This window comes from Engystomops pustulosus, chromosome 4 (assembly GCF_040894005.1).
Source record: "Engystomops pustulosus chromosome 4, aEngPut4.maternal, whole genome shotgun sequence".
NCBI classification, from domain to species: Eukaryota; Metazoa; Chordata; class Amphibia; order Anura; family Leptodactylidae; genus Engystomops; species Engystomops pustulosus.
The window spans coordinates 219,705,558-219,777,646 of NC_092414.1; the positions used below are offsets into that span (position 1 = coordinate 219,705,558).

At 43.0% G+C, this 72,089-nt stretch overlaps 5 protein-coding genes across 5 annotated transcripts in view; 2 read left to right on the plus strand and 3 right to left on the minus strand.

Annotated features, from left to right (window-relative positions):
• Positions 1 to 1,730, minus strand: part of LOC140128647 (olfactory receptor 1468-like) — a 3,623-nt gene extending 1,893 nt beyond the window's left edge. The window contains exons 1-2 of the mRNA XM_072150345.1: positions 1,497 to 1,730; positions 1,332 to 1,406 (exon numbers count right to left, since the gene is read on the minus strand). Coding sequence (XP_072006446.1) covers positions 1,332 to 1,406; positions 1,497 to 1,730 — 309 coding nt within the window. The remainder of the gene's footprint in view (positions 1 to 1,331; positions 1,407 to 1,496) is intronic.
• Positions 1,731 to 22,139: 20,409 nt separating this feature from the next.
• On the plus strand, positions 22,140 to 23,099 carry LOC140128648 (putative olfactory receptor 1F12P). The gene has a single exon (XM_072150346.1). The coding sequence runs from the start codon at positions 22,140 to 22,142 to the stop codon at positions 23,097 to 23,099; it is 960 nt and encodes a 319-aa protein (XP_072006447.1).
• Positions 23,100 to 31,088: 7,989 nt separating this feature from the next.
• On the minus strand, positions 31,089 to 32,036 carry LOC140128649 (olfactory receptor 11A1-like; the record flags this gene model as incomplete). The annotated part of the gene is made up of 1 exon (XM_072150347.1): positions 31,089 to 32,036. A coding segment is annotated over one exon (948 nt), but the record flags the coding sequence as incomplete, so codon positions are not given.
• A 12,571-nt stretch (positions 32,037 to 44,607) lies between these two features.
• LOC140128363 (NXPE family member 3-like) lies at positions 44,608 to 57,912 on the plus strand. Its single transcript, XM_072150013.1, has 6 exons — positions 44,608 to 44,763; positions 51,206 to 51,703; positions 53,424 to 53,644; positions 55,557 to 55,630; positions 55,732 to 55,935; positions 56,836 to 57,912. Exons 1-6 carry the CDS (start codon positions 44,704 to 44,706, stop codon positions 57,366 to 57,368), a joined length of 1,590 nt encoding a protein of 529 aa, XP_072006114.1. The 5' UTR covers positions 44,608 to 44,703; the 3' UTR covers positions 57,369 to 57,912.
• An 11,497-nt stretch (positions 57,913 to 69,409) lies between these two features.
• LOC140128650 (olfactory receptor 10C1-like) lies at positions 69,410 to 70,345 on the minus strand. Its single transcript, XM_072150348.1, has one exon. The coding sequence runs from the start codon at positions 70,343 to 70,345 to the stop codon at positions 69,410 to 69,412; it is 936 nt and encodes a 311-aa protein (XP_072006449.1).
• Positions 70,346 to 72,089: the final 1,744 nt, after the last annotated feature.

The following is a 72,089-nucleotide window of genomic DNA, read 5'->3' on the forward strand; positions in this document are numbered from 1 at the left end:
AAATATTTAGCATTTATTATAAGCTAAAAGAGTGAGATCTTACCAATAAAACCAAAATATAAAATAAAAACCACATTATACAATATGATCAAGTGAAATATTAAAATAATAATATATAATATAATATTAAACACAGAGCTGCACAGACAACAGGGAAAATATTTGTAATGAATATTCCTGTCTCTGATATTCGGCTTTTTTATATATTGGAAGAATAAACCCTGAAGAAATCCAAAGCCTGAGGTCAACCTCTGGGGAAATTAATCAAAAGGAAGAAATTTATGTAAACATTACAATAAATTATCACTAATAGTTGTAGAATATGTCACCTGGTGAAATGTTATTGAAATGTATTTCATTATTTCTATGAAATTTAATTTTTCAGTAAATCCTGTAGAGGAAATGTCAACCACAGGACCCAAGTTGTAGTCTTTGATAGCAATATTGTTGTCACGCAGGGTCTGGGAACAGACTGAGGACACACACACAGACAATAGGTATGGGGACTAATCCCCATCCCAGCTGCTCCTTCCTATTACCCGGCCTAACAAAGGCAATGGGTGGACACCTAGAAGACAATCCCTTCCCACACCAAAGGGACTGTCAGGATCAGTGATAGTGGACCCACTGAAGCACCGCAGATGATGACATAAGCCGACACCTGGGAGCAGAGTTTAAGTGGCACCTGGTTTTCAATAGAGCCCGCCGCAAAACGTGTTGAACTTGCTGCAGCGGGATACCACCAGGTGGCTCCACAGGCACGACATTGCTCGTGATGGTGGCCAAGGCGAGGATCAGAATCGGCAGGCAGGATCAAAGTCGTAATCATGCACGAGGTCAGGACAGGTTGCACAGGATCAGAGTTGGGGACGTAGCACAAGGTCAAAGCAGGCGGCAGAGAATTGAGGTCAGAAACGTCACAGAAGGTCACAATGGAAAATATTCAGGACTAGCAATAGGAAGCTTTCACTAGGGCTGTGAGGCACAAAGATCTAGAAGGGGTCACAGGAAGAGATTGGCTATTGAACAGGTAATTTAATTTGGCTGACCAGCACCAATTAGCGTCATGCAGGCCCTTTAAATCTCACAGAGCCAGAGAGGCAGTGATGAGTGCCAGGAGAGGTAAGAAAGGCTGCAGGTGGCATCGAGAGGTGCCCGGAGGCATGTGGTTGTCTCCCTGTCTACATGGCCTGCAGGAACCTCTGAAGAACACAGCAGTGCAGAGTGTTGTCTTCAGGCTCCCAGGATCTCTCTTTTGGCCCAAACCCCTTCCAGCTGATAAAGAAGAACCGTCTCCCTCTGACCAACTTCAAGCCCAGGATTTCCCTTACCTTAAAGACTTTGGTGGAATTAGCCATTAGAGAAGGAGGAGGTACTTGCCAAATAAAGTGATTCAGGATGACAGGCTTTAGAAGAGAGACATGAAAGGAGTTTGGGATGCGCTTGATGGGGGGAAGACAAAGCTTATAGGCCACTTGGTTAATGCACTTCAGCACCTCGAATGGACTCAGGAAACAACGACCAAGTTTGTAGCTGGTAATCTTCAGCCGGATGCATGTGGAAGATAGCCACACTTTATCATCTGGAAATAAGACTGGAGAAGACCTGCGTTTCTTGTCAACCTGGGTTTTGGTGCTGGCAGACAACTGAAGTAGAGACTGATGAGTTTGCTCCCAGATGGACTGGAGGTCTTGTACCAGGTCTTCTACTTCAGGAACATTAGAAGGCATGGACAGAGGGAGATGTAGGCGTCAATGTCATCCAAAAATCAGAAAGAAGAAAGCAGCAGATCCAGAGTCCAGAGCGTTATAGGTGAATTCTGCCCAAGGTAGCGAGGTTGACAGGTCGTCATGTCGAGCGTAGACAAAGTGGCGTAGATAGCAGCCCAGAGTCTGGGTGATTCTCTCCATTTGCCCGTTTGTTGGCAGAGGAGAAGTCCAGATTTACTTGCAGTTGGTTGCACAAGGAATGCCATAACCTGGATACAAACTGGACTCCTTGGTCCGAGACAAGGTGCTGAAGAAATCCATGAAGCCGGAAGATTTGGTGAAAGAAGAAGCTGGCAAGACAACGACAGCAGACCCGGCAGAGGAACGAAATGGGACATTTTAGAGAAGCGGTCTGTGACCACCCAGATGACGGTATTACCAGAATATAGCTGAAGATCTGCAACACCTTCCATGGCCACGTGAGTCCACAGGCAGCTGGGTATAGGCAGTGGCAGGAGCAGACCTCCTGGCTTGAGATGTGATTACTTATTTCGGGAACAGGAAGTGCAGGAACTCACAAAATCTTGTACATCCTTGACCACACCCGGCCACTAGTAAAAACGGGAGATGAGAGCGACAGATCGCTGAACCCCAGAGTGCCTAGCCACACAAGAGCAATGTCCCCAAGATAGTATCATTTTACAAAGAGCAAGACGGACATAGGTCTTGCCAGGTGTAATCTGCAGTAGATCCACAGGACCTGCAACAGCAAGCCGTTCAGGAAGTTCAATATGTTTAGGAGCAGGTTCTTCCACAATTACAACGGAGTCCCGAGAGAGGGCATCAGTTTTGAAATTCTTTTTTGCTGGACAGAAATGAATCAGGAAATTAAATGGAGAGAAGAAGAGGAACCAACGCCTGACATGGATTAAGATGCTCAATGGTCTGATGGTATAGGAGATTCTTGTGATCTGTATGATGATGAGCTCCTTACAGAACATAACACCACTCTTCTAAGGCAAGCTTTACGGCCTTGAAGCTCCCAATCCACTATGGAGCAGTTCCTCTCTGTGGTTGAGAAGGTTATTGAGAAGAAGCCGTAAGTGAGAGTTGGGCCCTTTGAACCTTTGTGGGTGATAACGGCTCCATCCCTAACCGAGGAGATGTCTACCTCTAGCAGGAAAGTTTCTATGTATCAGGCTGAGTGAGAACAGGAGCACTGACAAAGGCAGACTTCAGCTTGCAGAAATATCCTTTAGTCACCAGAGGCCAGAGCTTAGTATCAGTGTTTTTCTTGGTCAGCGCCACAATTGGAGGTACAAGGAAAAGAAAAGTGAGGTATGAGCTACAAGTAGTATTTAGCAAAGCCCAGGAATCTCTGGATGGACCAAAGTACCACTGGGCGAGGCCACTGAAGAACCGCCAATAATTTTGTGGAATCCATCTGAACTCCTTTGTCAGAGATGATATACCTAAGCAAAGGAAGACTGTTTTGATGGAATAAACACTTCTCGAGCTTGGCATGCAGGCAATTGGCCCTTAAGCGCCTGATTACGCAGTCGTAACTGAATCTGATGGGACTCAAAGTCTGCACAGAACACCAAGATATCGTCCAGGTAAACCATGACAGAGGTACATAACAAGTCTCTGAAAATGATATTGACAAACCACTGTAACACAGCTAGTGCGTTACAGAGTCCAAATGGCATGACGAGATACTCGAAGTGTCCATCACGAGTATTAAATGTGGTCTTCCAGATGTGGATAATTTGGTAAAGACCTTGGCTCCATGTAGGTGGTGAAAGAGTTCCGTGATCAGAGGCAGAGGGAAGTGGTTTGTCACAATAATTTTGCTTGAACCCCTTATGGAGATTCACAGACACAGGACAAAGTGCCACTAGACAGCATGACAGGCATTCCAGCTCCCAGTGAAGAATTTCCCCAGTCATCCAGTTGAGCACAATTGCATGGTGCTGCAACCACGGAAGACCCAAAAGAATGAAGGGCGTAGACCTGGTTGCACATAAAACGACAGTCTCTCTTTATGCATTACCCCGACTAGCAGACATGGTTCTGTACCGGACCGGATTGCAGGGGATCTGCCCACTTACAGAGAAGATGAACAGCGGCTTCTCAAGATGGACCACAGGAAGATGATGCTGGCATACCATTGCAGCATCCACAAAGTTTCCTGCAGAGCCAAAATCCATGAAGGCTGAAGCTTGAAACTGGCTACCTGTGTCAGAGCTGGGTAGAATAGGGATATTCAGACATGGAGACGCTTTCTTCCCAACTAGCGACGCTACTCCCAGAAACCCTAGGTGCATGCATTTCCTGGACGCTGTGGATGGAGAGGACAAATCCTGAGAAAGTGCTCTGGGCTAGCACAGTAGAGAAACACATTCTCCTGTCGTCATCTGGAGCGCTCTTGTGGTGTCCGACGAGCTTTATCGACCTGCAGCTGACAAGAAGGGCAGCTGTGGTGGTCTCTGGAAAACTGGAGCCAAGCAGGGTAGACAACAGGTAAGAAACAGATGTCAATCCGAATGGCCAGGAAAATGAAGTCACTCAGAGTAGACGGCAGATCCTGTGCAGACAGAGCGTATTTGATACGACTTGGCAGTTCTTAAAGGTTGCGGCCAAGACCACTTCATTCCAAGAAAGATCAGAAGCCAGAGTATGGAATTAAACCGCAGAGTCACCAACAGACAAGTCCCCTTGATGCAAATTCAACAGGACAGTCTCAGCAGAAGATGCTTGGACTCAGGCTCATTTGCATTATTTTGAAAGGCTTTTTTATGTAATAAGAAGCTGAAACAAGAGTCAATCCTGCCAGAGGACTCACACATCAGTATGTCAGTGACTGGTTTACAATCCTTCGTCCTGGTGGTAGATGTCCTTTAAACACTGAAACAGGGCTTCAGACTCTTTTGGTTGATTCCATTAAATTAATTTGTAGGTTTCCTCTGGGTTGGGTGGACAGGAAAGCTAGCGTTCCGCTATTTGAATTGTGATATGCACATTTTTAACTGACTCTTGTGAGTATGATTTACTTGAATAAATTTTAACTTTGTGGAACGTACCACACCATCTGCCTGCATGTTTTCTTCCAGTTAAAGTTCTGTATAAAGGAATTAAATGAGGATAAAGAAAGTGCGATGGTGGTAGTCTGAATGGTGGCATACTTTCAGCAGGAGGAATTACGGATTGGTGCCATTCACTGTCTGGTGGTTAAAGACAGAATAACGAGGGAGAAGAATAATATTGGGAGCTCTGGCCATAGTGAAATATTTCTTTCTCTATTCCTTTGGATTTCGCTGAGACTGTGTGGACCGGTCTTGTGCTTTGAGTAGCTCCTCAGGGGACAAGTTGTGCACCATGAACAACTGTTTTTCTGTGCTTTCTAAAATCTGTTTCTGATAGGTTGAGGGGTGCAGATTTGAAAATGAGTTGATTATATATTGGGGTTTTAATGTTTAATATTTTATATTTTATCAAAAACATAAATTATCCCCAAAATAGTAAATTCTGAAAATATGGAAAACCGATATTCAACTTGTAATTAATTAAAACAAATTATCCAGACATTTCAAAAATTATGAAAATGTAAAGTAGACATATGGGAAATGTTATTCAGCAACTTATTTAGGTGGTAAAACTATTTGCCTGAAAACGTGCTGATTTTGACTTTTCAAATTATGCTAATTAAGCCTAAAGGGCTTAAGGGGCATTAGCAGAGTCTCCTTCTTTTCACAATCCACAGTGTTCCTCGTTCCTGTGAACAACTTTTGGAGAGAATAATTCACGTCCTAGATCTTGGTACCCACCCTACATGTATTTGTAGATCAGATTTCTTCTAAGCGTCTTTCATTTACAAAACAAAAAAATTCAAAATTTTTCAAGCCTTTCATTATTTGACTGATCTTCCATATCAATCAGGAACCCGGTTGCTCATCATTAAACTCTCTCCAACTCCTTCATATCTTTCCTGTATGGAGAGACCACAACTGGATCGCATACTCAAAGTGCTTTCTTACAGGGGATTTGAGATCCCTAGCGGCCAGTACATGCCCACAGAATCTGCTTTATTGGGTGTTTGCTGTATGAGTGTGTGGTGTGCATTCAATGTATGTGTGTATATGCTGTATATGTCCATGATAAATCTGGCCCCAAGACATCCCGAGCATCCTCAGAACTCATTATAGGCCTTGGCAATATTACTACACAAAGGTCTTCCCACCGCTTACTGAAAATTCCATGGAGTTAAACATTCTGACAGAGACCACTCTCCTGACCATGTTAGATGTTTTTACATTTGATAGTGTATCAACATTTGGAGAGTGGAGGATCCGGATGACACATCACACAATGATCTATTGCCGCTCAGCTACATTAACAAAACTAATTTACGGTTCTTACTCACATTTTTATCAAATTGCATAAACCACTTCATGATGACCTCGTTTTAGTAGGTCCATACACTATTGGGTACAACTATTTTCCTTTCTTTTTTCCATCTACGCCTTTTTGTAATTTATCAAACTCACTTTTGTTACTTTTGCTAATTTTTCTTTTTTTATCACAACTGTTTTTCAGTCATTAGTTACAAATGTCTCAAAAATGTCGCACAACTGTCTCAAGTCACTTCTTTCCATTTTCTCAGTTTTCCTTAAATATAGTTTTGCGTGGAGTTTTTTGCACTAAAAAATGTCACAAATTTTAGGCAATTCTATATGATAAATGTCATTTGCGACTTTTAGCACATCTGGAATGGAAGATAAATGTGTCGTACTGACCAAAAACAAATGTCCGGCAAAAAACAAAATGGGGCAGATTTACTTACCCGGTCCATTCGCGATCCAGCGGCGCGTTCTCTGCGGTGGATTCGGATCCGGACGGGATTTATTAAGGTAGTTCCTCCGCCGTCCACCAGCGCTGCTGCACTGAAAAGCATCGGAACGCGCTGGAGTTCACCGGCTCGGGCTGAGTGAAGGTAAGTGCAAGTTCCGCGACAGATTTTTTGTTTTAAATGTGGCGGTTTTTCCGAATCCGTCGGGTTTTCGTTCGGCCACGCCCCCCAATTTCCATTGCGTGCACGCCGGCACCGGTGCGCCAAAATCCGATCACGTGCGCCAAAATCCCAGGGCAATTCAGGGGAAATCATCGCAAATCGGAAATATTCGGGTAACACATCGGAGAAACGCGAATCGGGCCCTTAGTAAATGACCCCCAATGTCCCCAAAAATTGCAATGTGTTAAAAAATGCCTCAGAAAAGACAGAAGGAAAAATAAAGATAAATGACCCCTTTTAACTTCTTTCTTCAGGAAGTCTGATTCCCTATTGATCATTCTGTATGGACACAGCCTTCACCCTGTATATAGATAGCCAATTACCAGCCCCCAGTTTATAGCCATCCAACCCACTCACGCCCCTAGTACATAGCTATCCAGCCCATGCTCTCTAGTATATAGCCAGCACCCTGCCCCCTAGTATATAGCTATCCAGCCCATGCCCTCTAGTATATACCCAGCACCCTGCCCCCAGTATATAGTCATCCAGCCCACCCGTGCCCCTAGTATATAGTTATCCAGCCCAGGACCGCTAGTATATAACCAGCCAGCTCATGACCCCTATTATATAGTCAGGCAGCCTATACCCCCTAGTATATAGCCAGTCTGCCCATGTCCTCCAGTATATAGCGAGGTTTCCCATGACCCCCAGTATATAGCCAGTAGCTCATGCCCCTGGTATATAGCTAGCCCCTGCCCCAAATATGACCAACCTATAAAATAAAAAACTATGTTCTCATTTTTCTGGTGATGCACAACCCCCCTCCCACCCACAGGTCCTCTTCTTTCTTCTGATGTTCTGGCTCCATCTCTGGGTCCCCATGCACTGCCATTGCACACACTGTGATGTCAGCTGGCAGGTGACTTCATGGTGGATGCGGTGGCGGACCCAGAGACGAAGCATCGAAAGAAAGAAGAGGACCAGGTATAAGCTGAGTTAGGGTTTTCCAGCACATGTTTTGTGCTTTACTCAATTATATACGGTATTACAATATTTTAATTTTGACGTTATACCAGCCATGTTCAGAGGAGATTTGGATAATGGATTCTATGAAGTAACACAAATGTGATACTAAAAAAACATGGTAACAAATGTGAGGCAGGGAAATCCCACAGGTTTAATGACACATCAGAGGATGGAGCCAGATAACAAGACCCCCAGGGCGGCTAATTTACAATTATACCCTCACTAATGAGCGGATGATGTCTCTGTATTCTAACTGTATAACAAAACCACAGGGAGAACAGAATTACTGAATTACCGTATTCTTTGTGTTCTTTGTGTTCACCACCTGAACTAAATATAGTAATAGAGAACCTGCAGTAAACAAGAAACAAAAAATAAAATATTAATCATTTTTTTAAAAATAATAAATATAATAATAACATTGTTTTTCAATAAACTTAACACCAGAGAAAGAGCTTCACCGCTTTTAAATTAGTTTAGGAGTCTACAAAGCTGCTGAGACAACCTTGCTGAGACGACCAACAGCAACAAGCATATGTCCATGGTGGACCATCCATCTGCCTTCTCCCTGTTTGGCCAATATTGTTGATATCTCTGGGTTTCTCTTATCTACACCTCTGTGTTTCCCCCCTTAAACAGTCTGCCCCTCTATGCCCGCCTCTATCACCAGTCTGGACCTCCATGTCCCCCACTATCTCCAGTCTGCACCTCAACGCCCCATCTATCTCTGCTCTGCACCACTACGCCCCACCTATTTCTAGTCTGCACCTCCATACCCCCCTCTTATCTCCAGTCTGCACCTCCATGCCCCCATCTATCTCCAGTCTGCACCTCCATGCCCCACCTATCTCTAATCTGCACCTCCATGCCCCCCTCTATCTCCAGTCTTCACCTCCATGCCCCCTTCGGGCTCCAGTCTGCACCTCCATGCCCCCCTCTATCTCCAGTCTGCCCCTCCATGCCCCCTCTATCTCCAGTCTGCCCCTCCATGCGCCCCTCTATCTCCAGTCTGCCGCCCCATGCGCCCCTCTATCTCCAGTCTGCACCTCCATGCCCCACCTATCTCTTATCTGAACTTCCATGCCCCCCTCTATCTCCAGTCTGCACCTCCATGCCCCCTTCTAGCTCCAGTCTGCACCTCCATGCCCTCCTCTTTCTCCAGTCTGCACCTCCATGCCTTCCTCTATCTCTAGCCTGTTCCTCTTCATCTTCTTTACTCTGCACCTTGTCTTTCTCCTAGTTGAATTTCACTTGTAAACTTACATAACCCATGATGATGATCACATTGGCCCAGATTTAACAATAGTCAGGCAAACTGCACCCTGCAGATGGCCAAAATGCTTAAACTAAGTGGACTCATTTTTTTTTCCTGGTGCACTCAGTTTAATGGTAGTGCAACACATTCTTGTTGGACTTCCGGTGTGAATATGCACTGGGGTGCCCCTTTAGGTGCACATTGGGGGTCATTTACTAAGGGCCCGATGCACGTTTTCCCGACGTGTTACCCGAATATTTCCGATTTGCGACGATTTTCCCTGTATTGCCCCAGGATTTTGGTGCACGCGATCGGATTGTGGCGCATTGGCGCTGGCATGCATGCAATGGAAATTGGGGGGCATGGCCGAACAAAAACCCGACGGATTTGGAAAAAAACGCCGCCTTTAAAAAAAAATAAAGTGTCGCAGAGCTTGCACTTACCTTCACTAGGAATAGGCCGGTGAACTTGAGTGCATTCCGGGGAACTTCGGGGCAGCAGCGCCACCTGGTGGACGTCGGAGGAACAGCCTTAATGAATCCCGGCCGGACCCTAATCCACATCAGAGAAGGCGCCGCTGGATCGCGAATGGATCGGGTAAGTAAATCTGCCCCACTGTGTTGCAGAGTGTATAGTGCAGCCCTGACACAACACTAGTGCAGACATTTCTTAAATACATGTGCGACCAGTTTCTGGCAAATTCTGGCCCAGACTGCTTAGTAAATGTGGGCCATCGTTTTTAAATCTTAGCAGGTCGCAGAGATTTTCTAAAAAATGTCATGTACATGTAGATGGTAAATTTTCCTTTATATGAAGGATCTAATCATCACTAATGACTTTCAACCAATTCTTCACCAAAATTGACAGCAAAATCGCTGTACAATTGAAGAATGGAGGGGTGCCCTTGGCCTATCCCCAGTATTGCCCCTTTATTGTGGTGATGTTGATTGCCTCTTCATGCTGTTTCATAATGTTAGTAACAGAAGTATTTGTTTAGGGTCAAAGTTGAACAGAACGCCCCTTAGTTAGTGCCATATTTCATCTGTCTTGCAGAATGTAGTTTAAGGTAAAAGCGGATCATCAAACAGCAAGATGCCTCAATATCGCAGCGTAACCATAGTTATTGTCATATTTGTAATGAGGGAATAAAGTATACTATGGGGCGGTCAAATACCAGTTAGGTCAATCATGATTGAAGAATGTCATTAGGGGTTAAAATCTGTTATGGTACCAAAAAATGTCTAATTTGCCCCATTGTCGTATTGACCTATAGTTCTTTATGGCACCACCACATCCCTTATTTGTATTTAGAATATTGCGACATGGTAATAGTGTGTTATTATAGAGACAAAGGGGGTTATTTATCATACGCCGACGCAAGAGCCGCTGATCCGGCACAGGCAAATACATGAGTTTCCTGGCTCTTGATGTATCCAGCGAGTGCGCAGGAGCAAGGACAGAAAAGCCCCATACCAGCTTACTCCCTGCCAGCCCCACCAACCCTCTGGCCGGCTGTGACCCGCCTTAACACCCCTTCATGCCTCCCTGGTGTGAAGGTGGTGGATTGGGGAAAATAATCGGAAGTGCTTTCAGGGCTTTGTTCACTGGTGTCTGGGATGTCTTTTGCTCCCTATATGAATCATACTGTATTGTAGATATATTGCGTCATTGGGAATAAATATGCTATATGGTACATTACTGCATGGAGTCTTCTCTGGCTAAATCACTGGAAACCCCTTTGGGAAGCACCATATTGGGAGATGGTAATACTGGTCAACCCTTGAGTCAGTACCATATTGTGTGTTGGAAATAAAAATGCTACATTATGGTACCACTACAATATCCTGCCTGGGGGCTTACAGTGTATGGGGGCAGATATAACCAGGAACGGAGTGGCCGGCTTGGTTACAGCCTAGCTGTGGATGTCACGGTAGCAAAAGTACTAGTGAAGGCCTCACCCACATCAGTCAGGGCCAGTACAGTGAAGCAAGAAGAGGGGGAGGCCATGTGGTAACAAGATTTACCCTGGGGCACTCTTGGTGTGGGTGAAAGGTCCCAGTATATGGTAAGTGGGGGGTCTCGTGCTGGTAGAGGTTTAGCCAGGGACTCATACTTGAAACAGGGATGATAAAAAACTCAATTAGCAATTACAGACCTTAGTTTGCAGACCAGTGGTCTGCTAGTCTGGATGATTCTCCTAGGAGCCATGTTGGCTCTGCTGCATCTGCAGCACAAGATCAGCAGGCTCTCTCTCTTTATAGCAGACAGATGGCATAAGACAAACAACCAGAACCCTAGAGCTGATCCTATATTTATAAACTCTAGATCTCATCTCTGGAAAGTTCCACGGAGCTGACCAATGAACAGCCTGCATTACATCAGGTAAAGATACACTGTTATAAACAAAAAGAGAACATATAAAAATATTGCACACTGTACTTATTTCTAGCACTGGGCGGTGCTATTGTTACACAATACTATGCAATAGGGAGATTTCTAGGGGATCTGAACCTGGGAAAGCTGTGTTGTGTTCCTTAGACAGCTGGAGCTCTGAGTTACAGAGCCTAGTACATTGATCAGGCCTACAGAGTCCACACCAGCAAGATTCCCAGACTAAAGTTTCAAAATGACCCAACTCTGGGACATTACACCACCAACATCGTCACAGTGTTTTGTAACATTTGATTATGATAAACACGACTGATTCCTAAGTCATTACCATATTGTAATATGAATATAATGGGGCTCATTTACTTACCTGGTCCTGACGCGATCCAGCAGCGCGTTCTCCAAGGAGGATTCGGGTCTTCGTGCGCCCGATGTCCACCAGGTGTCGCTGCTGCGCCGAGGTCCACCGAGGTCCGCTGGAGTTCACCATTCTATTCCTGGTGCATGTAAGTGCGTGTCAAGCGACACTTTAAAAAAAAATATATATAGCGCGATTTCTCCGTATCCGTTGTGTTTTCTGATAGCCACGCCCCCACGTTTTTCATGCGACACAATCCGATCACGTGCGCCAAATGATAAAATTCGGAAAACACGATGGAAAAATGCGATTCGGACTCTTAGTAAATGTGCCCCAATATGTCATTAGAGGTACATTTGTATCATGTTTCTGCTAAATGTCCCAATGGCTACTACTATGGGTCAGTGTGTTATCGGGGGTCAGAATCCTGATAACACATTTCGTGTGCTGTATAATGGCTTTCCGAATGGTAAAACAGAAATATTTTAAAAAATTTCTAGCTTTATTTAGAGTAAACATAGTGACATTTTGGGTTATCTTCATTCTTATCATTATCAGGTTGATCAGATTTCTCATTATTCTGTCTGTATCTTTGTTAGATCCTTGGTGCTCAGCTGTTATCCTACAGGGAATTCTCCGGCTCCGTATCATTATATAAGGGCCTGAGCTTCTGAATGTGCCTATGATGTGTTTCCAGCTGCCACCCAGATGTCGCCAGCATCAACACAGCGGCCGGGATGACAGAGATCAGGCATGACCCTGCCACGTGATGACGACCACCTCCTGTGGGATACACCGATGCCCCTCGCCCATCCTATCTATTAAATACTGATAGTAATTATATGAACCTCGTTGAGATTTCTCTTCTTCACATAAAATGGTGAAAAAATCTGCAAGACTTGTCTAAGGGAATGATCCCCCTGCGTTTTCTATCTCTATAAGGAATCTCTCTTCTCTGTGCCGATGGGGTTTTTTTTAACTACTTTTTTATTATTTATCGTTCAATTAACCCTTCCAGTCGTCATCATGGTGCGGAGGTGTCCTCCTTTACCTGTGCTCTTGCTGGATGTGTCCAAATATGTGTGACGTGACACGAGAAGATTTTTGAGACATTTTTTTCTTATAATATTGAATAAATAGTACAATGTTAATGCACCTAATGTGTCATAGATATTTATATTAACTTCATTATTCTATGAAACTGGTTTTACAAAGTCCTTCACCACATTCAAGCTCAGGTAAGTTGGCTGGGACTCGGGGACTAAGAGCCCACACGTAAAAAACATAAATTCTGGGGGCCCGCCTGCTGCTACATGAGAGCATTGAATGCACGTATTTAGGACAGGCCAAAATGTTGCGATGCATAAGGCCATGCGCGAATTGAAACCATTTCAAATGCATCCAGAAAAATGCCTCCTTGAACACATATGTGTTTACACCTAAACGTTTGTAAGTAGCAACAATTGTTTTTGTTTTTGTTTTTGTTTGTTTTTTAAGTGTTTAAACACATTTGCTTTCAGGGAGAGGTTATACCAAATGTGCTTCAAAGCACAATTCAGTCACATCATGTGAATACTGCCTTAAGGTCTATAAAGAAGCAGAACCTCTCATTAAAGGCAATCTGTGCCTCTCCCAGCATCACTCATATTATTATCTCCTCCTCATATTGTGCTCCCTTTCATTCCCCCTCATATTGTGGCCCCTATCATCCCCCTCATATTGTGTTCCTCTTTCATCTTGCCCCTCTTAATGTTACCCCTTTCATCTTTCCCTCATATTGTGTGTGGCCTTTGTCATTCCCCCTTATATCACAATTGGTTTACAATAAACCTTCTTATATGGAAATAAACATAAAGGGACGTTGTCATCAGTCTTGACCATGTAATATTGTGGATGGTGTTAGGTAGCATCCCCTGAGATCAGTGTAAAGATACCTTTGTGTGGGTCACTAGTAACAGTAGGGCTGTGAGAAATACAGGGCACTGGTGTGTAAGATCTCTTCATTGAACACAGCAGAGCATCTCCCCTCTGCCCTGTGCTCTGAGTAACTGCAGCATTCTTCAAATAGAAACTGCTACATCAGTGACTCAGAGCAGAGGGGAGAGGTTGCAGTCTGTGCTGTTAGGAATAATGCACATCAAAGGTGGGGGTGTAACGGCATGACGTAACGACGTCACGCTGCACAGCCGCCCCGCCAACCCTACCTGCTCTCCCTGGCCGGCCGGAGCGCTGAGCCCAGACGCCGAGTACCGACGATGGGGGATCGCGTTCCGTGACCCCAAGCCCTGGCCAATCTAGCTGGGACGGGCGGGCACGCCGGTAGAGGTTCTCCGCTGCCGTGGTCTTTTGGCTCCTGCGATTCGGGGCACTGCTGCCACTCCGGTGTCCCTCCTCCCCTGTTCTCCGGCTGCCGTGGAATTGCCTCACAGGAACTCCGCTGTTCTCCGGCTGTCCAGATGCTGCTCCTTTGAGCGGGCAGTGATTCGGCTGGGTCGTCTGCTGATGGCCCCCTTCCTGTCCACGAGGGTGAACGATTCGGAGGTCCGTTGAGAGGTCAGGATACGGGGCGGGACCGTGATCTTGGACGAGTTGCTGACCGGTGTGTAGGGACCCCAAGGTCTGCTGCCCAGGTGGTGGGGCCGGGGGGTTCCCCTTGGTGTCGGCGCGGCCAGATGTCCGGATCTTGCACCCTGTTTTGTTCCTGATTCTTTCCTGGTTATCCTCCGCTTTCTGCTATGCCGAGCTGGATTGGTGGAGCCGTCTGGAGCCTTTCGGGAGTCAGTCTGCAGGAGGGGTGAGATGTATCTGCTCATGCTATTCCTGTCGCTTTGCTTCACCTGCCATTATTATGGCCTACTAACTGGTACTAACTGAACTTGCCTGCGCTGCCGAACTAATAGCAGCTGTTAAACTTTTTTCGCCTCTTAAGCTAATTCTTTATATTTGGAACTGTGTTACCGACAGCAATCATCTGCCACTAACCATCTTGCATTATATGGGTTATTGTCTCGTACTAATGCTCCTCTAAGTAGACTTATAGGTTGTTTGGATTGGCGATCTTTTCTAAGAGACAATAGTGTATTAATGATCTGCATTTACTCTTTATTAACCAACTATTTTGTATCTTCAGTCTATCGCTATTTCTCTTCTAACCCCATAGGTTGTACGGAGTATAGTAGAGACTGTACAAGAGATAACATTGAATCTGTATGCTATTTTGACATAGATTTAATTCTATCAGTCTGGTGTTTTACATTCGCTGTATGTATTGCATTTTTATTGTTACGGATTGGCAGTATTGATAATTGCTTATAGATCTTCTATAATGCCACCTAAGAATGCAGCAAGAAAATCCCTGGGGACAACACCCCCTAGGGAGAAAGAGAAAGGGGGGTCCAAAGGGGATAACTCTGTCAAACTAGACAAATTATGGAAGTCCCCCTCAGTTAAAACTCGTACCGGTGTGACAACACAGAAAAACCTTGAACTAGAGGGTCAGGACCCTAAAAATAGAATTCAAGGGTCGAGGTTTGCAGCGTTAGAGGCTGTAGAACAGGAGGAGGAGGAGGTAGGAGCAGGGGAAGAGAAAGCTATGCTTAGAGAGATTTTAGACTCAATAAAAACCTGCAATTCTGCCATTCTCGACCTCACAGAGCAAGTGGGTGCGTTAAGAGGGGACGTTTCCCTCCTCAGACAGGAGGTGAGCAAGGTCAGAGATAGACAGAAAATTACAGATGACAAAATTGTTAATATCGAGAAAGAGTTAAGTACGTTGAAAAAAGCCATCTCCTCTACTGAAAGGGAAAATAAGAATCTTAAAGGGAAAATGGCCGATATGGAGGATCGCTCTAGGAGAGCCAACCTTAGGGTTATAGGGTTACCAGAAAAGGCCGAAGGAGAAGATCCCGTCACTTTTATTAAAGACTGGTTACTGGAGAGAATAGGGAAGGAAAATCTTTCCCCCAACTTTGATATTGAACGTGCCCATAGAATTCCCTCAGTGCCCTATCCGCCTGGTAATAACCCCCGGACCTTTATATGTAAAACATTATTATCAAGAGATCGGGATACGATACTACGAAGAGCTCGCGACCTAAAAGATCTATCAATTCAAGGTGCAAAAGTATCGCTCTATCCGGATTTCTCTAGGGATACCCTAGAGAAAAGAAAAAGTTTCCTAGAGGTGAAAAAAAGGCTTAGAGATAAGGGTATTATCTATTCATTGATGTTTCCGGCTAAATTGAAAGTAATTTTTCAAGGTCAGTCCCAGTTTTTCAGTACGCCAGACCAAGTGTCGGATTGGCTTGATCTTAAGGGACTTTGACCCGTATGTTATAGATGGGCATTCCCGCTTTTTAGGTCAGGTTCGGGGGAGCAGGGGTTGGATGTGGGCGGGTAAGTGGCCTAAGTAGGAAGAGTTCTACCATGGTAGGACAGTTGAATGGGAATGGGTGGGGGGGTGGCCGTGTTGCTGGAGTTGTTGATGGGGTATTAATTGTTCCTTTTACCTTATCCAATGGGCACTAGGGTAATATCCTGGAATATAAGAGGGCTGAAAGACCGGCTGAAGCGCTGTATTATTTTTGATTATATTATCAAGCAATTGCCTGCAATTGTGATTCTGCTGGAGACACATTTGGATAAAGACTCCTTAGCATTAGTAGATCGGAGATGGGCCAATCATGTTTATAATGCAGTTTTTTCATCATTTTCTAGAGGGGTCACCATCTTGGTTCATAGGTCAATCTCCTTCCAGGTCCTAGACTACTTGTGTGATACAGAGGGGAGATTTGTATTTCTATTTGGTATTTTAGAAGGTATTAAATGCGTTTTAGCAGGGGTATATATCCCACCTCCTTTTAGATACGATGTGTTGATTAGGTTGATGCGGTTCCTGGAGAAGGTGGGAGAATGTCCCGTATTGGCCCTAGGGGACTTCAACTCCGTTATGTCAGAGAAGAAGGATCGATTGGGGAAAAGGATGCATCTAGATACCTCTGCAAGGGACACTCCCTTCGCCAGGTTCTGTCAGGAAGTAGGTTTGCTGGATGTGTGGAGGTCTTTAAATGGTGATGTGCCTGCTTTTTCATGTTATAATCGCTCTTATAACTCATTTTCTAGGATTGATCTGGCCCTGGCCAATGACCATGCTATTGGCTGGGTACGGAAAATCCGATATGATAATCGGTCCGTTTCGGACCATTCCCCACTGGTTCTAGAGTTGTCTGCCCCAATTAAACCGACTCTTAGGTTCTGGAAACTTAACGCGCATTGGTTGTCTTTATTATCAGATGAAGATAAAATTAAGAAAGAAATGTGTAGTTTTATATCTGCCAACAGGAACACGGATAATATGGGATTGATCTGGGACGCTCTGAAATCCTTCCTTAGAGGGATAATAAATTCAGAAATTATTTTTCTTCGAAAACAATGGGCTAGACAAGAGCGGAGCTTGAAAGAGGAAGTCAAAAAAAATGAAAGGGAATATCAGGCTAACAGTTCGCAAGAATCACTCGATAAGCTTAATAAAGCACAAGAGGAGTATAATAGATGCATCGCTAATAAGGCTATGCAGAAGTTATTTTTCCTCGATCAAAAATCACACTGCGAAAGCGGCTCTCCTTCAAAAGGGCTCTTGTATAAAGTTAAGAAACAACAGGAATCAAATAGGATAGCCAGTATTAAAAACTCTTTCGGCGAAGTAACCAGCAATGCTCGGGAGATTGGCGCTATCTTTCTCCAGTTCTTCCAAAAAATCTATTCCTCAGATTTAGAGGTGACATCAGAGCAGATAGGTCACTATCTAGATAATATTCAGTTCCCTAGCCTATCGACAGAGAAAGCAGATAGGCTTGTTTTGCCAGTATCTATTTCGGAACTAGAGGAATCGCTGTTATCCTCTAGACGAAACTCCGCACCAGGGTTGGATGGCCTGCCTTTAGAAATCTATAATAGATTCAGTTCGATCCTCCTTCCCCTGTTAGTAGAGATCTGGGAGATGGCACAGAGAACGGGGAGACTTCCTGATTCTTGGTACGAGGCATGCATAGTTCTGTTACCAAAAAAAAATAAGGACCCCTTGGAGGCAGAATCTTACCGGCCGATTTCTATTCTTAACACTGATGCTAAATTATTGGCTAAAGTGCTTTCGAATAGATTAAAAGAATGTGCGTCATTACTTATACATGAAGATCAATGCGGCTTTGTAGCAGGCCGACAGGGTAAAACCAATATACGACGGTTGTTTGCTACCCTTCAGTTGGGACAGGGGGTGGCCCGCTCCATTCTGTCATTGGATGCGTCTAAAGCCTTTGACAGGGTGGAGTGGGACTTCCTCTGGGAAGTCTTGTCCAGATTTGGACTCGGTGTAAGATTTGTGGAATGGGTAAAACTTTTCTATCGGGCCCCACGGGTCAGTATTAGAGTAAATGGAGAATACTCCCCGTTTTTTGTATTGTCTAGGGGCACTAGGCAGGGATGCCCCCTGTCTCCTCTATTATTTGCTTTTTTTATAGAACCATTAGCAATAAAACTTAGAGCTGATAGGGAGATCGGGGGTGGAGGAATAGCTGGCCCAAAGGACAAGATTATGTTGTATGCGGATGACATCTTGCTTTGTTTAAAAGACTCTAATACATCAGTCCCCAAGGCGCTTAAGGTGATAGGGGAGTTTGGAAGGTTTTCAGGTTTCCAGATTAACACCCACAAATCTATCCTGGTCCCAATTGATAGCGACGGTCAATTTAACCTAACTCAAATAGATCTAAAGATTTCATCGTCATGCGAATATCTGGGCTTGAAGATTACTTCAAACGTGGAGGAATTTATATCTCTGAACCTCGCTCCATTATTAGCAAAATTGAAAAACAAGGTTAATACATGGAATACGCTACCTTTAAATCGAGCAGAGAGAATCGTTCTCACTAAGACTATTTTGCTCCCCCAAATGTTATATGTATTATGCAACTCTCCCAGGTGGATTGATAAGAAATGGTTTGGACTTATTCGAGCGATTATAAATAAAATGGTATGGGGGAGGAAAAGGGTGCGTATTAAACAGGAAACACTAATGGTTAACAGGGAGAAGGGTGGAGTGTCGCTCCCCTCCTTGTACCACTATTATTTGTCGGCACAGTTACAGTACATCCTGGAAAATAAACGGTCCACTCTATTTCAGGTGCTCAGTGCTCGGGTGGGGTGTAGATTCGAGTCTATTCTCTCCCTATTGGAGTCTGGTCAACTGAAAGCTTACTCAATAAAAAAACTCCCTTTGGCGATCTTGATGGAGAATACTTGGAGAGATTTTAAGAGGCTATATGGGATTAAGGGTGGATTCAAATTTACCCCATTATGGGGCAATCTTAATTTTGTAGAATTTAATAAAATGGAGGATGTCGGATTCTGGAGAAGGAAAGGGATTTATTCTTTGGAACACTTGGGAGAACAGGGGGGGTTGCCCTCCTTTCAGGTTTGGTGTAGGAAGGGGAATTTGGAAGAAAAAGATTATTTCAGGTATTGTCAATTAGCTCACGCCGTTAGTAAGGAAATTGATCACGTTAAGTTCACGATACACGAGGGAGGTAATTGTTTGGAAATTGTAGGGTTAGAGGCTTCACTTTTGAGAATGTCCACGATCTATCGTTTGATAAGATCTAATATTGATCAGAATTTTAGTCACATAAGTCAAACAAAATGGATAAACCAGGTGGGTTTTATCACAGCGGCACAATGGCGAGATATTTATAAGAATGTGGTTAGATCCACGATTAACTTAAATTATAGATGCACTCAACTTAATATTTTATATAGAATTTATTTTTCTCCACTCTTGATGTTTAAAATCGGTGTAAGCCAAAACTCTAATTGCAATAGGTGTAAAAGCACTAGCGCCGACATCCTACACGTTTTATGGGATTGCCCAAGGATTAGCCTATATTGGGAGGAAATTTTTAAGATAATAGAGAGCCAGATTCAACTGTCTTTGCCACGAGTGGCTACTTTGGGGCTGCTGGGCCTGTTGCCGATCTCGATAGACTCGAGAATAAAAAAGGACCTGGTGCTGAAGCTTTTTTTCCTTGCCAGACTAATTTTAGTCAGGCATTGGAAGGACGATAAAGCACCAGGGGTGAAAGAATGGACGAATCTTGTGCTACGTACCAGAGCGTATGAATGCGCATACGAGAGACGTTATGGGAACGGTAGAAGATTGAATTTGACATGGGCCCAGTGGAGTAATGGAGAACATAGTATTGCCTCTGCCCCAGGGCGCCCATTGGATGGGTACTTAGGGACAAACTAGTTAAATTTTTTTTTGTTCTTTGTTTGGTACTCCCTTCTCATCTCCAGCACGGGCAAGGGGTGGGGGGAGGGGATGGGTCGGTTTTGTGCATATATTATATGGTATATGTTAGTTAATATTGTTATAGCAGTTAAAAAAAAAAAAAAAAAAAAAAAAAAGGGGATTATAATTCTGTATATTAAGGTTGATAGTTTGACAATTGTGCAGATAATGTATGATATTTTCTAAGAGTATAACAGATGTTTTTTCTGTCTGAGAAGTTTCCTATGTATTCTGCATTTTTTTTTCTAACTGACCTATTTGTAAAGATTGTATTTACTTAATAAAAAAAAAAAAAAAAAAAAAAAAAAAAGGAATAATGCACATAGTTATGGTTATATAGCTTTGTATGGTCAAAACTGTATATACCCTTTAAGTTTTGCTCAAATATTAAAATATTAATGCAGGTGCATACTAACTGGAAAAGTTAATTAAAAAAAAAAATTTAAGCTGAGGTTTCAGCACTCTGGTCCACAATGGATGTCAGGCGTCAATGTTCATCCATGTTCATGGTCCAGCTCTGAGCTGGGAAATCCTCTGGATTGAGTGAAGGTCACTCATTTAAAGAACAGACTCAGTTCTACTACACATGTTCAAACCAGCAATGCCGCACGCATTTACATGAACACACTAATCTCTGCCACACACACACACCTCCCTCTTATTCCTACCCAGTCCAATTTACTAGTTTTCTGGCCCCATTGTCTGACTTATAACTGGCAGCAATTAATGGGTTACTGGACCTTGTGGTGATGCTGGTAGCATGTGATCAGTCATATGTGTCTTACATCATTCCAGGTTCTGTAGGTGATAACCATAGTGACAGCCTGGAGAGGCAGAGAGTGGGACAGTGGTTTGTGCTGATTTTACAATGTTTGCTGCCATCATGTAACCAGCTTTTACACCAGCCGCGCTTTATGATGGTATTTGTGAGCATTGGACCAGATTTATCAGAAGTAGCGCAGTCTGTTACAAGTGCAGTGTGCCTTTCAATGTGCAGGGTGCGGCAGATTCTTGGATCCTGCTAGGAGGCAGGACCCAGCTCCCAGACAGGAGCATGCAGCCCCAGGGCACTGGTAAACCCCAGGGCTGCCATCGGAGCAGCGAACCCCCCCCCCATAAGCGGCCGGGTGGGTCCGATCTAGTGAAGCATACTCTTGCACGCCATGGTCAGCGTGACCGCGGCGTGTAAGGGTTTAGCACCCGCGATCAGAGGAATCTCTGATCTCGGGTGTTAGCCACGGGTGTCAGCTGTAATATACATCTGGCACCCGCAGCTTCTGGCAGCGATGTTGTTCGACTTGGAGATATGAAATGGGTATAGTAACCCCTAAGAATACGAGGAGCTACATGCAGGAGTCCAGGGGCTACCGGTCACCTAATACCAATCCCAGACATTATACATCTTGTAACACTATATGAATATACCGTAAGACGTATAGATAAGATATATAATTTATGGATGTATAGATAAGATTTGGTAGCTGGTTTATGCAATATTTGATTCAACAATCTTTAAATTTTCTATTTTTCCTTAGATTTTGATTTTCCATAGATTTTGCTTTGGTTCAGAGATTTTGCAGGTTGGATCTTGGTCCATGATATGGAGGCGTGGAGATAGAACCATATGATCCTTGCATAGGATGACCAGTAACTTGACCTCAGTGAAAGGATTATAATGGAATGTATTTTATTTTAGAGTAATAATAATAAATGACATATAAATGTATTATGGTAGGGATCATTACAGTAACTGTTCATTAAGTCTTGATTGGCTTGGTTTGTCCCATAGTATAGGGAACAAGGGTCAGTACAAGTAAGGAAGAGTCACTCCACGGTGACGTATGAAGGAGGGCCTCAAACTAATTTGCATAAAACCACACATTTCTTTGTAGACAAAATGCTAAGGAGCATGTGAGTAGGACTGGTCTGCCACCAGTCTACCTTATTATGGATGATCTGTAAATATCCGCCATTTTGAATTTGCTCACTGCAGTTTTGACCAAAATATTTATCTTTATTATCAGATATTGTGGAGAAATCGGCCGATTAAGATGAATGGCGGAAACCAGACCAGGATTTCTGAGATTCAACTTCTTGGATTTCACAACATTCATAATCTGAAAAATGTCCTTTTTTTCCTCTTTCTCTCCATTTACATTGGGACTTTGATAGGAAACCTCTTGATTATCTCCATAGTGACGATCGATCGATGTCTCCACACTCCTATGTATTTTTTCATCAGTTTGCTTTCTTCTTTTGAGTTATTATCATCTACCAACATTGTTCCGAAAATGCTGTCGGTCATCATCCGAGAAGGTGACACCATCTCATTTACGGCTTGTATGACACAGTTTTATATCTTCTCTGCATCTACCAATTCTGAATGCTTCCTGCTCACAGTGATGTCCTATGACCGCTACCTGGCTATCTGCAACCCCTTGAGATACATCTCCATCATGGACCTTCGTCTCCAGCTTAATCTTGCCTTTTGGCCTTGGCTCATCGGATTCCTCATAACACTAATTATCACCGTTTTAGTTTACAAGCTTCAGTTCTGTGGACCTAATGTCATTGACCATTTCTTCTGTGACCTATCCCCCATATTAGATCTTTCTTGCTCAGACACATCCATGGTGAAAGTCCAGGCTGTCCTGTTCTCTGTTCCTGTCATTGTCCTTCCATTCATCTTTATAGTTGTCACCTACATCCTGATATCTTTTGCCATCATAAAGATCTCTACAGGTATAGGAAGAAAGAAAGCCTTCTCCACTTGTAGTTCCCACCTAGTTTTGGTTTGCACCTATTATGGGACCTTGATAAGTGTCTATTTGTTTCCACTAAAGGACAATTCAAAAAATGTCAGCAAAGTAGTTTCCCTGTTATACATCATTGTGGCTCCGCTGCTAAACCCCATCATATACAGTCTAAGGAATCATGATATCATAGCGGCTCTACACAAATATTTCAGTATCCCAAAAGTTAGGAACAAATCAAAGCCAAGTAGGTTATAACGTGTCAGAGCATCAGACTTGATTTGCAGGATCTCCTGTTCTTCTCTAACCATAAAAAGGGAAACACTCCCAAAATTCCCTTATGAACCATTGCTTAATATTGCATGGGTAGGTTGTAATGTCAAGCCTCTTGATTACGGTCATCATATTTGACAAATTTGTGTTGAACTTCTTGAAAATGTGCCAAGTTGTTTACTGTTTTTTTGTATGTCAGGAAGGAATCAATTCTCCTTATAGACACTGCCTTCTCGTACCTTCTTTTCAGATGTAGGTAGTCTTTGAAGCCATCCCAGAATGGGAAAACTGCTCTCTTATTAGAAGATGTAGTAAAAACTGTTCTGCCCACAGTTGGGAGTCTATTTGTTTTGAAAAAAAAAGATTATTCCATGTCATGTGCAACATCCCCCACCGGGGCTTAGCCTTTTCTTGGGACCAGAATACCGGAGTGGCTGGGGGTGGCGGCCTAGGCACGCTGATGTCACGGTGCTTGGTATGGGGACCGGAGGGCTGTCCTACAGCCTGGCAGGTCTCCAGCAGGTGGTGTGTGCAAGAAATATGGAGGGAGAGGCTGATGTACTGGTTCTCCCTGGGGCAACCCCTTAATGTCTGTAAGATATGTCCCTGGGTAATAGATAGGGAGCCAGTGGTGGTATACAGCCATATCCAGGGATTAGACGGAGGCAACGTTGTACAAATCAACTCACGGTTCTTTATTGAACAACAGCAAACGAAGGCCTAAACGATTCACAGCAGAACTGGTACTGGAGTGGTCATGGAGAGGTGTCCTCAGGTATGGTTCCCCAACCTGGTAGCAGATGCAGGCTGGGATGGAGCTGTGTACAGTTGTGGAAGCTGCAGCTCTTGTCCTGGGTTTATCTGATGGTGGACTGACAATGTCTCTTTCTTCACTCTGCACATGTTGCTAGGGTTATGTTTCCCACTTAGGATATGTGGTAGCAGATCGAAGTTTGCAGAGACGTCCACATGGAGGCAGTAAAGTCCAACATTACTCATTGTAAAGCAATTCAACCAACTCCACTAAGTTTTATAATCTGCTGGCAGCATGGTGGAGAGTAATGTCCTGTGATTGCCACCATACCTGCATTATTTCCATAATGCTTACAATGTAGTTGTTATACCTCTGATGTGTCCTTAGCAGCTAGAGCTTTGCTATGTCCTTCTAAAAACCTTTTCTCCTCTTCGCCTCATTCTTCTCCCAAGACGAATCTCTTGCTCACCTGATAGAGAAGTGTATGGTCAAGGTAGGAATAGGAGAAGGAAAGAGAGTCCAATGTCCAGCCAAGTCAGGAACACTTCATTATTCTTTATTTAGGCACATATTTAAAATCCACAGCAGGGATGTCACGCTGACGCGTTTCGGACGGACTAGCCATCCTTAATCATGGCTCATCACGAGCTGATCTTTATCTCACATTCTCCAGGAATAGGAGGGGACAGTGCTCCAGATGCAGGGGACATGACCTTGATTCCCTAACTGCCTCATACGGATCAAAAAGGGAATTCCTCCCCTAATGACAGGTTTGAAGATTTTAAGTGTAGGATTGTAGGGCAGGTTTTCCATGTTCATATTATTGGTGCAAATCTTGAACCCAAAAGTTGGGGATTGTTGGAATTTCATATATATGTCATCGTTCACATTCTGTTTTCATTTTAAAAAATGCATCTAAAAAATATAAAGGTCTTATTTTTATGTGAAAATGATGAGATCAATTGTTATTGCTATTTTTATTCTCTATTCTACAAGCGGAACTGTTTTCTTCTCTTGACCTGGTCCATCTGTGATCGTTCAGAAATAAACCTTGAAATTCTATAACAATGTAGAAGTATTCTTACTTCACCATGGAAAGAAATACTGGCAGTCCCCGACTTAAGGACACCCAACTTACAGATGACCCCTAGTTACAGACAGATCTCTCTCCCCACTGTGACCCCTGGTGAAGCTCTCTAGATGCTAATACATTACTTTAGTTTAGTCCACGGCTGCAATGATCAACTGTTCGGTGTCTGCAATGAAACTTTATTGTCAATCATTATTATCTGAACCACAAATTTCAAAATCCAGTTGCAACAAGGACCAAAAAATAATTTGGCTTGTGTTACACTTACTATAAAATGTACCCATTCCGAAATACATACAAATCCAACCTAAGAACAAACCTACAGAGCCAATCTTGTAGATAACCCGGGGACTGCCTTTGGAAGGGTTAAGTGGGTCCAGGAGTTTATGTATCCTATTGTGGTGACTATACCATAGGATACTGAAAATAGTGTACTTGACCATTTAATGTCCTGGCATGGAGACCTTTCCATAAAAGTTAACAGGTACCAGGACTTAACTAGCGTTGTTATATATATGTTGGTTGTCTATTTGGAGACAGTCTGTCTGCTCTTTTTAAAGGGATTTGTTAAAAGTTAGTTTTTAGATGTTTCTATTTTTCTGTGATTCTTTTTTATGCAGTATGGATAAATTGATAGAGGACATTTATCAAATGTTTTCTGGTAGCTTTTGGTGCACTAAAAGTCAGATATTATGCACAGCAACATTTAAAAAAATTGCATAAAAAGACGTATAGCCACTCCAGGTCAACCCTGGAGTATGAGTGCTTCATGCTGTTTTCTTTCTTTCTTTTTGTTTTTTTATTTTTTATTTTTTTTAAGCCTCAGGAATCCATTAGCATGTAAGAGAGACCCTAATATAGGCAGCCATTTTATGGCCATTTCATGGCTGATATAAGATCTAGGGGCTCAATTATATAATGGGGCAGATTTACTTACCTGGTCCAGACGCGATCCAGCGGCACATTCTCCGATGCTGATTCGGGTTCTGACGGGATTCACTAAGGTTGTGCGCCCGATATCCACCAGGTGTCGCTGCTGCGGGGTATGTGAGTGCTATTATTGCGACACAATTTTAAAAAAAAATTCTGCGGTTTTTCAGAATCCGTCGTTTCCCGATGACAACTCCCCACCCCCCATTATTGTCACGTGAAAGCCGGCGCCGATGCACCACAATCCGATTGCATGCGGCAAAATCCTTGGGCAATTCGCCGCAAATCGGTAATAAGTGGGAATTCTTGCCTTATAAATGGGGTTGGGGCATCAGTTGTGTTGTGCAGGAGTCAGGTGGATACACGGCTGATCGTCCTACTGAATAGACTGTTAGAATTTGTATTATGCACAGGAAAAATGCAGTAAAGAAAAATAAGTGGCCATCATTACTTTAAGAAATGACGGTCAGTCAGTCCAAAAAATTGGAAAACTTTGAAAGTGCAGTTGCAAAAACAATCAAGCGCTACAAAGAAACTGGCTGACATGAGAAGTGTCCCAGGAAAGGAAGAACAAGAGTCACCTCTGCTGCGGAGGATAAAAGTCACCTCTGCCGTGGAGGAGAAGAGTCGCCTCGGCTGTGGGGGATAAGTTCACCTGAGTCACCAGCCTCAGAAATCAGAGGGTAACAGCAGCTCAGATTAGAGAGCAGGTCACTGCCGCACAGAGATCTAGCAGCAGACACATCTCTACAAAAACTGGCTTTACTGCTGACACTGTTGGGTGTGATGGTGTGGGGGGGCTGTGCTGGTGACACTGTTGGGTGTGATGGTGTGGGGGGCTTTGCTGGTGACACTGTTGGGTGTGATGGTGTGGGGGGCTGTGCTGGTGACACTGTTGGGTGTGATGGTGTGGGGGGCTTTGCTGGTGACACTGTTGGGTGTGATGGTGTGGGGGGCTTTGCTGTTGACACTGTTTGGGATTTATACTGAACCAGCATGGTTACCACAGCATCTTGCAGCCGCTGATATTCCATCCGGTTTGTGTTTATTTGAACCATCATTTATTTATCAACAATACAATGACCCCAAACACCTCCAGGCAGTGTAAGGGCTATTAGACCAAGAAGGAGAGTGATGGGTGCTATGCCAGGTGACCCGGCCTCCACAATCACCAGACCTGAGCCCAATCAAGATGGTTTGGGGTGAGCTGGACTGCAGAGTGAAGGGAATACAGCCAACAAGTGCTAAGCATCTCTGGGAACTCCTACAAGACTGTTGGAAGACCATTTCAAGGGACTACCTCTTTAATGCCAAGTAATCAAAGCAAAAGGTGGCTACTTTGAAGACACATTTTCAGTTGATTCACACTTTTTTGTTAAGTATATAATTCCACATGTTAATTCATTTTTAAAGCACATTTTCGTCAGGTTTCCAGAATATTTCAGATTTCCGTTGAATTGCCCCGGGATTTTGGCGCACGCGATCAGATTGTGGCGCATCTGTGCTGGCTTTCACATGACAGAAATCAGCTTCGGACAATGCGCCGTGGGATCGCGAATGGACCGGGTAAGTAAATCTGCCCCAATGCGTTTTGAGCCACAGCTACGGGCGCTTCATCACGTCAGTGCATGTGTGTGCAATGCTGGGGATTATGTACTATGTATGGTTTAATTGTACCACCTATTTCTTCTATTGGTCAGAGGAAGCTAAACTTTGAAGTTCATGATGACGACACTTGTGGAGATAATCAGCAAGTGTTTTTGACTTTTTGTTTCCAATTGGTTCCCCAAAGAGCGTTTCTTTAGGACGGCTGCTTGTGCCTTAAAAGTGTCTTCCTCAGTGCAGTTTTTCTCTTTTGTTGTCTGAAGAGAACGTTATCTTCATAGTCTATATCACAAATAGTATCCACTTTTTTGAAATGTTTGGATGTAAAGATTTGGTTTCGTTTTTTCTGTTTCCAGATCTAAAAAAAAGTTTTTTTGGAGGTTTTACTTTCCAAAGTGAAAGACATTCCCCACGTGTTGTTATTTAAAAGCAAAAAGTTATTTTTTTTAGCAATTCAGTTTTAAAAAAGTCATTACACACAGAGGGAACTCTATAGCCCACATTTATCAAAAAAATGCAAATTACACTATGTGCAGTTTCCTTTGGTAGAGCAGGGTGCGCCTAAATCATGATTTGTGGTGCATGTTCTTTTTGAATTCGGCCTCCCCAGTACTGCTCCGGGAGAGTGAACCATTTGTTTTTGCCGCACTTTGTTCATGTTGCACAATTGTGATACGGACAGAATTGTGGCGCACGGGCCGACTAAGTGGTAACAGCCCCTTAGGGTGTAGATTTTTCTGTCTCGTAGAGAAACAGAGCAGCGGTGTCACAAAACTGGCGCAGCCACTTTATAAATACATGTACAAATGGTTTGCACCTTCTTTCTAGTGAAAGTCAGACAGAAATCCCTTTCAAACACTTTTGTAAATGTGGCCATTATCTCAGAACAGATCTCAGAGTAATTACCCAATAAACCCACAACGACTTTCTAAGGCCACAATTTCTGATTCAGTAGGCAACAATCATAGGTAAGACTGTGCTGACTCGGCAGATGTCCGGAAAGCAGCCATTGACATACCCTGCAAAGAGGGTAAGTCCCAAAAGGTAATTTCTAAAGAGTGCTGTATCCAAGCATATTAATGGAGTGGAATGGAAAAGGGGTCCTATAAAAAGGTGCAAAAACAACCAGGATAATGAGATCTTTGATAGGACTGTTAAAAAAAGACGATCCAAAGATTTGGGGAAGATTCACACAGAGTGGTCATTGCTGGAGTCGTTGCTTCAAGAGCCACCACACACAGATGTATCCAGAAACTAAGGGGTTGGGGTGAGGCCAATCGGACCCCTCTACCACCATTTTTATTTATAAACATGTATTCAATATTTTTTAAGTTAAAATCCTTAATAATGTTGAAGAATTGTTTGTATATGTTTAGGGTACAGTGGTGCTAAATGATACAGGGTCCTTATTCTGTGACCAGGTTGTAGTGGAGGGGTTGGTAGACACATCCTGCACATTTATCATTTTCATATAGTTCATCTCTACAGTATACTATAGTATTTTTATGAAATGGGTTGTGGGGCGACTTCCAGCCGTCCTACTGGCCACTTATCTTATAATACTTATAATAAGCATAACCTCTATTTTACCATTATTCAGGGCAGGATTTAACCCATAAAGCAAACTTAGCACATTTTTGGGGCCCCCATGAATCAGGTGACTCAACACTTCAGGACATTAATTTAATTTAGAGCTATGGAATAGTAGGGGTCAATATTTCTTGTTTTATTACTTGGAGTGGAGAATTAGATTTTAATTTTGTTTATATCCCAAAAATTCAGTTTCTATAAACCAATCAATAGTCTTTGTTTATGGTCTTAAGATCAGAAACCCTCTGACCACTGGAAGACATTTACGGTACCATGGCCTGTATGCCAGTTTTCTGGTCTGGGGTCAGGGAGTAAGAGTTCTCCTTATAGAGACTTAGCCAATTAAGGCCGCCTTGCAGGCGTTTAGAGACTTATAGCCATTGATGCTCCACCAGGGGATTCTGGCATGCTGTTGGATTAAAGCCAAACCAGTATATCAATTCCAGAAGAAACAAATTCCCAACTGAAGACATCACTGTTTTGTGTGTATTCAACTACAGTGTAGTCGAAATTCCTGATGCATGGTCAAGAACTTCAACTTTTATTCCACCCTTTATCACTACCATGATAAATGAGCAGGGAGTTGTCCGGTCCTGGTGCAGGGCCAATACTAGATCCAATATATCCAGCATTTACATTTCCACTCTTAATCTAGGGAAATAAGAAAGGTTGTTGTAAAATTATGAACAATTTATATGATCGCCCCCATACAACCTCCTTGTTTGTATTATGTAACAATTTCTGGAACACCAAATTAGCCAAATATACTCACAATAAATTCAACAAAAATTAGCACAGAAGGGGGTGAGTGTAAACAATGTTAAAATATAACTTTTAATAACTCAATTAGTAAAATCACAATATCCAGTGTCACATACCTATTATTCGTAAATGAGACACCATACGCAAAAGAAAAATACTCCAAGGTATAACGATTATGCAACGTCCAAGGAAAGCCACTTCAAGGAATAAGGAGTAGTCTTACTGTGATTTGGATGTAAAGTGCATCAACGGGCTGTAGAACGGGATTCCAAGGGAAGGGGGGGGGAATCTCCTCTCCCTAATGGTCCCTTATGACTCCCGCCCTTACAACGGCAGTCCACAGCTGTCCCTGTTGGACTGAGACGTGCCCCCTACAAACGCCAATATCCCTAACGTCCCTGACGCGTTTCGTGATAACTCCTCAGAGGGTCTTAAAGTGTACTAGTGCTTTATGCCGGCTATTTGTGAACAACAAGCCTGGCATCGATTAAATGCACTGTAGGCATGCAGGAAAGATGGACAGAAATGCTGTCAGCAAGTGTCCCATAGAAAACTGTGGGTCTCCGGTCACAGTGGTGGACCTGGTGACCCCCTATGTGCAGGCTGGCATGGTAAGCGCCTACCATAGCCGGCATAAAGCACTAGCACACTTTAAGTCCCTCTGAGGAGTTATCACTAAACGCGTGAGGGACGTTAGGGATATTGGCGTTTGTAGGGGGCACGTCTCAGTCCAACAGGGACAGCTGTGGACTGCCCTTGTAAGGGCGGGAGTCATAAGGGACCATTAGGGAGAGGAGATCCCCCCCCCTCCCTTCCCTTGGAATCCCGGTCTCTAGCCCGTTGATGCACTTTACGTCCGAATCACGGTAAGACTACTCATTATTCCTTGAAGTGGCTTTCCTTGGACGTTGCATAATCATTATACCTTGGAGTATTTTTCTTCTGCGTATGGTGTCTCATTTACGAATAATAGGTATGTGACACTGGATATTGTGATTTTACTAATTGAGTTATTAAAAGTTATATTTCAACATTGTTTACACTCACCCCCTTCTGTGCTAATTTCTGTAACACCCCGAGTTAATCATAACCAGAATAAGACCATCAACGCCAATGGAGGTTGTTTACTCTGCCATTCAGGTGACTCTTTTGTTCCTGTTTTCTCCAACTATAAATGAATCTACTTCACATATTAGTGACAGTGAGCTAATAATAAACTGTACATGTTGTGGGATTTATTCATTCACTTCCTCCAAATCTTTCCAGCACATAAATAGTTCTGCATCGCCATTTTGATTTCTTGGTTCCTTAAGCCGTATATAATAGGGTTAAGTAATGGGGTAACCACAGTGTACATGAGAGATAGCATTTTGTTGACAGTGGTGGAATACCCTCTGCGGGGCACTACATATATTACAAAGAGGGCCCCATAATAGGTACACACGACGGCCAAGTGAGAACTACATGTGGAAAATGTCTTCTGCCTCCCAGTGACGGAGGTGATCTTCATGATGGTTAGGAAGATATAACCATAGGTGACCACAATGAATATGAAGGGGATGATGGTGACCACACCTGAGAGTGAAAGCACCTCATACTTTACTATGGAAACATCTGAACATGAGAGCTCCAGGAGAGGTCCAAAGTCACAGAAGAAGTGGTCAATGACATTGGGACCACAGAACCACAAGGTCTGAATTAAAAATATGGGAATAAGGGTGAGCACAAATCCTAGAGACCAGCAGCCCACAACCAGGTATAAGCACAATTTTTGGTCCATGATGATGGAGTAGTACAGTGGACTACAAATAGCGAGATATCGGTCATAGGACATTGCTGTCAGGAGAAGACATTCAGTAGTGGCCAAAGACCCAAAAAAGAAAAACTGAGCTATACATCCTGTGAGGAACAAACTAATACCATCTGCCAACGTAATGGTCACCATGACAGGGACAACATTTGATGTGACCAATATATCTGAGAAGGAAAGGTGACCAAGAAAGAAGAACATGGGAGAGTGAAGACGATGGCTGGTGGACACGAGCATGATAATGATAAGGTTTCCCATTACTGATACTACATAGATGAGAAGGACCATACAGATGAAGAAGAACTTGTAATCCTGTAGATCTCCAAACCCTCTGAGGACTATTGTGGTTAAGAATGTTTTATTCATTGTATATCTGGGTAGATGATTGGGTCACATAAGATGAACGATGATGTCAAAAAATTTCCATGTTCATCGGTGAAACGTTTTGGAAACAGTTTAGGGGAAACAGGAGACATCTGTCATACAAAAGAGAGGACCACAAATAATTACGTCATTAGTCTACGTGTAAAGGAAAGGAAGCATTACACAATGGCCATTCCCATTAATGACCGATCCTGCAGAGCTCGGGATGCTTTTTAGCCAACTCAAGATCTCTCCTCTTTTCACAATTAATTTACAAACAGATGAACAAAAAATGATCCCACTACATAAACATAGTCATTAGATGGCCTTATAAGACAAGAGGTGATATCGATGACCACTTTGTCCTTCTCTTCCAGTCTATGGGGCCCCGAAGAGAATAATGGGCTCCCAAGGGCAGAGCATATTTTTTTTCTTTCTCTACCAATAGTTTTAAACTATTATAACATCCATGAAATCTTGTTAAACAATAATATAGCATTAGGTCCTGCTTTTTCACTGTTCCTTGATGAATAGGATGAATTTTGCCATTGTGTGGGTCCTTCTAATCTTCAAGGCAATGGGTCACATCTGGATAAATCCAGTCCTGCTGAGAGTGATGTGCTGCTTGGGATGAACTACAAGTCCTTCTTCCTAGATGGAAGGTTGGGGGACTGTTAAATGGAGAATTGAAAAGATCCAAATGTACGGTGTCACAGAGATGCACTGCATCTTCACGTGACTTGGGGTGAGACTGCATGGGGTTAATTTATTAAAGGTGTACTCTCGTCTGGGCATTCACATTCAGTTTCATTTATCTGCCATATATAAACATTTCTTCAATTATTAAAAAAAATATTCCTGTGTGAAGATAATTTCTCATAAATGTAGCAATATTGACCCTTAGAAACGAGATAGCTTCCTTGGATACGGCCACCTCACACTCTGACAGCGGTGGCCAGACATGTGCTATTGAGTCCTGCCTGGATTCAGCAATCATTACCCCAGGATGGCTGTGGGACATGCAGTAACTCCTGGACATTTCATCTACAAAAACTTTTTGTGTCTTTGTGCAATCCCTCCAGCAGAGGTGGTCGTATCCAAGGACACAGTCTTGTTTCTAAGAGACAATATCACTACATTTATGAGAAATTATCTTCACACAGGAACATTATTTTTAATAACATCAAATTGAGGAAATGTTTATATATGGCAGATTAATGAAACTGAATGTGACTGCCCAGACGAGAGGAGAAGAGCCCTTTAAGCCTACTCAATCTTGCACTTACCTTTCACCCAGAACACAAATTGAGCATACATTCCAACCCAGACAGTCCTCACACTCCAATAATACATGCTGCCACCACCTATTGGATTAAAATGGGGATCAATAGGAATCCCACTCTACAACTGCTCTTGCCTCTCAAGTAGTCACTTTGTTACTCCACTAGACATGCACACTCGGCTCTTTAGTAGTCACCTTGTTACCCCTGTAGACACGCACTCTCAGCACTGTAGCAGTCACACAGCTAACCACACTTTACAAGGCTAAGGAGTTGGAGAGCATACAGAGACCAACATTAAAGTTAACGCTTTAATACAAAAAGGAGTTCAGTGCTTTTAAAAAGATGCTAAAAAGTTACAAAGTAAAATGACACAAGACGGCAAAACAGCTACAAAATAAAAAAAGGGAGACAAATAGCAGAAACTTACAAATTAAAGTAAATTGTGATTTCCCTGGAGGTAGGAGAAACATGGAATTTGTCAGCTCGGCCACCTCCAATATGTGACCCTGTATTCCAGTATACGACATGATTTTATAGGTTTTCTGTTTGGTTCAGGTTTCAGAACTGATCATTGGTTAATAAGTCAACGGGGTCTTTCAGGACTGGAGAAAATGTTGATCAAGGGGAGAATCTAGGAAGGGTAGGTGGGTGGGGGAGAAATGTCCATGTGGTGGTCCCTTTGAGGTCTGCTAAAAAAGGCCTGAGGTCAAAGGTTATCAAGATGTATCTCACCATCCAGTCATAAACTGGGTCAACTTGACGAACAGTATCAGAGAGGCTAAATGCACCATAATTGAACAATTTGTACTTAGTTTAATATTTTCATGACTTGCAGGTCATCCGCATCTGTTTTCTGACTGTTGCAGGGGCTGAGTGATGTTGTACCAGACTTACTTCAGACCCCAACAACCTGCACCATCATAATACTGGGATATCAGCATATGCAAGGGGGACTGGCCTCGAGACAGCTGGGTGCAGAATGACTGCTATCTGCGTACCCGATGCAGCTACACCCATGTGCATCCACTAGCTCAGTCCTATCAGATTTCTGAAAATGTGATTCAGCAGACTTATACAATGTTTCTCCGTGATACAGTTTGTGTCTGTGACTATTTACCTCGACTACAATCCTGAAGCTTCATGTGAAAACTGATGAACGTGATTGGCCGCGGCCGCCGTCTTCTTTGACACAGTATCACCCCCAGGGCTTAATAAATAACCGGTGAGAATTCCCTGCAGCCTCGTTATCCGTCATTACACTAATTATTTACTAGAAGTGTCTAATCTATAATAAACCTTCTGTAGTAAAACAATCTCCGGTCCACGTCCTGGGAGACGTCCTTTGTTTTCCTTCGTGTTTCTTGTGAAATATAAACATTATAAATACCTTTGCATTGGGCGAGGACATATAATGACTCTTATATTACATTCTGTTATTCCTGAAGTGTCTGTGCAGGACAAACAAACATAAATACATGACAAGGGATAGTAAAATACAATGAAAATGTATGTAGGGTTATGTATTCATATACTTTATATTGGGAACCTTAGGAACAGTGAGATGGATCAGTATATTCTAATTTGGGCAGCACTGTGACTCAATGGTTAGCACTTCAGCCTGGCAGCGCTGGGGTCCTGGGCTCAAGTCCATGCTTTTATTGGTTTCCTCCGGTTTCCTCCCACACTCCAAAACATACTGTTAGATTTGTTAGATTGTGAGCCCCATGGAGACAGGGACCGCTGTGTAATCTGTAAATAAAGGAATTATTATTATTTTGAAGGCGGATGGTCAGTTTCCATTGTTAGATGCAAATTACTTCATTATATAGATGACATAGATATCAGGGCATGTCATGGCTCAGTAGGGTGTCAGCGTTACCATTGAAATTTTGTATCTGCATCAATATTAATGACATTATATGTATAGGTTAGTTATATGTATATAGGTTCATTAGTCTAAGATGGGGGAAAACCCCTTTAATAGGAAGGCTAACATCTCCCATGATAATGGTTGGAATCTCACAGGATAAAAACTGAGGGAGCCAAGAGGCAAAGTGGTCAAAGAACTGATAAGGTGGCCATGAGGATGGTAGTATACAGCCACATGAAGGAAGAATGGGCAGAAAAGCCTAAGGGTAGGATTCTCAAAAGATGGGAAGGAGAGAGATGACAGGTGGAATGACCTAGAAAGTGCATCATGGAGAAGAGAGCATGCCAACATCTCCTTCCTGCCTATTGTAAGGTCAGAGGCGGAACTGGGAGAGGCAGGGCCCCATAGCATACTTCTGAATGGGGCCACCTACCCCCTTTCCGTTTTACGCCGCATCACGTCAGGGATTGTGTCGCACGCGATCGACGCTGGCTTGCACACGACACAAATCAGGGGGCGGGCCATCGGACAACCCGACGGATTTGGACTATGTGCAGGATTTAAGATTTCAAATTTTGTCGCAAGACACACACTTACAAGCACCAGGAAGAAGAAGGTGAACTCCGGCGGACCTCGGCGGGGGAAGCGACCGATGTAGGAACCCGGGCGCACAAGCTACGTGAATCGTGCCGGACTTCATCTTCATTGGACTGTCCGGATCGGGGATCGCGACACGACCGGGTAAGTAAATGTGCCCTAATATGTATATAATGGTGCACATCCTCCTATCTTTAGTGTGTCAGGTCAGATGTTAGGGCCCCCTGGCACTGTGGGCCCCATAGCAGCTGCTATGGCTGCTTCTGGTGTAGCCCCTGCGTAAGATCTAGAGCAGTGAGAGAAGTATAAACCAGTATAGGATAAAGCAGCAGGGAAGCCAGTGTCATCTTGCTGGATCCTAGTGTCATGGAAGGCCAGAAGGTTAACGTACTTAGAAAAAAGAGGTGATAAAAAGGTTGTATTTTAAAGGGGACAAATTTAAAGGGGTTGGTCGTTGGAGGAGAAGGAGGGATACACTAGGGGACATGTATCTTAGTTAATTTTTCTTTGGTGTATAATTGAGACATTTGGATGGTCTTTTTTGCGCCATATGTATGTTCATGTTGTTTTTCTTATGATACATGTTTAGTTTTTCCTGTCCTGGAAGGTGCTTCCTTTGGTGTTTTCTTGAGACTTTTTGTTGCAGATGTCTCATGTCCACATGGACACGAGCCACATGAGGGGGATATATGCAGGAGTGGAGACTACTCTAAATTTTGGAAACATGCATTTATGGCTGTGGTCTGCATTTTTTTAACACTCTAGCTACAGCCCAGGAAGATGATGACATATGAGGGTGTGGCCACACGGGGCATTTGCGTGTGTTTTTAAAAACATTACAGAAACGCATGTGTTTTGCATGTTACCGTGCATTCGGCTGCTTTTAAAGTGTTTACCTACATTGCTAGAAGTGTAAATAGTTGTGAAAATCACAGAGGTGCACGGCTCGTTAGTATCATAGAGAGTAATAACAACTGTGTGTTTTAACGAGCCGTGCACATGTGTGACCATGGCCAGATTTCTCTCCACTGGAAGTTAACAGTAGCTTTTTGTACATGACAGGAAGCAGAGATCCAGAAAACCATGAGGAATTTATACAGAAAGTATATTAGAAATGTGTATAACTTTTCTTTATACAAACAATATCAATTATTTGTTGAAATGGGATTAATCCTTTAAGTTGAATTTGTATGTTATTTGGAACTCTATATTTTATAATTCTAAGCCCAGTCAAAAAATGTTTTGGTCTCTGTGATAATTGGATTTTAAATTCTAAAGCTGCTCCTAAGGAAGAGAATGTCCATTACAGTTCCCAGATGCTTTCCTGTTTCCAGCGTTACCAGACGCCTCCGTGTTTCCTGTGTGTCTCCAACGTTTCCAGCCACTCCTTTACTCCAGTGTTTCCAGACACCTCCAAGTTTCCAGTGTGTCTCCAGCATTTCCAGACGCTCCAGTCTCCAGTGTTCCCAGATGCTCCTGGTGGCTCCCGTGTTCCCATCGTCCCCTCCATGGACCTGTCCGTTCCTGTCTGCCTGAGTAGTGTGCCAGCTGCCTGCTTGCCTGCCGTGAGTTCCAGCTCATCCTTCTAAGCCGTGCTCCTGCTGTCATCCCAGGCTCAGACTGTGTCCTACACCCTCTGCTTCCATGGCTGCCACTGCAGGTTTAGTTGCAGATATTTATAGATCAATGTATCACCTTGAAATGGGTGATTAATTGATAACCACTGCAGACCTAGACCCGTGGAACGACCTAGTGGCACCGCACCGCAGCAAGACCATTCTGCTTTGCATTGGGCTCTGGTGAAGACCAGGTGCCACTTAGACTCCAGTCCCAGGTGTCGGATAGTACCATCATCATCTCCCGGGGTGGTCTAGAGGGTCCACTAGTCCACAGACTCCTCCTTCCGGACTCTTCCCCTTGTCTGTGTACCGTTACAGTAAAAGTATGTATCTTGTTTATTACTGACGTGCACAACAATTCTATCTGCGCCACAATTCTGCAGCATGAACAAACGTCCTGAAAATGGAAGAAGTCAGTGAAAGGTGGTGGAGGAAGTGTCATGGATTAGTGAATGTTTTCTGCAGCAGGAGTTGGACCTCTCATACAGCTACATGGCAGAGTAATACAAGTATCAGAACCTCCTTCAACAACATGCGGCTCCTTCCTTGTGTTCATCACTCAATCAGCCAGCAATATTTATTCAGGACCATGGCCCTTGTCACACAGCAAAATGGGTAAAGCAGTTCCCTGAAACAGAAAGCATTGCAGCAACGAAATTTCCACAGCCCAGATCTAAACCCAATAGAAAATACTTGGTGATGAAGTTATGGCCACAACAATCACAGAACTGTGGAATGGACCGGAAGAAGAGCGGAGCAGATCCCAGTAGAGCCGTGTGGGAGACTAGTGATGTCCTGTGCCCGGGGCGGGGGTCCTGTGCCCTCCCCACTGACTGGTGACTGCTGGGACCTTCAGGGAATATCATTATAATCTTTCTCTGTGCTCCAGTCATTGCTGTTCTCTAATTATGATCATCTTGTTTTTACAAAATAAAGGTTTAATGTTGATACTTTGGTTATTTTGTAAATCACTCTCGAGGGACATAGTGACCCCTACATAAATAAATCCATCAAATGTTCATCAATGGAGATTTATATATCAATGCGTCACCTTGAAATGGATGAATAATTAATAACGTATTGTTTACAGGGATATTGTGGCTCATTTACTAAGGGTCCGAACGCCGCTCTTTTGTCGGCTTTCCCGAATATTTCCATTTTGCGCCAAATTACCCTGGGTTTACAATCGGTTTGTGGCGCATTGGCGCCGGCTTTCAGGTATTCGGAAAAAACGCATAATTTAAAAAACAATTTGGGATCGTGACTGGACCAAGTAAGTAAATGTGCCCCATTATATTCTCCGTAATCACAAAAGGGCAAATGTATCACACGCCGGCGCTCAAGCTCGTGCTCACTGTCCTGGCAGATGCTTCAAGAGCCTTAGACCTCTTGAGGGACCCATTGGGCAGCCATGCCCCGAGCAACACTACACTGGGCCTGACCTGGTTTTGCTTAAAAACCTGCGAACAAGCTCTGATAAATGCCCCCCATAGTCTTGTTGATGTTTTATTTTTACATCACTCTTATACTTAGAGTTTTATATAATGAGATGTTGCTCATTAAATTATTGAGTCTCTTATACTAAGGTATAACTCCACTGTAATCTAGAAATATAGATTATTATCACCTTTATGTTGTTATATGTCTTTTTTGTATTGTTTGGCAGCGTTTGGCAAGTCTTTATTACAGACATAGATACTGTGGGCTAGTCTGGTGATAAACATGGGAGATTATCTTTATGGTTATTGATTCAGTAAAGCTCTTCAGGGTATAATCCAATAGGAAGATAAATAGAATATGTTCAGCCTTTTGTTGTTAATGTTGCTGCTGGACCGTGTTGTAGTAAATGGTTAATCTTTAAACTTACCGGTGACGTAATTTTGTACCCTTGTGGCCATCAGACATGGCATCTCTGATGAAGGGGCGTGTCCCCCGAAACGTCCCTTCATGTAGCTTACACCGTCCCACTCAGCGCTCGGAGGAATGTGAGTCTCTGCCCGAGGTCAAAACTACGTGAGTGTATGTGTATGTACTATATAGGCTAACAAAAACCTACCACTCTACATATAGTACAGCATCCACAGAGCTTCACCAGAGGTCACAGGGGGCAGAGAGGTCTGTCTGTAACTAGGGGTCAGCTGTAAGTCGGGTGTCCTTAAGTAGGGGACCTCCTGTTTATGCTGGAATTGTCAGTCAGAGATATGGGGGTCATGCTCGTTATTATCCTCCTTTTACAGTAGCATTTTGTCTCCTATTACAAAGGTACTAAGGTATCCTCCCCCTCGGGGTCCACAAGTAGCCGATGTAGCAGATAAGTCTACTATATTCTTACCACTGCAAGGATCAATAGAGCAAGACTATGGAAATCCTTGCAAACTCTCTGATGAGAGCTGTTACACAAGACGTTTAAAAAGGGATTGTCCGAGATCTGAAAAAAAAAATATATGGGGCTGCTATAAAAATAAACCTTTACTTACCCCCTGGTCCCTCCTTCCGCTTTCTCTGGTGGTGGTATCTGCCTTCAGCATCATAGCCGCTTATTCTTTATGCTAACAGTGTTCATCCGTGTCTAAAGAAGATCCATTGTTGAATCAAAACGTTGCACTTGCATATTGGATTGCTTACCTATCACAAATAAAAAGAATCTTCTTCTGATTTGCATAAATGAAGTGGCAAATTTTTCAACAATTTATATATATGGGGTGGTAACTTATTCGATGCACCCGAGCCACTGGGGAGTGACGTGTATTATACTTCTACGCCCTCCTTAAATGCACTGAGATATGGGGACGGGCAGGCGGGGTCGGCCACCTTTGTGTCCCTGTAAACAAACGAGGGCACAGATGGGAAAGATGGCGAGGGATCGCAGAGGTAAGTAAATGTTTATTTTTTGAAGCGCCCCATCCCGGCCACATATAATTTTTTTTCAAGGTCACAGACAACCCGGTTAATATAATTGGACACTCAAACAACTGATCGTTAAAAGGAAGGGTTTGGTTCAGGTCAACGGGAGACATTGGGAAAATTGGTTAGATTACTCTGTTCCAGACAAAAGCTAAACACATCCAACCCCCCAGGGGTACTTTTCATGCAGTAAGTGGAGAGAGTAAAGGGTAGGACAATCACTGTGTGTACCCATATGTTGTTCTCGTTAACTTTTTATTATATGGGTTGCCTACTCTTTCTATCCCCCCCCCCCTGTATTCCTGTATCACTTTAGTACTTTCGTGAAATTATCACTATTATTGTATGTGTTGTACAAGTGGTTAGAGGTAGAACCCCCCCCCCCCCCCCCATACCTCGGGGGAATATCTCAATTCTTGTTTCCTTTGTTATTTTTTCTGTTACAAAATGCTGAAAATTTCAATAAAAAATATGTACTAAAGAAAGAATAGGAGTGAGGACCCTGCTTGCGGGATCTTCCAGTCTATAAAAAGGGCGACAAAAGAAGTGGAAGAGGTTGTATAATGCTCCGTTCTTTATAAGTGAAAGGAATAAAAATGATTTAATAACTAAAGGTGCTGCCGCATGGAGCAGCCATCAGTCACATCTTATATACGGTCAATGGGGCTGTGGAGAAGCCTGGAGCTTGGTATCTGCTGTTTGCTGGATAACAAATGGGAGGAGGACATACGATGGGTTAGTAAAGAGAGAGATGGAATGTCATGTACTCAGAGAGTGTGATAGATCTGCCTAAAGAGATGGGTTTGAAAGCATGATTAAAGCATTGTAAGTTGTGTGTTAGTCTGATAGTCATGGGTCGGGCATTCAATAGAATTGGTGCAGCTGGGGGGGGGGAAGTCCTGGGGACATGAGTGGAAGGGTTTGAATAAGGGAAAATAATAATCTAAGATCACTGGGAGATCGATGACCACGGGTTGGGCGATTGAGTTGTATGACAACTGTTATTAGCTTCTGTTCTCATGATACCGAGTTACCGACTTACCGAGCAGGCATGAGTTGGAATTATAATAAGTTGTGAATAGAGATGAACAAGCCCTAAAATGATTGAGTGCTCGTTACTCGAGTCAAACTCTTCCCGATGCTCGAGTGCTCGTATCGAATAACGAACCCCATTGAAGTCCAAGGGAGACTTGAGCATTTTTCAAGGGGACCAATAAAATGTGTCATTTTGTTGAGAAATATGGAAGTCAGTCGTGTTTCTTCGTTTTTTTTAATCAATGGAATTTTCGTGGAACTTCAAAAAGGAGAATGACCCGTGTTACACATTCTCTGCAATGTGTTCTTCACACATATTGTTCTTCACACACTATTGTGAAGAACACCTTTCTGTACTCATGTCTTTGGATAAGTTAGCAGATGTACGGAAACATCTGCAATGTGTTCTTCACTGTGTTTCATTAAAGAGAACCCGTCAGGCAAAATAACCCCCCTAAACTAAATATATTTTCATAAACTGCCATTAGAGAGCATTGCCTCTATCCCTTCATTGTCCCTCTACATGCCTGTAAACCTAAGCAATGAGGTCCTAAAGCTGTATGCAAATGACCTGTGAAATGTCCAATGAAGCATTAGCATATTCAAGCTGTCCACTCTATTCATGAGTGGGAGGCACAGCCACACCCCCAGTGCATGACTGACAGCCTGTATAATGATGTGAGGCTGTATAATGATGTGCTTCCTGGTGCTGGTGGCCACGCCCCCTGCAGCCTGTGTGTGCATGTGTGTGTGTACAGGAGAGATACAGCAGCTCCAGGCAGCCATGTTACAGCAGAACATGTCAGGTACTTGTGTAGCTGATGTCTGTGTCTCTCACCTGTATATTAGGAGGATGCAGCATGTCAGCAGATGCAGCACACACACTAGCAATGCTTTACTATACATTACACACAGACATGAGCAGGGGGAGGAGAGGGGAGGGATAACAGGGGTGACATCACTGCCTCTGACCATGTGACCAGCCTCATTTACATGATAAAGAATAAATTATTTTACAATGATTAATGTATGAAATAACTAGATAAAGGCTGGGATGGATCCTTGTGAGCTGCTCCAACAGGTAGCGGTGACAGGACTAGTGGCAGGGACCTGATGACAGGTGTCCTTTAAGTGAAAGCTCGTTATCGAGGGGGCGAAATACTCATCAGAGCTTCATGTTCGTTCGAGTATTAGCGTACTCGAAACGACTCGCTCATCTCTAATTGTGAACAATTTACCTGCACCTGAGGGCGATACGTGTGTTTCACATTGGCTTCTTCAGGAATGTGTTGGATCTGGTCTGTCCGGGTTTCTTAATACTTGTATTACCTGTTGGTTATGTGTTACCTTTTGTTTAACTTTAATTTTTTTGGTCATAGACAATATATTCTTGCCTTAAGGAAGTTTAGTATATACCACTGTGTATACATGTACTACCTATGAGTGATTATGAGACGTTCCCATAAATCCTTGTGAGGTTCCCTGATCCTGTATGGGAATAATGTATGAATATTGTCCTCGTTTATATAAATGGCTACAATGCATATTATGAGGTGCTGCAGCAGCTGACACATGCATTATGAGGTTCTGGAGCATTTTTGGTGTGTAGTATGAGGTTCTGCAGCAGTTAAATTGTGTTTGTTGATGTTCTTCATTAGCTGAGTTGTGTATTATGAAGTTCTGCAGCAGCTGAGTTGTGTATTATGAAGTTCTGCAGCAGCTGAGTTCTGTATCATGAGGTTCTGCAGCACTAGAGGTGTTTCATATGATGTTGTGCAATGCCTGAGGTGTGTAATATGAAGTTCTGCAGCAGCAGAGGTTCAGCAGATAAGGTTCACGAGGTTGTGTAGCTGACAAGTTGTGATTTATGATCAGGATAAGTTCATGGACAATGTTCTTTTTCATTTATATCTTTAGAAACATTAATATTTACACTAAATATTCAGCACCAGGGAAGAAATTCTATAAATATTATAATAATAATAATTATTATTAATAATTTCTGCATTCATCCGTCTTAGAGCTTCTCCCATACTACTTGTATCTTACTAGTAGTTAGCACCTGTAGGTCAGAGTCCCCCTCAGGACAGAGACCGGAAGGGTGCCCCCGACTGCATAAGGAGGGTGCCCTCTGACTGGGGGTGTCCTAGTGTTGTAATTTATTACATGGGATGTTTGCACTTTAAATAGGGGCGGTATTTGCTTCCTTTCTCCTCCCTGTTGCCGCTCAGCCCCTCCCATAGCTGAGCCTTTATAGGGCAGGCACTGGGCCTGCACTTCCTCTTGCCCGCGCCATCTTCAAGCTGTCCCTCCCTCCCTCCCTCCCTCCCATAGCTGAGCCTTTATAGGGCAGGCACTGGGCCTGCACTTCCTCTTGCCCGCGCCATCTTCAGGCTGTCCCTCCCTCCCATAGCTGAGCCTTTATAGGGCAGGCACTGGGCCTGCACTTCCTCTTGCCCGCGCCATCTTCAAGCTGTCCCTCCCTCCCTCCCTCCCATAGCTGAGCCTTTATAGGGCAGGCACTGGGCCTGCACTTCCTCTTGCCCGCGCCATCTTCAAGCTGTCCCTCCCTCCCTCCCTACTGTTACTTGGTTTTTGTGTTTTGATGTTTTCGGTTTTCAGTGATCATCTCAAGTCACAGCTAACGGAATATGAGAATTGATGTGGATTTTGCCCGGAAGTCGAAGTGCTAATTCGGGAGTCCGGTTGAGCAAACCGCTTCGGGCAGCTATGGTTTACAAAGAGACGGACGGAGATTGTGGTTAATTTTGAGTATTACAGTAATAATGGTTTTCGGTGATCATCTCAAGTCACAGCTGCCGGAAAATGAGAATTGATGTGGATTTTGCCCGGAAGTCGAAGTGGTGGTTCGGGAGTCCGGATGAACAAACCACTTCGGCAGCTCTGGATTACAAAGAAACGAACAGAGATTGCGGTTGATTTTGAGAATATTAAAATAATAATAATTGAGTTTATCAGCAATAAATAGCTGTGACCTTTTCTGCCCAACAGGAAGCCTCGTGTCATCATTTCTTAGTTATGTTTCGTTATAAATGGTTTATGGGGTTAATGTTACGGGTAGGATTATGTATCTTTACTAAAGTGCCTTAATGTGGAGTTAAATGGGTAATGTTTACTACCTCCCAGTCTTGTGTGTACAGAGTTCACAGCCCTGGTAGTAGATAAGGTCAGAAAAGGAGGAAGGTCCAGCAAGTCCAACCAACAAGGTGAGACTTGTATGTCTTCCCATCGCACATGTAAACAGTGACGAGAGTCTCGTTATTCGACTCTGAGACCTTCCTCTTGATGCGTTCCGGGGCTGCGTCCTACTAGATGTCACATAGCTGAGTGTCAGTGTCACTCTCACTCCGGGGACAATGAAGAAGAGGCGCGTTTGTCTTATGGCCCTATGTGTGATCTCTCTCCTCCTCACCCTGGTAAGTTCTATGTATATTGTATAGGGGATCCTTCTATACTACTCCTATAGTGTCCTGCTACCAGGGCAGAGGAATGAGCCGGATACTAACGTAGAGGACTTGTTTTGTATTGGGCAGCAACAAATGATGATTGGACCCATTAGAATTAGGGATCGGAAAGGGAGTCTGGGGGTTATATTTAAGTATTTAAGTTTATAAAAGCCAATGATAAAATCTGGGGGGGGGGTATTTCCATTGTCTATGCGGACTGGTCGGGATGATGAGTTACGTGTTACACTGGGAAAGAGGATTGTGCTGCTACTTTCCTTATAGGACATCTACCACCACATACTGGTGTGTGCTCCGTTTAGCCGGATCTGCAGTTTTTTTTTTAGCATCTTATGCCTTGGTTTTTTACAAAAAAAGTTTTTTTTAAATAATGAAGAAGAGCCTGAGGGGCTCCGGGCTCCACAGGTGTTACTGGAGCCCCTGAGGCTCAATTTTCTGATTTGTAACACCATTTTTTTTATTAAGAGTAAGATCATAGGAAGCTTTACAAAGAGAAGATCCTGTTAGTGGGGGCACACACCAGTGTGTCAGTGTGCTTGGTTTACAATACTTCATCCTGGTGGTAGATGTCTTTTAAATGTTATAAAAACTGTGAAGTTCTGGTGTTGTGAAGCAGCCAACAACCAAGTTTTCTAAATGCAATACAAAATATTTTATTGGTGTGCTTAAAAAACATTTAAAACAGCATGAAACAGAGAGAGTGCGTGCTGATTCAGGCCACCAACCATAGACTATGGTCCAGATAATTTCCAAAACTTAGCTGGCAGTGGCAGTGAGTACAGGTACAGGTAAGTATGAATACAAAAAAAGAAAAATAAAAAGCAGTAAATGTCACCACCAAGTGTGTATCCAGGGGTAGCCGCCCCCACCCCCACCCCACCCGCGCATATCACCACCGCCGCATGGCTTCATCAGGGGTAGTATAGCTTACTGCTTGTGGATGTATAAGACCATCAGCTATAGGAGAGGTAAGTCAATGGGGCCACTGCTGGAAATGCAGATGACGTGGTCTATGGGTCACCGCCGCACACGCGCCCCAACCCTCCTTCCTCCATGTGGGTGCATCACGCATGCACGGAGACGAGGGAGCAACCCTGCACCACCAAGGCAATCCGGTGAGGATTTGTAGGCAAGTGTCTACTGTCACTGTCCATATACAATGTGACCTGTTTCTATTGATCCGATTATGTGAAATGTATAAAGAAAGTCCAATGCGGATCTTCTTAGAGTAATTTTTCAATATGGCATCAGATAAAACTCTGAAGAATTTGCACGAGATTTTGATGAACCCTTTATGGAAGGTCAGATGGAGCTCCTGCAGGTCTTGCAGACGTCATGTAGATGAATGAAGCAATCAAATGTGGTTTGATTATCCCTTTCTCGGAAACTGGTGCTATAGTCCTTTATTAGTCCAGAGCTCGGGGTCTTGGATGTACAACAGGTCCTATTATATGTCGACATAGAGAATGTGAAGAATTATTGTGCTTTTCTTACATATCCCTGATCTGATCTATTGTATAAATCTGGAAATCTCTCCTAGTATGTGACACATTGTACAGAAATCACATGTGACTGATGAGCTATGGGGCGGATGTGACTGATTGTGATGTGAAAGTAATACGAAAGTTGAACTCTACATCCAATACTAACAGAATCTAATCTCCTCCCCTTCTTTGTGCTAAAAGATAAGCTCAATCTCTCAGCCCAGGAGGTTTTTACCTGCCTTAAAATCAGACACTTTTTCCTTTACCACAAGGATCCACAACCTGTGATCATCCGATCCCTACTGAACTTCCTGGATGGAAGGCATCTCTAGTATTAACAGAGTATTGGGCACCAAAAGCGGGTTAGAAAAAAACTTAATTTATGCTCAAATGGGAAGAGAAACTGGGGTTGACCTTTGAACTAGATCAGTGGTATAAGACCCAATCCACATTTAGATGTACAAGCGATCAAGAAGCGATAGTCAAAGCCACAATGAGATGGTACTTTTTGCCGGCAAGCCTAGCTTCAATATACCCATCCTCCTCCCCCCTGTGCTGAAGAGGATGTGGGAGTCAGAGGTACCACCTTATATGTTCTATGGGGATGCCCGGTCCTCCCGGCACTTTTCATTTCATTAACCTCATATCCAATGAGAACATTCAAAACTCACCTCCATTAGCTTTACTCTTACGAGACGAACATGGTCCTCAGAACAATGGTGGCTCATCTTTGTATGACCACTAAATGAGTGGTCACCAGACATTGGAAGGAGACCCATTCCCCTTCCTTTCAATAAGTCCCGGCCGTCATGAACACAACTTGCATGTATGAAAAAGTTTTATCATTGGAAACTAATAGTCGTAGTCGTTTCCTGACAAAGTGGAGGCCTTGGTTGATAAGGTCATCCAGCACGGTAGGAGAGTAGTTATACTACAACAATGGATCCCGAGAGAAGATCTCACCCTCCCTTTCTCCTAGCTTGGGACAATGTAGTGTCCTGGTCATACAGATGGCGAGGTTAAGCAGAACAGTGTACAGCAGCAGGGCCACTCTTTGTATTGTTAGTTATGTGTTATTGGTTTTCTTTTCTGGAGATTTATGGTCCAATAATTGTTATTAGGTCTGCTATAAAGTGACACTGCCGTCAACTCGTGTCTAAAGTCCAACTGTAGTATTAATGACCATGGCTCGAAGTGCAGTGTGGAAGCCACTTCTGTGCGTTATGGACTTATCAACCAAAGGAACTACACTGGACTTTACTAAATAAGTCATAAGGACTCTTGCTCCAAGACCACCGTAATATTTTCTTATCTCGCCAGTATTCCAGGTTATTTCCTGGATTGTATTGCTTTGTATTCCTATGGAATTTTATAAACATTGGGGCAGATTTATCAAGTGTCTGAAAGTCAGAATATTTCTAGTTTCCCATGGCAACCAATCACAGCTCGCCTTTAAAATAAGTCAGGTGTTCTTAAGTACGGGAACACCTGTACATATAATTAAAAAAATAAATGCTGGAGTGAAGGCTGAATGAATGAAAAGTGCAAGAAATATAAAAGTGGGATATGCGACTGTGGGTGCTGTAAAGATTGTGCGTGATTGAATGTGTGATGAGAAATGGAATATTTCCCGTACGAGACACAACTGAATTATGAAATCGAATATGAATGTAAATGGGGAAATGTGGTGATATGATGTGATAAAAGTGTAAATGCTGAATATATAGATCAGGGGTAGGGAACCAATGGCTCGGGATGTGGCTCTTCTGTTGGCTGCATCTGGCTCTCAGACAGATCTTTAATAAATAGTGATGGCTGCTGTGTCTCTTAGACTGATCACTGGACACAGGCAGCGATGTTACCGCTGCCTACGTCCTTTGTATGACCCAGGCGCCATCGTCTGGGTCAAAGCGAAGAACTTGGGAGCGATGAGGAGCTGGCTGCAGGGAACGCTGGTAAGTGCATTTTTTTTTTTTGCTGTGACTACCTATCAACTTGGAGGCATGTTCTGTGGCTACTTATCTACTTGGGGGTATGTGCTGTGGCTACCTATCTACTGGGGGCATGTGCTGTGGCTACCTATTTACTGGGAGTATGTGCTGTGGCTACCTATTTACTTGGAGTATGTGCTGTGGCTGCCTATTTACTAGGAGTATGTGCTGTGGCTACCTATTTACTGGGAGAATGTGCTGTGGCTACCTATTTACTGGGAGTATGTGCTGTGGCTACCTATTTACTGGGAGAATGTGCTGTGGCTACCTATTTACTGGGAGAATGTGCTGTGGCTACCTATTTACTTGGGGGCATGTGCTGTGGCTACCTATTTACTTGGAGTATGTGCTTTGGCTACCTATTTACTCGGAGTATGTGCTGTGGCTACCTATTTACTTGGGGGCATGTGCTGTGGCTACCTATCTACTGGGGGTATGTGCTGGGGCTACCTATTTACTGGGAGGCATGTGGTGGGACTATCTATCTACTGATGGCATGTGGTGGGTGTCAGGATTTGGAGTAGTGACACTGGGACTACCTTTCTACTGGGGGGCATGTGCATACTGTATGGCTCTTATGGAATATCATTTTAAAATATGTGGCGTTAATGGCTCTCTCCACCAAAAAGGTTCCTAACCCCTGATATAGAGAGTATTGGAAGTTTATGGGGGTCATTTACTAAGGGCCCAAAATGCGTTTTTCCGTCGCATTACCCAAATAGATTCCAATTTGCGCCGATTTTCCCTGAAATACCCCGGGATTTTGGCACATGCAATCTGATTGTGTCGCATCGGCGCCGTGTTGCACGCAACGGAAATCGGGGGGCATGGCCGTAAGAAAACCTGACGGATTCAGAAAAAACAACATATTGTTTTAAAAAAAGTGTCGCTTGACACACACTTACCTGCACCCAGCGTAGGACGGTGAACTCCAGTGTACTCCGACGGAATTCAGCGCAGCAGCGACATCTAGTAGGCGCACTGCATTAGTGAATCGCCGGAAGACCCGAATCCTCAGCAGAGAACGCGCCGCTGGATCACGACAGGACCGGGTAAGTAAATCTGCCCCTATAGGATATGATGTGAAATGGTCAAATATAGCATCTTACCTTATATGTGTTTATAGGAGCCCGTGAACGAGAGTTCTTCATTATGACCTTGCTAGGTCATAGACTGAAGTTCATGTATCCACCAGGATTCTCTCTGTAGTAATCTAGTTGTTTCCTCTTTACCACGGATGTTGGTTTGGATCCTGTTGAGTCTAAAAATGTTTAAATTACTAGACTTATGTAGCCACCGACGTCAACGTTTTGTCAAAGTTACGATTTGCTGTGTTGATTGAAGTAAGATGCTGCTGAATGCATTTTCTGAGCTCTTGTGACAATGTCCTATGTGCACTTCTGGGCAGGAACACATTATAGCATATACCACATTTTATGTCCTACAATTAATGTAGTGTTTAAGGGGGTGTTCCGTACCTCTAACGGGTCCATGAAGGTATCCTGAGATGTCACATATTGGAAAATGTTGCAGTTACAGCGGGAATAACTGCCTTTGATCTTGAATCCTCCCGTTTTACTGCTGGCCGGTCGTGCATAATGACTTTGGCTTAGCTGGTCTTTCAGGTTTCTCACCCTTCTGGCTGTAAGTATAGTAATAATGCAATACAAAATGCATGATCATCTGACTTGTAAGAATCCTGTAGGAACATGATTTGAATTGCATACAAGATGGTAGACGGCCCTGAGCAGATTGGTAAATATGTATTACACCTACTCATGTTTGTGCTGTCGAGAATGTAATCAACCTGCAAATTTATCCCTTGTATGGTAAACAATATTATACACAAGTGACAAAGCAAGTGAGAGTTTTATGCTCTTTAAAGGGTCAGTAAGAAAGGTGGAGACTTCTCAAATAACAATTTTTGCCCTTTTCAGGGCACTTAGGTGGTAGAAGAAGCTGTTATGCTTAGGGATCGATAGACATCTGAAAATGATTTCCCTTTTTAGGGCACTGTGAAGAACTGCATTACACTACTGATAGGTTGCTGTACTGAAAAGTTTTCTGGTATTCGCACAAACTTGTTGAACCCTAATTTTGCCATAACTAGTCTTAACTCAACCAAAGTCCTGGAATAATCTTTTTGGTTTTGTTTGTGGATTTGTTGTTGTTCATATTTTCTGGTAATAATCCTCTATAATTATGTCTGTGGGCTGGGATGACCATCTGTGGTTATGTATTGAGCCAGAGAGACCCATCTTGGATATGTGTGATGGCTGGAATAGCATCTCTTTAAAGTCTTTATTTAAAGGCACCCTACAGTTAGGGTTATGGGTGTGGAATTGTTTAGGTTTTGTTTGTGCGGGTGTGTGGGTTGGAATGGCCCCTCCATGGTTAAATATTTGGGTTTTGATTAACCCCTTTCGCTATTTGCTCTGGCTGATATGGCATATCTATAATTTAGTGGTTTGGTTGGGAATAGTGTTATGTCCTCCCTGGGGTGAGCCCCATATGATTATGTTTGTTAGCTAGAATGGCCCCTCTATGGATGTGGCTAACACTTCTTTGTGTCTTGCAATGACCAATGAGGAGCAGCTTTGAAACATCTTTGATTTTTTTGTATAAGCTGTTGACACAGGACATTCAAGAGACTGCAAAATTGGAAGGATGTCTAAAGCAATAATTGTATTCCCATTATAGGAAATGCTATCAAAGATGTGATTGTCAGCCATTCAACAGTAAATTTATGTGACCCAATATTTGCATTTGATGGCCAATGGTTAAGTAGCTTTTGGTTAAGTGAGCCCCCAATTCTGGAGATAATGGAGATCCAACCATGTGAACAACGTCTTTGCATAACTTTTGCTGCAGTATATGTATAGTTCCCCCAATTATTAACATTTCTAATGTTATCTTTAGTATCTCTACAGGCAAAGCTTTGAAAAACGTTCTTTCAGAAAAGTCAGTGAATCAGCAACAACAAAGTCAATCACAACAGTGCGGCAGGAGACAACCCAACTGGATGAAGAGCTTCAGGCACTGATGAAACTGACTGATTGGCCTTTTCCCCCGGCCAATATAAGTTTAGTTTTCTCCACTCATCCAAATACTTCAGTGTTTTCCTTGCTCCATCCTCGATCCACCTATGTTGTGGGAGAACAGTTAGAGGTTCTTATTATCGCCAAGGACCATAAAGGCCGACCCAAGAGCTACGGTGGTGACTATTTTCATGCAAAACTTCACTCCCCAAGCCTGAAAGCTGGTGTGAGCGGGACGGTGACCGATCACTACAACGGTTCCTACACAGCGTCCTTCATTCTTCAGTGGCCAGGAGAGACCATGGTCTCCATAAAGCTCATTCATTCTAGTGAAGCCATCGCAATTTTACATGAAAAAAGGACCAGCAGACCAGATAAGGTAAAGTAATGCAGACAACTAAAGAAAGCTTTAACTTGTGTTCCTTGCAATTGCTAAAGAGAGTTTATCGATTATGATGTGCGTGAGTATGTTGACCACTATAATTGTTAGAGTGGCTCCAATGGATCCAAGTTGTCAGGGGCCCAGGAGCCCTGAGTAGTGAGTCCACAATAGAGATAAGTAAAGGATTTGCAGAATTTCATTCACAGGCTTAAACATGTTGGGTTGATCAAAAAGACAACTCTACGGGAAGTTAAGTGTTAATGTATTACCACTAGTTGCCGGGCTACTCCTTTACTTACTATTCTTGATTTAGCGAGTACAGGCTGCGATTAAGTGGTAATTCTCATGTATCTACTGGCAGGAGACAAATAACTATGAGCACTTCAGCCTGTGATGCTAAAGGGAACCTGTCACCAGGTTACTCATTTTTCAACAATGACAGATTCCCAAAGGTCATTACATAATAATTCCAAAGCTGCTATTGTAAAATTTCCGAATGTTGTAGTTATTTTTTTTAATTTGATTTTAAAACAAGACTGTCGTCTTCATTTTTACCTTCACCTTTTACCTTCATGATTTTCTTACTCCCTCTTACATTTACAGTATAACTTTTGAGAGTGAATACAAAATTTTGAAAGAGAAAAAAAAAAGTCCTAAAAGTGGTTGTAATTAAAATTCCCCATACACAGGTCCGTAACGTGGCGGCATATCAGAGATGTGTCCTGCATGTGTCCTGCACCCTCAGTGCATGAGCCATCTTGCCTGCCTACATCACCACCACTTGCCCCAGCATCTGGAACTTGCAGATACCTTCACCACCGGCATGACTCCCCAGACAAAGATAGAGCCAGCGGCAAACATGAGAATTGGCCATGGCGCTTGATCTACCACCACTCAAGTCACTGCTCCCTGATGCCCGTACACACCAGTAACAACACTGGCGGTCCTGTCTTCCCAAAGGCACCCATGTACAGTGCACCTGCTCACACCGTCGGCGTTTGACACCCCCCATCCCAAGTTTAAGCAGTACATCAAGCCATCCTCAGGGAGACAAGGAAGGGGCTAACCCCAGAAGAACACTTGATTTTCTTTTGGCGGTATCTACTCCCAGACTCTGAAGCACTGCACCATCAAGCAACAGACCTCATCGTCCTTCAAACACTATTCTTCAGGCCAGAAGGCAGGTGCAGTGTGCATCCCCCAAGGCCCAATACACCAGTACCCATGAAGATGGGACGTGCACATGCAGTGTCCACAAGGAGAGCACCCTATACCTAGGGGCCCAGAACTAAGCAACCCAGCCTAGGCCCATTGATCTTCTACCCATGCAGGCCTACAGGACATACATTGCCTGTGGCCTCTATGTGACCCCCCTTCTATTTTTTTACTCACCCTGTGGCACAGTCATTAGACTCTAAACCCAAGCCAGCTTAATGTGAGGATATAATATAAGATATGAGGGGCATAAAGGGATTGATTCTTCTGTTGGTTGGGGGTGTTGGGATCTTTTTCTAAATGTATTATGTTGTGAACTATAATATTCTATAAAAGTATCGGGGGGTTAATTATTTTGTTGTTTTTTATCGTCTTATAGGAATGAACTGTTTTGCTCAACGTTTGTTTTTTTTCTCAAATTGAATTCCACTTTGGGTAAATCTAATATAATTGGTATCTTGGGTCTTAATTTAACCATTTTCTAAGCTGTTTTTCATTACAGGTATATTTCAAAGGCTTTTATTTTAAAAATGGGATAGAAGAAGCCGTGGAATGTAACTTTAACCTTCCCGGGCAAGATGTCTGTGAATATTACGACACCCACAACAAAGAGAAATGGGTGTGTCGGAAGCCAAAAAAACTACCATGTGACGCCTATCGGGAACATTCTGCAGGAGGCAACCGTGAGATTCTAAGTACAATAGAGAAAGAGTTCTTCTCAATGTAAATAAATATTTCTATTCACTCTGAGGTGTGAAATCAGCTACAGGACAGGGTCAGCTCTTTGATTTAAACATTGAGATATTGGGGCTCATCTAATATGGGTCCGAATTGCGCAATTCCGTCGGGTATCCCGACGATTTCCAATTTGCGCCGTATTCCGACAGGATTTCGACGCCGGGTTGCTTGCAACGGAAATCAGGGGGGCGTGGCCATCGGAAAACCCAACGGATTCGGAAAAACCACAGTATTTTTTTTTTTTAAAAAGGGTGCTTGACACACACTTACCTGCACCAAGAAATAGAAGGTGAACTCCGGTGAAATCCAGAAAACTTCGGCGCAGCAGCTAGTGGATATTGGCGCACGGACCTTAGTGAATCCTGGCCGGACCCGAATCCTTGTCGGAGAACCCTCCGCTGGATCGCGACTGGACCGGGTAAGTAAATCTGCCCCAGTGAATATCAAAAATATAGTAGAGGTTTTTATGAAGGTGATGATGAGGTTTTTGCACATGTTCAGAGGATGCATTGTGAACTAAACATACCTCGAGAAGGCGGTAGCTACACGGATGCAGAAACACATAATCTCTGAACTGAGTAGTTTTGCTGAAAAAAACCCCCAGAAAATTATGATAATGAGGCTCTGTTGCTCTTGTGGTTGCCCCAGCGTTTCTCCTCTTACCCTAATTATGCACCGTTACAGAGAATGATTTAATGCCTTGTTGTTCCTGCCAGGCAGAAGTAATCAATCACTGCACCATCCCTTAGCTGCTGTGTATGAGTCATCCAGCAAACAATATATGTTTCTGCATCAGTGTAGCTACAGCATTCCTAAGGTATGTTTGATTCACAATCCATGAAATCAAATGGTAGGTTTCCTTTAAGATTTTAAGTCTGTTGCTCATCAACTCGGAGCCTCAGCTCCACCAAAATTTTCTATGGGATGAAGGTCTGGAGACCGGAGAGGCTGCTCTGAAACCTCAATGTGCTTCTTTTTGAGCCGCTCCAATAACTGGTCTGTAGGAGCCAAATCTCGTAATGGTTGGTAGGAGATCAAATACTTATTTTTCTAAACAAAATGCAAATACATTTATATTATTTTTACAATGGGATTTTCTGAATTTTGTTTTTGATATTTTATCTCTCCATATTAAACTTAACCTACCCTGAAAATGATAAACTGTTCATGCCTTTGTCAGTGGGAAAACTTACTAAATTATCCAGGTTATCAAATAATTATTTCCTTCACTGTACAGGAATGCATTGTAGGAGTTTGGATGGATGGCAATGTAAAGGTTTTTGAAAATAGTTCATCGAAGATTCTGATTCTTGGCAACTTCTATGCTCATGGCTCTCTTTGCGGTCAAAGTATTCGATTTGGCTGTTTCCATAAGTTTCATCAATTCCAGTGGAGGTGCTTGAAGGACAATGGGGGGGGGGCGGTTTATTTGCAATACCTTTCCTGTCACTTGTCGGATCTATCAGGAGGCTCCTGCCTTCTGGTGAATCTGTCGTGGGTTGTGCAGTGGGCAGCTCTTCGACAGATCCAGCCTGGTGTAGAATTGTGCCTTACTCTGTGCCAATTCCTTGCACATGCTACACGTAGTGTGCACGCACGGGACAGGAATGCCCTTCAGTCGCCCACTATGCTGCCATACTCCTGTGCATATTTCAAGCCCTGATAAATTCCACCAAATATATGTACTGGGGTCCAAAGATATGTACTGGGGTCAGCACTTCCCACCTTTATGGACCATAAGCAGCCACTGAATGTCTACCTTTTCTCCTGTTATCAGGTTAATTTAAGTCTTAGTTATAACGAGCATCTGGTAAATAACAAATACACCTATAATATCACCTATAATATCTCAAATTGAACACATCTGTGTAATATGAAGCATTTCTTTCCCTACAAGGTCATTGATTGAACAAGAAATTTCATCAAACGTCAAACCTTTTTATGTTCATCCCCAAAAAGAAGTTGTCAAAGGTACATTCCATAGACTTATCTCATCTTCTACATCTCTCTCTTTCTTCGTTTCCTCACCTCATGTCTATCTATCTAATAATAACTTCTTTATTTTCTTTAAGTCACGAAACCTTGTGTACCTGGACTCAAAAATCCTAATCCCTCCGGATTTTATTACCAAGATACATGGATTTCCCTTGTTTGCTCCAAACAAGAGTTTGATATCTCATCCAAAGTAGCTCATTGCCTGTCTGGGAAAATGCTCTACATGTATGGAGATTCCACCCTGCGCCAATGGTGGGAATATCTACTGAAGTTTGTTCCAAGTAGGTGGTTGAAAACAGCGGCTTAGAACGTAGTCGGTGCTGTTTCATTGCAGGATTTGACAAATTCAATCCAAGCTCACGTTTCCATGGTCAGGATCCGGTAGGCCATGCTTATAGCACCACTATTAGTATATTAGTATACAATATTGGTAAAAGATGCAGGTTCATGAAGACCCACCTATGGGATGAAACAAATATTTTTTCCCATAACTTGTGATATTTTTATTGATAAGAAAGGAATCCAGGCCCCACTTGAACATGTACAAAGTATCCACCATAACAACAACCTGTGGTAGAGAGTTCCTCAGTCTCACTGCTTTCTCAGTAAAGGATCCCTGTCTATGGTAATGATAGAAACACTCCTCCTCTAGACGGAAAGGACCTCGCCTTGCCCTGGTGACAAGACAAGGAAATAACCCTGTACTGCCAATTCAGTTATGTGTACATAGTGATGAGTAGTGTTGAGGGAAACCAAACCCACTGGGCAGAAACGGGGCTTCCAGATAAGTAATTTTCACACCTCAGACTCAGCAGTATGCTTACAGAAACAGTATCACAAAAAACAGCAGTTTCCTCCTAAAATCCCTTAATCTCAAATGGCTTAATCTTAAATCCCACTTTGGACATTGCACACTCAGTATAAGTGTGCACTCACAGAAGCTCTCATACTTTATTTACTGGTTTCTCTTGATGCCAAAAAAGCTACTCCTTTCTCTGCAACAAAATCTCTGGCTGCAAAATTGGCTAGTTTTAGGAAGTTTTTTGCTCGGCTGCCTCAATACGTATTATTGATTTACTATAAATTTTTTCCATTAAAAAAGAAAATCTGCAATATTACTTACTCTAAATTTCTAAATTTTCTCAAGAAATTCTATAATCCTCCATTTTTAAAATCTGCAGGTCTCAAGCAAATTGACCTCCACGTGGCTCACAGACCTGGCCCACTCTTGGCGACGGATTCAGATTATAATTACTTGGTGCAGTGGAGAGCCCATCAGAAGCCGCTGCGTATGGATCGTATAGCAGTTAATGATCTCCACTACATTGCTACAGAGTTGGATCTACTGGGCACTCGAAAGGGAATGGTCATCGTGTTGAATTGCTGGGCTCACTTTGCCAGCTATCCCATAGAAGTTTACATTCACCGCTTGAGGCACATTCGAGATGCAATAACAAGACTTTTGGAGCGTAGCCCTGATACAAAGATTCTCATTAAATCAGCCAACACCGGGAATAATTTTTCCATTGTCACTGACTGGTTGTCCTACCAGATGGACACAGTAATGAGAGCCATGTTTGCAAAGCTACCAGTGATCATATTGGATGTCTGGCAGATGACCTTGTGCCACCGGTTACCAGAAAATCTTCACCCAAATGCGATTGTCCTAAAAAATGAGTTGGATCTTATGTTGTCTTTTATATGTCCTGTATAATACTAAAACAGGACACACAGGTCTAAACCTCACAAAGACATAGGAGGAGATTTATAATGCCTTCTCCGACAGTTTTCTGGTAGAGAAAACATGAACATAAATCTGCTCATCCTCATCAGTTTAAGGGTACACAGGGTATGGGAATAAGTAGTCTACGCCCGGACTGCAGATTTTGGTATAGTATCCACTGAAAAACTAAAAGAGACTATAACTAAAGTCTCTATCAGGTTATATTTGATCTAAACATCTCTAAACGACTCATATGCCGGAGCCTCATTGTTGATCTGGGGCACGGGGGTTAGTATTAAAATGCCAGTCTTAATAATAACCCCCATAGTGTTCCATTTTATATATAAAGCAGACCTCTTTGACTTCATGTTTGCTGACTACAAAAAGACTTCTGTGTAGTCTCATCCTGTACCTATACTGAGTGTACACATCCTTATTTATGTAACCGTCAGCCAATGGCTGGGAATGTTAGAACTTTGCTTGCAAGAACTTTTAATTATCGCAACCATCATAAACTTTGTTGCACAGCCTACAACAGATTGTGGAAGTACAATTGGAACTACTTTGAAACCTGCCGGCAATTTAGCAGTTTCTTTATAGTAGTCAAAGTGCAATAGTCAAGTAATGTTATTTTGAAGATAAATAGCCCAAAGTTTTTTGGTCTCCAAATTTCCATTGCTGCTCTGGTCTTTCCAGGGAATGTGTTTGGCCTAACTTTAAAGATGGGGTTTTAGGACATGTTTAAAAGTTTGGTAGTTAGTTATTAGCCTGATAGTTCAAGGTAGTGCATTCCAGAGAATATGTGCAGCTCAACAGAAGTCCTGGAGACATGAGTGGGCGGTTCAAATTAAGGGAGAAAGTAATCTTATATCACTTGTATCAAAATGAATGAGCTGGGCGATAGAATGAGATGAGAGAGGAAAGGTAGGGAGTTGCAGCACTGTGCAGAGCTTTGTGGATGAGGGTGATCAATTTCAATTGAATACAGAAGTTGATGGACTTTTACTTACTTACACACAGGAGTGACATCTGTGTAGTATCAGGATTAATAGACCATTCTGGCTGCTGCATTAAGAATAAATTGTATACCAAAAAGTTTAGTAAGTGGAGCATAAATAAGTAGTGAGTTACAGTAGTCGAGGTGAGAGTAAATCACTACGACAATACCGTAGTCAAGAAAGGACAGACTCTAGAAATGTTTTGTGGTGCGAGCAGCAGGAGTGTGCAAGCGACTGGATGTTAGGCAAAAATGAGATGTTGAAGTCCGGCACAACCCCCCAAACATCGGGTTTGTCGTGGGGTTACGGTGATGCCCCCATATAAATGTAGAGGTCAGGCTTGGGTAGGTTAGATGGTAGAAAGAGCTTGTGGATGGATAGAAATGGCAGAGAGACAATCTCTGGTGCTTGTAGTAAGGTAGGGGTAGGAAATTAATATGTAATATTTTGGGGTAATTCTATCATCAACAAACAATGGTCTTCATAGAAACACAACTCCAAATAATAGGAAATTATTCTACAAAGTGATGGAGATTGAATGTCCTTGGTTCAATCAAGATCCCAATGTCATATTACTCAGAATTTTTAGCTATAGTAGGTTTTTCAGTGAGGAACAAATTTTTTTTGCATCTGAAACATCTACTATTGAGGAGACGTCTAAATTCAAAACAAATTGAGCTTAATGTACTAGAATCATCAGATTAGTGAGGAGGAAGTAAACCCTGTGGACAGGTAGGACAATAAACTTGAAACTTGTGACTATCCACAATTACAAATGTAAAGCCCTTGGTGAGGAACAGCCTCTGGCAAATACCAAGTTAAATGGAAAGAGTTTACATGGTTGGTAAACAACCTGTGACAAGCCGTCAATATAGAGGAATCCATCTTTCAGCAGCATTCAATTGCCTACAAAAGTAGCGGAACCTGAAAAAACTGGAAAAACAAGATATTTATTCCAACAGAGGTGGAGGGACGGGAAGTTACAGTGCTGAGACCTGAAGAAGTGGGTGGTGGGAGAGAAGACCATGAACATTGTGCATTGAGGGATTATTGTAGACTCTTGGGTAATGATTTGTAGAACATACTAAAAGAAAAAACAATAGAGAAGGGCAATGCAGGTAAAGAAAGTGCTCGGAGGATACATTGGGGGTCATTTACTAAGGGCCCGATTCGCGGTTTTCCAACGTGTTACCCGAATATTTCCGACTTGCGCCGATTTTCCTATATTGCCCCAGGATTTTGGCGCATGCGATCGGATTGTGGCGCATCGGCACCGGCATGCACGCGACCGAAATCGGGGGGTGTGGCCGAACGAAAACCCGACGGATTCGGAAAAACCACCGCATTTAAAAAACCAATAGTGTCGCGGAGCTTGCACTTACCTTCATCCAGGATAGGCCGGTGTATTTCAGTGCGTTACGATGCTCTTCAGCGCAGCAGCGCCACCTGGTGGACATCGGAGGAACTACCTTTATGAATCCCGGCTTGACCCGAATCCACCGCAGAGAACGCGCTGCTGGATCAGGAACGGACCGGGTAAGTAAATCTGCCCCATTGTCTCCAGTGTCTGCTTTGATCGTAAACCCCTACATGAATCAGCCTTGGATATCAAATTGATAAAGGTTTTATTTGGTTTCAGTAGATTTTTTTAAAAATCTAATCTTTTGTAAAAAAAAAAAAAAAATATTTAGCATTTTGCCAAATTCTGAGGCCAATCATTTTTTCACACTCAGGTGCACAGACCTACGTTAGGTGTTATTTTTTTGTGGGAAATACTAATGTTTTAAATTATATTAATTTGGGACCTATATGACTGTTTGATCCTTTTTAATTGAAATATTCACGGATGGAAAAACAAAAAAGTGGCGATTTGGTGCTATTTTCTGTTACAGCACAGCTGGGAATAATCTTTTTTACGTTTTGATAGAATGGGCATTGTGGGACATGGCAATAAGTAACATTTTTACTCTTTCATTATTTTGATATATGTTTTAGGGAAAGGTGGGGGATTTAAACTTTTACTTTTTAAATTTTTTTAAAATATATTTATATATTTTTTTAGTATATTACTTCAAACCTGCAGGGTCTGATTTCTCCTACTACACTACTGCTCAAAAGTTTGGGGTCACCCAGACAAGTTAGTGTTTTCCATGAAGACTCATACTTTTATTTTTCAGATGAATTGCAAAATGAATAGAAAATATAGTCCAGACATTGACAAGGTTTGACATTTTTTTTTTCTTTTGAAATAATATTTTTTTTCCGTCAAACTTCCCTTTGCTGAAATCCCAGCATGGCAGACCTTTGATTCTCTAGTTGTTAATTTGATGAAATTTCCCCTCATGCTTCCAGTGACCCCTCCCACAGGGTTGGATCAGCATGAAGGGCACTTTTTGTGTACCATTTGGTCAAGTTGCTCCCACAACAGCTCAATGAGGAAGAGATCTGGTAACTTGGTGGCTGCTCCATTACAGATAGATACCAGCTGCTGCTTTTTCCTTAAATAGATCTTTTGGAGGGGGATCATTTTTTGGGTCATTGTCCTTGTCCAATCAAGCGCTGTCCATGGGGATTGGTATGGAGTGATAGCCCTCCTTATTCAAAATCCCTTTGACCTTCCACAAATCTCCCACTTTACCAGCACCGAAGCAACCTCAGACCATCGCATGACCTCCACCTTGCTTGACAGATGACATCAGGTGTCTTCCCACATCTTCTCAGTTGTTCTGCATCTCACAAATGTTCTTCTGTGTGATCCAAACACCTCAAACTTAGATTTGTCCATCCTTAACACTTTTTTATAATCTTCCTCTGTTCAACGTCTGTTCTTTTGCTCATATTCTTTTCCTTTTATTAGCCAGTCTAAGATATAGCTTTATCTTTGCCTTTCTTCCCTGAAGGCCACATCCTAGAGTCACCTCTTCTCTGTAGAAGGTGACACTGGCATTTGGCGGGTGCTGTGTAATGATGCATCCTGGAGTCTCCTCTTCTCCATAGAGGATGACACTGGCATTTGGCGGGTACTATTTAATGAAGCTGCCAGTTAAGGACCTGTGACCTATGTTGCTTAGTTGTGCAGAGGGGTCTCCCACTTCTCTTTCTACTTTGGTTAGTACCTGTTTGTGCCCTACTCTGAATGGAGTAGTACACACCATTGTGGGAAATCTTCAGTTTCTTGGCAATTTGTTGCATTTGTAGAGTCTCACATTAAACTCTGCAGAGCACCACAGACTGGTTTGCATATCTTATAAACTAATCTTCACAGAAATGCAACCATGCAAAGATATAAGATATTTGGATAAAACTTATCCAGATAAAAAAAAGTGTAGATATGAAAAGTTCCACACTCAAGACATTAGTATTTGAGAGAATGTTGTGGTGGTCAAGGGGCGAAAGAAGGGTGAGGAGGGGGTGGGTGAGTAGTGAACAACCAAGCACCACATATAAACTACATGAACGGCACAAATTTTGATAAAAAGTTTTTTTTAATGTATTTTGTATATTTATACCATTGTTTTTTGTGTATATGTATTTTTGGATGCCAATAAAGTTTAATTAAAAAAATACTTGAAAATAGTTTTTTAAGGGTTTTCTAAACATCCATTAGCCTTGTTGTACAGTTATCAAACACAATACCATGTACCATCAAATTACTAGAGTGGAGGTTGTTGGAAATGGACCTACCGTATATACTTGAGTATAGGCCAACCCGAGCATAAGCCGAGGTACCTAGTTTTACCACCAAAAAGTGGAAAAACCTATTGACTCGAGTATAAGCCGAGGGTGGGAAATGCATTGGTCACAGCCTCCAGTATATAGCTGCCAGCCCCCTTCAGTATATAGCTTGCCTGCCCCTTTATGTAGATAGCCTGCTAGCCCCTTTATCTAGGTAGCCTGCCAGTCTCTTTATCTAGACAGCCTGCCAGCCCCTTTATCTAGATAGCCTGCCAGCCCCTTTATCTATAATGCCTGCCAACCCCCTGTTGCCGGTAAAAAAAAAAAAAATAAACTTACTATTCACCATTCCGACGTCCCGGACAGCTCCTATTCATCTTCATCTTCATGTCGCAGGTCCGCGGCAGCTCCGTGGCCGCGCCTCTTCTGTCTTCATGCCAGCTCCATGTGCATGGCCCGCCCGGTGCACTCTGTGATGTCAACAGCGGCTGACATCACAGTTGAGTGCGCAGTGAGCTGTCGCGGCCCCGAGCCAGCATGAAGACAGAAGAGGCGCGGCCACGGAGAGCTGCCGCGGACCTGCGGCATGAAAATGAAGATGAAGAGGAGCTGTCCGGGCTGTCGGAATGGTGAGTAGTAAGTTTTTTATTTTGTATACCCGAGTATAAGCTGAGTGTTGAATTTTTAGCCCAAAAGTTGTGCTAAAAAACTCGTCTTATACTCGAGTATATACGGTATATAAAACTATGCAGATATTGCATTAAAAAACAGACGTTTGTAGCTAGAATAGTCATTTACCACATTAACAATGTATAGAGGGTAACCACGGGTGCTCCTGAGACCCACCTCACAGGTGCACCTGTGTCCCTCTCTGCTGCTCCGATCCCCCGCTGACTCACTTAGCTTTGACGGTGCAGCAAACACTTCCCCGCCTCCTATGTGGTGCGTACGCTGGCTTACTGAGATTTAAAGACCCAGCACGCAGGTAATTGGCATTGGCCGGCCACCCTTTCAGTTTAAATTCCAACCCCTTCCTGTGTCCCCTGCCGGATCTTTGTGCCTTCTGCGCTAGAGAAAGCTGTGTTCCATACACTTTGCTGTTAATATGATTTCCCATTGTGACCCCGGTTCCGTTCCTGACTACACTCCTCCACTGCCTGCCTAGACCTTTTGCTATGTCCCTGACTCTGATCCCGTACTGCCTGTCCTGACCTCCTGCCTGTCCCCAACTAGGATTTTGCTCAATGTCTCTGTACTTCGCCTTGGCTGCCACCGCGGACAAAGTAGCACCTGTGGAACGACCTGGCGGTACCATGCCACAGCAAGTCCAACCCGCTTTGTGGCATGTTCTGGTGAAAACTGGATACCACTTAGATTCCCGTCACAGGTGTTGGCTTACGTTATCGTCCGCGGTGATACAGTGGGTCCACTAGCCCTGAAGCCTGACAAGGGTAATTATGATTCATTTAATGTTAGCGTCATTGAAAAAACATGGGCTTTTTAAAAAAAATATATGGAAATTTCTAAGTGACCCCAAACTTTTGAGCAGTAGTGTATATACTGCAATTCTACTGTATATACTGTATAATGGTATGTCCTGGTGCTCGATTGGTATAAAGGGCTACAATCATCATGGGCGCTCATTTGTTTATCTTGGGGACTAACGTCTGTTTTAACCAGCGTGTCCCTTAAATTTCTGGATCTTCTGTATAATAATAAAGGAACACTAAATTCCTGTATGTTGTGTGAGGAACTGGAGTTCAGGAAGCAGGAACACACGTAGGTTAAGGTCCAAGTCAAGAGATTATTGCAGGCACTGAGGCTCCCAAGCGCCACTCCCCATGCAGGGACAAATTGGTGGAAAAACGCATTTGCGCTCCTTTATTCTTTGGGTCAGTGTGATCACGAGGAAACTAAATTTGTTTTATTGTGTTTTTTTTTTCATTTTTGCAAGATGAGATGACGTTCTCATTGATACCATTTTGAGGGCTGTACAACATTTTGATCACTTTTTATAGAATTTTTTTTGTTGCAAAATGAAGTAGTGGCAAATAAATGAAAAAAATTAAAAAAAGAAATTTGTAAAGAAAATTCAAATCACCCCCCCCCCTTTCCCTAGAACTGATTTAAAATAAATAACAGTAAAAATCATAAACATGTTAAGTATCACCATGTCTCAAAATGTCCGATCTATCAAAATATAATAACGGCCACTTTTTCACCATTTTGCCAGTAAGGGGTTAATTTCTGATTCTAAAAGTAGTCTTAGCTGCAGGTTTATGAGCTGTAATTCAAGTGTCTTTCCTTATACCCACTGCTGAAGCATAAATTTGGTTGTTCTTGAGCTATATACCTCTCCTCGCTTTGCAGTACCCCATCTACCTCTCCTTCCCTTAAGGATCTGTTGGAACCGGTTGTGCAAGTTTGTGTCAATCACAGAAAATAATTCTCACCCTTATGTAAGTTGAACAACTGAGCACATTAAGAGACCATTACCGCTAGATGAATTTCATACAGAGAGGTTTCACAACTCCTTTATCTCCAAATCAATTGATCTGTTTAATCAATCAATTGCCAAAAGGATACGAACCATAACCAGCCAAACCCTGTAACCCACCACACCCTACCCCGCAACCTGATCAAGTGATTTTGGCCCTAATACCCTGTGTTTCTCTGTATCTTTGTGTATTAATGTTTTTATAAGGTCATTTTATTTTCAGACTATTTGCACAAAACAATATGACCACTATCATGTTTCAGACACCGCCTATGGTTTAGATGAGGTGTAAAAGTTAAATCGTAACTGTAAACTTACTGACAAAGTTTTAGCGCAGCTGGAGAGAGACTTTGACAGCAATTACAATGATACCTATATCATGCTGCTGGCTTGTTCCTATTCTGAGATACAGCCTGGTATTTCTGTCACCATTTCATATAAAATCATATTCAGCTTTTCCTGAAGGGGGCGGCACTTCCTGTTTGTGAAATCAGCTCAGGGCACTGAAGCAAAAGCACTAAGGGCATTTATACAAATCAGGACAGCATGTTTGTAATTGGCCGTTCTGAAGCATCTGATGAGTCTCATGCTTATAGCACCTTAGCCAGAACACTAAGGCCTTTCACACGAATCAGGACAGCATGTTTGTAATTGGACGACCTGAAGCATGTGATGAGTTATTTGATTGTGACATCACTCAGGGTCCTATTTTTTTGCACTTCTTTCCTACAGTCCCTCCCAGCAAGCCTTCTGTCATCTCTAGCTGTTCTATATGGTTTCCCAAGGTTGCCAGGAAACAGGGCAAATGGAGATTAACCTAGGGGGACAAAGTAAATCCTTTGCTAGCTGCTAAACATACAACAAGCCTTTATAATCCGGCACCTCCCTTCCTTTCCTGGATGGATCTTCAGCATTCTATTGGAACTTCCAAGGTTTCCATACCTCGCTTCCCACAGTGGTTCCTGTTGAAGTGATTGCCCATCAGCGTTTCCAGATGCTCCTGTCTCCAGCGTTCCCATGGATTCCATCATGGACTGTTCTAATGACCAGTTGCTGTTCTAATACCAGTTGCTGATGTTCTCGCCCCGCAGTCTCAACTGACTTTTTCTTGGGGAGAGGATCTGAGTAGGGTTGCCCTGCTCGAACAGCTGCTAGAATCCCGGCTACCACAGGCTCCACTTCTGCAGCTTCCCAGTGCTTTTCCGGCTTTCCAAGAGCCACTCTAGGCTGTCTCCATGCCTCAGTAGCTGTTTGATTGCTAGCAACTTCAAGTCCGGCTTCCATGTCGGCCTTGCTTGGCTCTGGTGTTCCAAATGCTGGCCATCGTGCTTCCGCAGCTTTCTAGCTCCACTCCGGTTTTCAAGTACCACTCCAGCCAGCTGCCATGCTTCCACCGCTTCCAAGCTCTCCAGAGTCTCCCGCTTTCCCAGAAGCCTCTTTAGATCTCCGAACACAAACACCGAAGTCTGTGTTCAAGTTTGGTGTTCACCTAAATGCTCAACGGTAACATCGGTGCTGTTGTTATCCCTTGCATGCTGCAGGCATAATCACAATAAAACCTGAGGCAAAATGGTGGTGCGCATGTAAGGTCGGCAATTACATGCCACTGGTGGCTTTGCATGAGGCATGTAAGGGATAACACCCACGATCGGTGCTAAAGATTGGACCCCAATCACTGGTGTTTTTGGATTCGGTTAAAGGTCCAGGTACACAAACCTGGACTTTTGGTCCACATTTGATTAAAACCACCAGACCCAAAACCACCTGCTCATCACTACCTATCATGTATCAATGTGCAATGCTTGTATTATGTCAACCTAATGATGTGAGTAAGTAAAAGAGCGAAGAAAGAATTTCCTCTCCCACTAAAAATCAATTTTTATGTAGAAAATTTAAACAGGTGATGGGCCCTGACATAAAAAAATCACAAAAATACAGTGTGGTGACCATACTCACACCAGAAGTTTTCACCAGGAAATGAATAAGAAACACCATCAGGGGACACCATAAATAATTAGCAAAAGTGAACATGCACCAAAAAAGTTGCAAATGAAGAAAAGTGGACGTAAAGTGGATAGTGCCGGGATGCGGGCGCAGTAGCCATAGCCTGTGTATATTCCTGGCCTCACGTGGCGTTCTATCACTCCCGTAACGTGTTATAGTGCTGTGGTGAGGGGACACAGTGTGGACACGAGGATGTCACATTTACAGGTCGCTATGGTGAAGTATCAGTGCTCTTATAGATAACTTCTGGTTAGGATTAACTTCTGACTGATTATAGTATATAGTGAAATGTTAGTGATTAGATGATGATGTTACCTGTGTGAAACATTTAACCCTTTATGAGTGTTCAGGACTAGTTTTGAGTGCACCCGGACTGCAAAGTTTAGATATGTGCCAAACTTTGGGGGTTCGGATCCCCTGATCCTGACCCTAAGTGTCATTCGTTTTGGTGGATTAGCCTTCCCCGCTTTTAACGCCTTGACATTTTCTCAGATTTTTCCAACAAAGTAATCCTGATTTTGAGTGAGGAAACCTCATCTTCCATTATGCTCACTCTTGTCTCCTCTTCATTATTTCCATCTGCCCTGACAAAACATCCTGAGCTTTTAAAGCACCAAGCTCTTTCAGAACTTCCTTTAGGTCAGAACAATATTGGGCCATTTGATCAGAAAAAAACATCCAGGGAGGAAGGGGTTGTATCTCCATTTGCCCCAGAAGTGATATCTGCATGGCAAGTTCTCATGGGAAGGGGGCAGGAAAGGACACCAAAGTCACATTATTATTAGCTTTTTTTTAGTTTTTATCACTCTTTATCCATTCTGGGTGTTGGAGAACCGAACTGCTTTTTGAAGATCTGTTTTTGGTCTGCTTAGTGGAATTGTGATTAAACAACTGGGTATCAGTAACCCTAAAAACATCAACGTGTTTGACCAAAGCCACTTCAATGAATCTGATGGGCAGCAGAACTCCAAAGAGAGACATAGGGGTAGATTTAACATACATAGAGTGCAGGCGGATGACTAAGCCCCCGGTTGTCACAGCGGATACAAGATGAGGCTTAGACCATATGATGGATCCATACATGGCTGCGCTGGTGGACAGAACTACTCCAGGACTGACCTGTTGTAGTTTTATGCAAAAACCTGCGAACATTCAGCCGTGAATGTTCACAGGTTTTTAGAAACTACACAGGCTCTCTAAATCCTTGAGAAGACTCCGCCATCATGTCTGTCTGTCTGGCATTTCATACACTGGGGGTCATTTACTAAGGGCCCGAATCGCGTTTTTACGCCGGGTTACCCGAATATTACCGTTTTGCGACGATTTTCCCTGAATTGCCCCGGGGTTTTGACGCACGCGATCGGATTGTGGTGCTTTGGTGCCGGCATGCACGCAACGGAAATCGGGGGCGTTGGCGTCTGAAAACCCGACGGATTCGGAAAAAACGCTGTATTTTTTTTTTTAAATGTGTCGCTTGACATGCACTTACCTGCACCGAGGATGGCTTGGTGAACTTCAGTGTACTCCAACGGACTTCAGCGCAGCAGCGACACCTGGTGGACATTGGGCGCACTACCTTAGTGAATCGCCGGAAGACATGAATCAGCGTCGGAGAACCCGCCGCTGGATCGCGAATGGACTGGGTAAGTAAATCTGCCCCACTGCCTCTAAGGGACCTTGTGCAAGCGACCATCTATCTTTTTTGTGTGAAGTCATATGCAAAAGATCAGAGGCAAGTTTTGAGGATGTAGGGGGATTTCAATTCAGAAACCCCTATTGTTAGTTTTGTAGCATCCAGTAACATACTTTAGGTGACTTATTGAATATAAAAATCTCATTTTTCATAAGTAAACAGGTGATTTTATATAATAGAGGGAATTGTAGATAGGACAATTCATTCTCTTCCTTCAGGAGCTGGGAGTTAGTATTGGGGATAAATCTGGGTACCGTGTCCCTTTAAGAAGCTCTGTAAGCTGTTGCGTCATATATCAATGAAACACCTGACCTCATCTTGCATCTTATAGTAACCTTTGTTTGAATGCAGAGAAATATGCAGTGCATTATGGGGAGGGCTGTGACATCTCGGGGGTGCAGGTCACTGTCAGTCAAAGTTGAGTGGGAGGTGCCAGGAAGTTGATTGATATTTGGAATAAACACTTGCTTATAATGAAGGACACTTCATCTACAGGGAAATATGTGTATTTTACATGTGACCTGGCAGCTGATAGGTCTCCTTTTGGAGCTCCAGTCTACTTGATCCAGTCCAGCGAGAATTTCCTCTCCTAGACTCCATTGTTTCAGAGCAATCACTAAAGTTAAGGCTCCTTACAGATTACAGGCAAAGTTGAGCAGTAAGTAAGTTGGAATTCAGTTTCTTGTTTTCTTTGTTTTTGGACACCAATGCACTGCCCGGCTTCACTCCTGCAATTTTGTCCAAAGTTGATTAGGCCAATGTACGAAGAGAAGGCTACAGCAGCCAATATGGTGAGAAGGCTCTTCACTCTCAGGTGATGCTGGACTGGTGCTGGAGACCAGAAAGTTGTTACCATGGCCTCGAGACCCATTCACAGCTCTAGAGGAGCTTCTTATCCCAACACTTGGTCTGCATGTTCATGTAACGTGGAAGAGGTGATCCAAGACGATGCTGAGTGCTATCCCTCCCACTCTCCTAGCCCTGTTATGTGAATTCACATTAATGGTTCAATTCCCATAAGGTCAACACAATTTTATTTGTAAAAGGGTAGCACTGCACTTCAGTAAAAGCTGGTGCACTGTATCCTGACAAGTGCAGGGTCGGAGGGAATGGAGCTTGACCAAACTATTTTTTTCCCTTGATTATTTGAGTGATGCTCCAGGAATCACTTTCTCCGGTTTCCTCTCAATGTGTAGAGATGGTTACGAATGGCTGCTTTGATCTCCTGATTTCGTAATCCATATATAATGGGGTTGAATAATGGGGTAACTGCTGAGTACATGAGAGATACCACTTTGTTGACATTTAAAGAAAACCCTCTGCGGGGCACTACATATATTACAAAGAGGGCCCCATAATATGTACACACGACAGCCAAGTGAGAACTACAGGTGGAAAAGGTCTTCTGCCTCCCAGTGATGGAGGTGATCTTCATGATGGTCACAAAGATGTAACCATAAGTGACCACAATGAACACAAAGGGGATAATCGTTAAGAGGCCAGAGAGTGACAGCACCTCATACTTCACGATAGAAACATCTGAACATGAGAGCTCCAGAAGAGGTCCAAGGTCACAGAAGAAGTGGTCAATGACATTGGGACCACAGAACCACAAGGTCTGTATTAATAATACTGGAACCAGAGTGATTACAAATCCAAGAAACCAGCAAAATACAACGATATGATAGCAGAGCCTGGGGCTCATAATGTTGAAGTAGTGCAATGGGCTACAAATAGCAAGATAGCGGTCATAGGACATTGCTGTCAGCAGAAGGCACTCCGTTGTTGCAGAAACACCATAAAAAAAGAATTGGGTTATACAGCCTTTAAGGGACACTAGACCCCCACTGAATAATATAATGTGCACAAGGAAAGGGACAATGTTGGAAATGAGCAACATATCTGAGAAGGAGAGATGACCAAGGTAAAAGAACATTGGAGATTGGAGGTGATGGCTGGTGGAAACCAACAAGATAATAATGAGATTGCCCGTTATTGCAGCCAAGTACATGACCAGGCACATGGAGATGACGAGGAACCGGAAATCCTGAAGGTTTTGGAAGCCAACAAGAAATATTTCAGTTATCGTTGACTGGTTCATCCTACTAAATCCTAGGTAGAGGAAGTAAACCAAGGGAAATGTTATAGTGTGTGTGATATATATCGGCCCCTCTCTTCAGGTCCTGAAAGTGTGGAGAGCAACTGAGCTGGAAAGACAAAACAATGACGGTGCCGATATGAGGATCACTTGGATTAATGAAAACTGTAAGTGACTACACGTAAGGGAAAGTAAATCTGTGCATGGGTTGTTCCTTTGCCACCAGAACAGTCCTAACATCAGAAAATAGACTTATGAAAGCTATTCAGACACCAAGACATTAACAGAAAATCCTTGTTTCTAGTATTAAAGGGGTTGGTCACTTTATTGTGTGTTTTGTGTAATATGAGTGTAAGTGTAGTGGGGGGGGGGGGGCAGAATATTAGGTAATTTACCAATATGCATCTAGTAAGATTTCTGCTTCTTGATATGTAATGTGACGTCTCCTGTCTGTTACCTCATCAGCCAGACATTCCTGTCTATCCCTAACTGTGATCTCTATCTGTCCATGAACGATTGCCAGTTAGAGGTCACATGACCCTCCATATGCGGCCATTTTATGGACAGGAATCTCTGGCTGATGAACAATCCCTTGAAGCCTTCCACTTACCCAATGTTCTAACCTAAACCCCAGTATTTCAGAGATCCATCACAATGTTGTACTGGGAGGAAGCTGAACCTTGGCCTGGGTACAAGAATATGATGTCCCATCAGAATGACATGAACAGGAAATGCAGGGAATAAAACATGTAGTAGAGTATATCCTACACAGAGAGATTGGAGATTATAAGCTGTGAGCTGCGTCCTCTCTACTTGTCCCTGTAACATGAAATAAATGTGCACATGAAAATATATAAAATGTATCAATTTAATGTCAGTATTTATTATTATTATTACTATTATTAATTGCATTATTATTATTACTATCTGTTTTATAATTTGTATTACTATTTTATTAGTTTTAAGATTTTTTAAATTATAATTTTAGATTTTTATTTGTTTTTCTATTATAATAGGCCATGGATTTATTTTTATATTGAAATATCTGAACACTCTGGAAAGCAGATGTAGTAATGACACCTGATCGGAGCCTCTCTCCGAGGGACCTGATACGGAGCACAGCTGTGTGAGGAGAAGTGCGGGGAAGAGAAAACACATCATAGAGGTGACGCTGCGCTGAGAAGTCCTGCCATCCCTATCATACACACATGACCTCTCATTATTGTATTAGGAGACCTCGATACAGATGGAAAATTAAAGGACATCTACCACAGGGATGAAGGATTGTAAACCAAGCACACGGACATATTGGTGTGTGCCCCCTCGGGCAGGATCTTTACTTCTTTTCTTCTTCTCTTCTTTCTTCTTCTCTTCTTTTATCTTCTATGCCCCGGTTTTTAAGAAAAAAAGCTTTTAAAACTATGCAAATGACTCTGAGGAGCTCCAGGCTACATTAACACTTATGGAGCTCAGAGCCCCTCAGGCTTATTTGCATAATTTTAGAAGCCTTTTTTGTAAAAACCCGGACATAGGAAGCTAAAAGAAAAGCAGATCTAACTAGAGGGGGGACACACCAGTAGGTCAACTTGCTTGGTTTACAATCCTTCATCCTGGTGGTAGATTTCCTTTAAAGACAAATTTAGAAAAACATTTAATACTGGACTTAAAACAGCAGCTCATAAATACCTAAAGCCCTGGACCTGCACTCAGCTCATTGTGTGATGTAGTAACAGAAGGAGAATATAAC

Coding starts and splice junctions, on each gene's coding strand:
- LOC140128648 (XM_072150346.1), top strand. CDS start 22,140: ATGAATGGCGGAAACCAGACCAGGATTTCTGAGATTCAACTTCTTGGA.
- LOC140128363 (XM_072150013.1), top strand. CDS start 44,704: ATGAAGAAGAGGCGCGTTTGTCTTATGGCCCTATGTGTGATCTCTCTC. Junction 55,631..55,731: donor CCAAAAAGAAGTTGTCAAAG/GTACATTCCATA, acceptor ATTTTCTTTAAG/TCACGAAACCTTGTGTACCT. Junction 55,936..56,835: donor TCTACTGAAGTTTGTTCCAA/GTAGGTGGTTGA, acceptor TAAAATCTGCAG/GTCTCAAGCAAATTGACCTC.
- LOC140128650 (XM_072150348.1), bottom strand. CDS start 70,345: ATGAACCAGTCAACGATAACTGAAATATTTCTTGTTGGCTTCCAAAAC.